Source organism: Arvicola amphibius, chromosome 3 (genome assembly GCF_903992535.2).
Source record: "Arvicola amphibius chromosome 3, mArvAmp1.2, whole genome shotgun sequence".
Taxonomy (NCBI): domain Eukaryota; kingdom Metazoa; phylum Chordata; class Mammalia; order Rodentia; family Cricetidae; genus Arvicola; species Arvicola amphibius.
Window position 1 is genome coordinate 106,980,882 of NC_052049.1, and position 72,089 is coordinate 107,052,970.

The 72,089-nt window shown below is 35.1% G+C and overlaps 4 protein-coding genes and 2 pseudogenes across 4 annotated transcripts; 1 reads left to right on the forward strand and 5 right to left on the reverse strand.

The window, feature by feature from the left end:
* Positions 1-16,575: 16,575 nt before the first annotated feature.
* LOC119810017 (olfactory receptor 150-like) lies at positions 16,576-17,520 on the reverse strand. Its single transcript, XM_038323309.1, has one exon. The coding sequence runs from the start codon at positions 17,518-17,520 to the stop codon at positions 16,576-16,578; it is 945 nt and encodes a 314-aa protein (XP_038179237.1).
* Positions 17,521-27,050: 9,530 nt separating this feature from the next.
* On the reverse strand, positions 27,051-27,998 carry LOC119809986 (olfactory receptor 1537-like). The gene has a single exon (XM_038323249.1). The coding sequence runs from the start codon at positions 27,996-27,998 to the stop codon at positions 27,051-27,053; it is 948 nt and encodes a 315-aa protein (XP_038179177.1).
* Positions 27,999-39,199: 11,201 nt separating this feature from the next.
* Positions 39,200-42,378, forward strand: LOC119809338 (40S ribosomal protein S21-like). The gene is made up of 2 exons (XM_042054710.1): positions 39,200-39,245; positions 42,107-42,378. Exons 1-2 carry the CDS (start codon positions 39,200-39,202, stop codon positions 42,376-42,378), a joined length of 318 nt encoding a protein of 105 aa, XP_041910644.1.
* A 4,057-nt stretch (positions 42,379-46,435) lies between these two features.
* On the reverse strand, positions 46,436-47,475 carry LOC119809339 (annotated as a pseudogene).
* A 4,099-nt stretch (positions 47,476-51,574) lies between these two features.
* LOC119809902 lies at positions 51,575-52,517 on the reverse strand (annotated as a pseudogene).
* Positions 52,518-64,826: 12,309 nt separating this feature from the next.
* LOC119809999 (olfactory receptor 1537-like) lies at positions 64,827-65,762 on the reverse strand. The gene has a single exon (XM_038323281.1). It carries the CDS (start codon positions 65,760-65,762, stop codon positions 64,827-64,829), a length of 936 nt encoding a protein of 311 aa, XP_038179209.1.
* Between the last annotated feature and the right edge of the window lie 6,327 nt (positions 65,763-72,089).

Consider the following 72,089-nt stretch of genomic DNA (forward strand, 5'->3'; position numbering starts at 1 on the left):
CATTAGCTATGCTTTTTAAGCTACTTTTTATGGTCTGTTGCATATATTGTATCTCATTCCAGACTAAGAAAGCAATAAGTCTCAAATATTTAAAACTGGTGTTTAGTTTTAAATCTGTTACAACATACTATATATGTGATTCAACTCTACTTTCTATACAATGACAAAAATTTCACATTTCACCTTTTTTGGTCTAAAGTAAAAAAGGTTATAATTAATATAATAAAACTATATACAATAAGTAGAGTAACTACATATATATAGGCAATTGATACATCAACAATGCTTAGTCCATTTGCATTTGACAGATTCAGAGAAAATACTCCATAAATTACTTTCTTTCACAACATGTTTTCTGCATCTTGTAAACAAGGAAAACATTAATTATCAAGTTTTGACTCCTTCAGAGATCCAAAAAGGAAATAATATTAGTGGAGTAAGCAGGAAATACTAGCGACTTGCAAAAAATTTGTGAAAAGACAGAAACAGCTGTCTGCCTGGAAAGTCATCCTAAATTCCTGTGCAACATTGGGGAATCCATCTTCAGCCTACAGACCTGGCATATCTGACATATTTTCCTTTGACGCAGGATATTCTGAAGGGCTGCCTTATCTTGTCTTGACAAGGTTTGGCAGTCACTCTCTATTGTGTCTTGCTTGTCTACTAATTAGGACAGATTACTATCAGCAGGTGAGTCAAGGGCATTTTCTTGCTCAGGGGCTTACTTTTACCACCAAGAAAGTAAACGCCAGGAGTTTTGTCGATGCCCATATCTTCTCTGAAGCAGATTGATGCTGCCAGGATCACACATGTCTCATTGTCTCAAAAAGCCATTGGTATTAAAACATCTTTTTTTTTATTAAAAAATTTTTGCCTCCTCCCTGCCTCCCATTTCCTTTCCCCTCCCCCAACTGCCATCCCCCTCCCTCTACAGTCCAAAGAACAGTCAGGGTTCCCTGCCCTGTTGGGAGTCCAAGGTCCTCCCCACTCCATCCAGGTCAAGGAAGATGAGCATCCAAACAGACTAGGTTCCCACAAAGCCAGTACATGCAGTAGAATCAAAACTCAGTGCCATTGTCCTTGACTTCTCAGCACCTCTCATTGTCTGCCATGTTCAGGGAGTCTGGTTTTATACCATGCTTTTACAGTCCCAGTCCAGCAGGCCTTGCTGAGCTCCCATTAGATCAGCCCCACCATCTCAGTGGGTGGGTGCACCCCTCGTGGTCGGTCCTGACTTCCTTACTCATGTTTTCCCTCCTTCTGCTCCTCATTAGGACCTTGGGAGCTCAGTCCAGTGCAGTGCTCTAATGTGGGTCTCTGTTTCTATCTCCATCCATCGCCAGATGAAGGTTCTATGTTGATATGCAAGATATTCATCAGTATGGCTATTGGATCAGGCCATTTCAGGTTCCCTCTTCTCAGTTGTTCAAGGAACTAGCTGGGGACATCTCACTGGACATCTGGGAATCCCTCTAGGGTCAAGTTTCTTGCAAACCCTAAAATGACTCCCTTAATTAAGATATAAACTTCCCTGCTCCCATATCCACCCTTCCTTTATCCCAACCATCTCATTCCCCCAAGCTCTCTCCATCCTCCCCTTCTCACTTTTCTCTTCCATCTCCCCTTATACCCATCCCACCCCATCCCCAAGTTCCCAATTTTTGCTGAATATCTTGTCTACTTCTGTCCACTCTCTCTCTATATATAGTGTTTAAAGTTCTAGTAAGGGGATCAAGGGGATTCGAATTGGAAAGGAAGAAGTTAAACTTTTGTTATTTGCAGATGATAGTGTACATAAGTGACCCGAAAACTCTACCAAAGAACTCCTACAGCTGATAAACACCTTTAGTAACGTGGCAGGATTAAGATTAACTCCAAAAAATCAGTTGCCCTCCTATACACAAAGGATAAGGAAGCAGAGAGGGAAATCAGAGAAGCATCACCTTTCACGATAGCCACAAATAGCATGAAATATCTTGGGGTAACTCTAACCAAGGAAGTGAAAGATCTATTTGACAAGAACTTTAAGTCTTTGAAGAAAGAAACTGAAGAGGATACCAGAAAATGGAAGGATCTCCCTTGCTCTTGGATTGGGAGGATCAACATACTAAAAATGGCAATTCTACCAAAAGCAATCTATAGATTCAATGCAATCCTCATCAAAATCCCAACAAAATTCTTCACAGATCTTGAGAGGACAATAATCAACTTTATATGGAAAAACAAAAAACCAAGGATAGCCAAAACAATCTTATACAATAAAAGAACTTCTGGAGGCATTACCATCCCTGACTTCAAACTCTATTACAGAGTTATAGTATTGAAAACAGCTTGGTATTGGTATAAAAATAGAGAAGTCGACCAATGGAATCGAATTGAAGACCCAGATTTTAACCCACAAACCTATTAACATCTGATTTTCAATAAAGGAGCTAAAAGTGTGCAATGGAAGAAAGAAAGCATCTTCAACAAATGGTGCTGGCATAACTGGAAGTCAACCAGTAGAAGAATAAAAATAGATCCATGTCTTTCACCATGCACAAAACTCAAGTCCAAATGGATTAAAGACCTCAATATCAATCTGAACACACTGAACCTGATAGAAGAGAAAGTGGGAAGTACCCTACAACATATGGGCACAGTAGAGCACTTCCTACGTATAACCCCAGCAGCACAGACATTAAGGGCAACATTGAATAAATGGGACCTCCTGAAACTGAGAAGCTTCTGTAAAGCAAAGGACACTGTCACTAAGACAAAAAGGCAACCTGCTGACTGGGAGAAGATCTTCACCAACCCCACAACAGACAAAGGTCTGATCTCCAAAATATATAAAGATCTCAAGAAACTAGACTTTAAAATGTTAATTAACCCAGGACCTTGGACTTAACATAGTGAAGGGAACCCTGATGGCTCTTTGTCTTGGAGAGGGGTGGAGTGGGGGTATGGGTGGAAGGGAGGGGAGGGAAGGGGGAGGAGGAGGGAAAGAGATGGAAATCTTTAATAAAAAAATGAGGAAAAAAATAAATAAATTTTTAAAAAGTGAAAAAAAATGGGGCACTAAACTGAACAGAGAATTCTCATAAGAAGAAGTTCAAATGGCCAAAAGACACTTAAGGTCATGCTCAACCTCCTTAGCAATCAGGGAAATGCAAATCAAAACATCTTTGAGATACCATCTTACACCTGTTAGAATGGCTAAAATCAAAAACACCAATGATAGCATTTGCTGAAGAAGTTGTGGAGTAAGGGGTACACTTATCCATTGCTGGTGGGAATTAAAACATCTTAAATGCCATGCTCTGTAGATCTCTGAAGAGTTTGAATATGACCTATTTAAAATATATCTTTGTCTGACCTTGAAAACATACTAATGTAATTTCAATTTGATTATAATAGATGATTACTATTAACCTGCATTCCTTATTATCCTAAACCATTGATAATAATAATTTTAAAGGACTAGAATTTTGCATTATATTGTTCAATGAGTTATATAGGTCCAATAACTTGAACAAAAGTAGAAATATATTATAGTATGTTCTAAATAAATCTCAAATTTGTATCAATACAAAATTTGTATATGATATACAAAAGTTCAATTCAACGAAAAACATTTAAAATTAGTTGTTGCTTTAAAAAAGTAGATTTGATAATCTTTGTTTTTATTTTATCATATCTATATCTTCCCTTCTTCTTATTCAAAACAAGAACTCTGAATCCATTTACTTTTATTTAACTTTCCTCCTGGGCATAACTAATAACAACTGGTAACCAACCCCCCTAACCAATGACAAATAACCATAACCCACTGAATGACAAAAACCACCCACCCTACCTCTTAGAAATGTGGGTATCATATTCTTAAATTTACATATTGCTGTTCAAGGGAAGGGCATCTTTAGGGGATCCTGAACGGAAAAATTTGTGTTCATTGCCAAGTACTGGGAGAGGTAGCTGAACAACTTGCTGTCCAGTTTCTCTGTAATGGAAAAGTGTATGTCTTGTCTCAAGTCCTTGCTAGAGTAGTCTATTAGTCTAGAGAATTTCAGCTAACCACCTCAAAATTATTCTGAGCAGTTTATAGTCCAAAGCTGATCTTTGGTGATATTTTTCAGCTTAGTGGTGTTATCATAGTCCTGACAGAATCTTAGTTGTGGAGCCCCATCCTCCTTTTGGAGACTTCAAAAGTGACTGTTAGGCATGGTCATGGTTTACTACAAAAAAGTGATAGAGACTCAAACTCGAAATCGTGTACAGGAAGGTAGATAAAACATTTTTGTAGAATTAGTTAGTAGTACTCTATATGACCATTAATATCATGACAAAAAGATTAATAAAATGTATGTATAAATCTTCTAAAATTTATACTTTAAGTTGCTAAAGAGTCAATATAAAACCAAAGGATTATGAGATTATTAGCAATAAAACAGTCCTTAAATATTTGTTTTTCTTGTGTTTCATTTCAGGTGGCTATTCTGATATGAGACTAAGATTTTCGATTTCAACTTAATAAGCATACTTGGGTTAAAAAAAGTAAAAAGCCACACCAATCCAAGTCCAAAGCCAGCTTTAATCTTGAATTGAACTGGGACTACAATAGACTACTTATATTGTATGTCTGTAGAAAACAGAAGAAACAAATATTTGCGGAGATTTATGGAATTTTATCCTGTTGGAAAAGTGATGTACCACTAAGCCAATTTACTCTTTTTCTTGAGACATTCTTTTTCTGGATAATTTATCCTTTTACTTCAGATGTCTCATTTGTCCAGTGGTCTTCTGATTCCTTAGCTGAATACATTTATTGTTCTGAAAAGACAGAAACAAAACCCTTACCCAACCCTATTTTTTGGGAGAATCTCTTTTAGGAAGTTACATCTGATCAAGTGAAAAGCTTTAGATAATTTTATAAATTAGTTAAATGGTCATAGATTTTTTTATTGATTTTTGTTTAGGTCTACATTTTTCTCGGCTCCTCTCCCTGCCTCGCCTCTTCCATTCAACCCTCTCCCAAGGTCCCATGCTCCAAATTTACTCAGGAGTTCTTGTCTTTTTATATTACCCATGTAGATTAGATCTATGTATGTCCCTTTTAGGGTCCTCATTGTTGTCTAAGTTCTCTGAGATTGTGATTTGTAGGCTGGTTTTCTTTGCTTTATGTTTATAAACCACTTATGAGTGAGAACATGTGATAATTGTCTTTCTCAAAATGATGTTTTCTAGCTCCATCCATTTACCTGAAAAACTCATAATGTCATTTTTTCTGCTGTGTAGTACTCCATTGTGTAAATACACCACAATTTCTTTATCCATTCTTCAGTTGAAGGGCAATTAGGTTGTTTCCAGGTTCTGGATATAACAAATGATGCTGCTATGAACATATTTGACCACATGTCCTTGTGGCATGGTTGAGCATTCTTTGGACATATACCCAAAAATGGTATTACTGGGTCTTGAGAATGGTTGTTTCCTAATTTTTTGAGAAATTACCACACTGACATCCAAAGGGGTACCAGCTTGCATTCCCACCAGTAGTGCAAGGGTGATCCCTTTACCTCACAACATCTCCAACATAAGTTGTCATCAGTGTTTTTGATCTTGGCCATTCTTACAGGTGTAAGATGGAATCTCAGAGTTGTTTTGATTTGCATTTCTCTGATGACTAATAATGTTGAACATTTCCTTATCTGTCTTTCAATCATTTTAGATTCTTCTGTTGAGAGTTCTATGTTTAGGTCTGTACTCCATTTTTTTTATTGGATTATAAGTTCTTTTGGTGACCAATTTCTTTAGTTCTTTGTGTATTTTGGAGATGAGACCTCTGTCTGATATGGGGTTGGTGAAGATGTTTTCCCATTCTGTAGCCTGTCATTTTGTCTTGTTGACCATATCCTTTGCTTTATAGAAGTTTTTCAGATTTAGGAGGTCCCATTTATTAATTGCTTCTCTTAGTGTCTGCTGCTAGGGTTATATTTATGGAGGGGTCTCCTGTGCCAATACATTAAAGTGTACTTCCCACTTTCTCTTCTATAAGGTTCAGTGTGGCTAGCTTTATGTTGAGGCCTTTGATCCATTTGTACTTGGGTTTTGTACATGGTGATAGATATGGGTCTATTTTCATTCTTCTACATGTTGATATCCAGTTATGCCAGCACCACTTGTTGGTCATGGTTCTTAATGAACTATCATCTGAGGAGTCTCTTGCTCAAATGAACTATGAGGAGTCTCTTGTTCAAATAAAATCTTTATCAATTTTGATGATATCCATAATTTTTCTTCTCCTGTGGGAAAAAAAAATCAAACCCCTTAGGCAACATATCACATGTCCTGCTTTCCATTCTGAAGTTGGTAGATCTTTAAAGTATATCAACTGATTTAATTCTGTAGAGTTTTTTTTATATTATCCGGTGTCTCTCTACAGCTGTGTTCTTTCTTACTAGCATTTAGAAAATTCAATGCTAATAAAACATGTAATCTATTTTTTGCAGTAGTTATTATTCCTTTCTGTTTATTTAAAATATCCTTTAGAGTTCAATATGATTTTTCTATAACTGTCTGCCCTGTAGGATTCTGTGCTATACCTATAATATGCTTTATATTAGTATAAAGAAAAAACAGTTTAATTTTCTTTGAGACATATGCTAGAGAATTGTCTTTTTTATTTCTAAAAGTATACCCATGATGGCCTGACTTCTAGGAAATGTTTGATTACCAAATCAGCCTTTTCCAAACTCTAAGCAGTTGCTCATTGAATCTGAATAGATAGCAATGGTATGGTATGCATATTATAGTTTTCCAGTTTATACAAAATGAACCATATATATCTGCCAGATTTTATTCTTTGGAGTACTCCTTGGGTTTCTTCCTGCAGAAAGTGGTGTTTGGTTTTATGAAGAACATGTAGGACATGTCCTTATAATAATTTCCTTGGCTTGTTGCCATGTAATGGAAGTCTTTTTTTAAAACCATTGCTATTGACATGATATTTTCAGTAAAATTCTGAGGCCTCCAGTGCATTTACAACCAATAACTTACTGCTTTCTGCATTACCTTGTGGAAGAGGATCTGGAGACCTGTATGGGATCGAATGTGTGTTATGTATATGGGACGATTCCTATTCTTGATTGTATCTTGTAACGAAATAAATAATAAAGTCAATTCTACATCATCTGATATAAATTCAGCAGTTTCAATATACAAAACAACTCTTTCTGTATATTGAAAAGCGTTTAGAATTTTATTTAAAATCCCTTAATACCATGGGAATGACACATAATAATGATTTTGGACTTGGGAGGCAGAGGCAGGCGGATCTCTGTGAGTTCGAGGCCAGCCTGGTCTACAAGAGCTAGTTCCAGGACAGGCTCTAAAAAAGCTGCAGAGAAACCCTGTCTCGGAAAAAAAAAATAATGATTTTGGAGAGAATCATAAAGACTTTGAATTACTTTACAAATTTTTCTGATTTGTAACCTGCCTCTCCTGATTTATTTGCATCAGTATAGACTATATTGGCATGTCTGATAAAATAACTGTATTGGTATTTCTGGTACAATGTGAGGAAGTATCCAGTTAGTTCTCTTTATAAGTTGAATGCTCTTGCTTTGAGATAGTTGCTGTTAATCTCTCACGAAAATAATTATTAAAAATTATTTGTCAGGGTTCACTTTCTTCCCATAATTTGTCAATTTTATCATTATTAAAAGATATTTCAATTTCTGCTGGGTCTATTGCTGCTGATTTAATGAAGTTTCAATTTTCCTTTTAGATTTAACTCAGAGACCTTTTCCACATAAATTTTTAGTTTTTTACTCGATTTATGTGATATAAAAGATACATCCTAAGATAATATCTTCCCTCTGCATTAAAATTCCTATAGGAAAATATTTGGAGGGTAATATAACCAAAAATTAGTGAAGATTCATATTCACATGATGCACATGTATCTTCTGTAATTTCTCTTTAATCAAAGCCAACTCTCTCTCAGATTCAGCTGATAATTTCCGGGGACTATGTAAGTTTATGTCACTATCTAAGGTTTTCTTTAAATTAGTCAAGTTATCGGGACCTGTCCCAATAGTGTTTCATAGATGGGAAATGTCTCCTAGCAATCACTGGAGCCATTAAGCATCTACAATCAGTCTCCCCTAATTTTTACCTTTTAGGGTCTGAAGTTTTGTAAACCTACTTTATAGACTAAATAATCAATAGAATCTCTTCTTGGTATTTTTTCAGGAACAACTTATAAGCCTCAACAAGGCAAAATTTTCTTTACTTCTTCAAGAATTTTTTCTAAAGTATCTACATTTGAATTGGATAGCAAAATGTTGTCCATGTAAAGGTAAACAATAGATTAAGAAATTGCTACCATACAAAATATTGGCACTGGATAAGGATATTTATCATTCCCTGTGGGAGAATCTTCCATTTATATCTCTTAGAAAGCTGAGAATTATTACAAGTAGGCACTATGAAGTGAAATATTTCTGTCCTTTACTTGTAAAGGCAGAGTGAAAAAACAATCCTTTAATTCAATGACCATAAGATGTCATCCTTTAGGTAATAGGGAAGGCAAAGGAATTCCAGACTCTAGAGAGCCCATTGGATGAATCACCATATTACAGCTCTTAGATCTGTTACCATTCACTACTTTATAGATTTCTGTTCAACAAGTAATATAGGAGAATTCCAAATGCTGGTTGATTCTTCAATATGGTGATCATCTAGTTGTTGCTGTACCAGTTGTTCTAAGCCTGCAGTTTCTTTATTATTAAAGGCCATTTCATAACCCATACAGGTTTGTCTGTCAATCACTTTAAATGTGGGATTGTTGGTATTTTTAAGATATTAGCAGCTGTTGTGCCCTGTTCTTGTGCAACCAGAATGATCAGTGACTGTTCTTTATAATACCTTGTAATAGTTTTCTCAGAAATAAACATTAATTTATGGCTTGTTTCTAAGATTCTGAAAATGTTAATCTGGGTATTCTATTGTTCTAACAAATCATTTCCCCACAAACTCATTGTTATGTTAGCCACATATAGTTTTAATATTTTTCTCTGTCTTTCTGGCCCTATACATTAAACCTATCTCATGTACTGCTTTACCTGAGATAAAGTTTCAATTCCTAAAAACTAAACACTGATATACTGAAGAGGCCAACTAGGATGCCAAAATTCTGATGAAATTATTGTGACATACCCACCTGTGTTTACAAGATCTTCAATGACAATGTCATTTATTCATATTTTTAATTTTGGTTTTTTGTTAATTTATAGAAGTTTGTCAAAATACTCATTTTATGATCTCCTGAATTCTTTGTTCTCTCTTCTATAGCTGTTTTAGCACCCACAGAAGTATGCTTTCTTAAGAAAGGCATTAGGTTTTTATTTGCTCTGGGAAGGCGTTTCCTCTACAATGGTAGGAAATGACTTAACAGAATTTGGCAGAGAGGCCTTCAAAAGGCCCCTCAAGGAATTTCCCAGTGGTAAATGATTACCACGAATACTACTCATTGACCTACATTCATTAGTGCAATGCCTGAGATTGCTACAACTTCCACATAATCCAGAAAGGGAGTTCTGAAAGGATTATTATTAGAAAAAACATTGTTTCTAGGAATGAACTGTCTACAACCCTTTTTAAGATGACCTTGTTTGTCACAATTACAACATTTGACATTTTGACTTTTCTCCACTCCTCTGGAAATCACCTCTCCTATCCATACATCACCATGATCATGAGATTCAATATTAAATTGCATCTCAAATCCATTATTCAAAGGTTCTGACCTTGCATTTAATGGCCTAGTTATCCTTTTTCAAAGAGAATTGGTATTTTCAAAAGTCAGAGATTCAACTGAGATTTGTATAGCTCGGAAATTGGTATCATTCTATTTATATTCTATTCTTACAAAGTCATTCTTTGTAAGAAATACATGAAGGCTTTTTTAGGTACTGTATAACTTTAGTAAATGATTCAAGTTTCTTTCCTATTTCTCCAATTGTTTCCCTAACATTCAAAGCTGCTGCATAGCATGAATCCAGGGTATGTTCATTATACATAGTCTTTGTATATTATCATAATCTCCTTCTCCAAGAATTTGATCTTGGGAGATTTTCCTACCTCTATTTTTACTTCATTGTTCAATAATGTTAGCCCCTTTTCTGAAGGTGTTATTCCATTTAAGTTGGGGACAAGGCTCTAAAACACCTTTAACCAATTCTCTCAAGTGTTTAGGAATAATTCAATTACAAAATGACCACTAGTTTAACATCTGCTTCACAAAATGTGAATACATATCTTATGAGACAGTTGCTTTCTTGATTCTCCTTAAGTCTAACATTGGTACAGAAGTCCAGTTAGACCCAAGGTCCAGATAAAGAGCAGAAGGAGGGAGAACATGAGCAAGGAAGTCAGGACCCCGAGTAGTACGTCCACCCACGGAGATGGTGGGGCTGATCTAATGGGAGTTCACCAAGGCCAGCTGGACTGGGACTAATGGAGCATGTGATCAAACTGGACTCTCTGAACATGGCAGCCAATGAGGGCTGACTGAGAAGCCAAGGACAATGACACTGGGTTTTGATCCTACTGCATGTACTGGCTTTGTGGGAGCCTAGTCTGTTTGGATGCTCACCTTCCTAGACCTGGATGGAGGGGGGAGGACCTTGGAGTTCCCACAGGGCAGGGAACCCTGATTCCTCTTTGAATTGGAGGAGGGGGAAGAGGTAGTGGGAGGGGAAGAGAAATGGGAGGAGGGGAGGAGGTGGAATTTTTTAATAATTTTTTTCCTGAGATCATTTTTTAAAATTTTTTCCCTCATTTTTTATTAAAAATTTCCATCTCCTCTCCTCCTCCTCCCCCTCTCCTCCCCTCCCTTCCACCCATACCCCCACTCCCTCCCTCTCCAGGCCAAAGAGCCATCAGGGTTCCCTTCACTATGTTAAGTCCAAGGTCCTCCCAACTCCCCCTAAGTCCAGGAAGGTGAGCAACCAAACTGACAAGGCTCACAGTGAGCCTGTCCCTGCTGTAGAGTCCAAGCCCATCTCCATTGTCGTTGGTTTCTCAGTCCTCCTCCACCATCAGCCACATTCAGAGAGTCCGGTTTGGTCTCCTGTTCCATCAGTCCCATTCCAACTGGACTTGGTGATTTCCCATTAGTTCTGTCCCACCGTCTCAATGGGTGAACGCACCCCTCACGGTCCTGACTTCCTTGCTCATGATCTCCCTCCTTTTGCTCCTCATCCTGACCTTTGGAGCTCAGTCAGGTGCTCCAATGTGGGGCTTTGTCTTTATCTCCATCCATCGCCAGATGAAGCTTCTATGGCGATATGCAAGATATTTATGAGTATGGCAATAGGTTCTGGCCATTTCTGGCTCCCTCTCCTCAGCTGCCCAAGGACCTAGCTGGGGGCATCTTCCTGGACATCTGGGAACCTCTCTAGAGTCAAGTCTCTGCCAACCCTAGAATGGCTCCCTTAATTAAGATATATAATTCCCTGTTCCCACATCCACCCTTCCTATATCCTAACCATCCCATTCCCCCAAGCTCTCCCCATCCTCCACTTCACACTTTTCTTTCCCCATCCCCCCATCCCACCCCACCCCAATATTCCCAATTTTTGCCTGGCAATCTTGTCTACTTCCAATATCCAGGAGGATAACTATATGATTTTCTTTGGATTCACCTTCTTATTTAGCTTCTCTAGGATCACGAATTATAGGCTCAATGTCCTTTATTTATGGCTAGAAACCAATTATGAGTGAGTACATCCCATGTTCATCTTTTTGGGCCTGGGTTTAATAAATTTTTTAATGAATTAAAAAAAGAAACACATTTCAACTGCTACACTTAATATTATCAGTGTTTGAAAGATCCATTATTATGGCCATTCCAATAATAACAAGCTTTGAAATCTATTGTCTGCATGTATAACTTGTTTCTTTATGAATTCTGAGTATAATAATATTCTGTACAAGACAGCACAATAAAGCATTTAGACAGTTCTTTACTTAAGCTTTAATGATAAATGACTAAAGTCACAAAAACATTTTTCACAATTCTTTATGGTGACAAATCTTTCCATGTATATTGGATAAGAGCTGAAAAACCCAAAACTTGACTGCATAGATGTGTGTCCACACTTACAATATGCTGTCAAGCTAGTTTTTGTGAAGTTTCAAGGTTTTACAGTTTACTGTTGCAAGAAGGCCGCTTGTTTGTCCTGGCCACCTGGCTAGCTTAAACCTGAAATAACCACACAGAAACTGTATTACTTAAAACACTGCTTGGCCCATTAGCTCTAGCTTCTTATTTGCCAACTCCTACATCTTTATTTATCCCATGTCTATCAATCTGTGTATCTACACGAGGTCGTGACCTACCAGAAAATTTTCAGCATGTCTACTTCTGACCATGGATTCATGGCATCCCTCTGACTTTGCTTTCTCCCTTCCAGAATTCAGTTCTGTCTTCTCCACCTACCTAAGCTCTGCCCTATCAGGCCAAGGCAGCTTCTTTATTCATTAACCAATGCAAGCAACACACTGAGGGGACTCCCATATCATTTTACACTACTAACATGTGTGATGTTTCTACCTACTTCTCATCCTCATTGTAGCTTCACCAAAACCTTCTAAATATCATTATAATTTCATAAAGATGTCACATTTTCTTTTTATTAATGTTTAATATTAGTGAGCATTTGTTCATATAAATATTTACTCTTCAATACTGACTTTGCAGGTGTTTTATTTTATAAGTTTTATTTTTTAGTTAGTGTATTTATTTTACTTTTAAAAATTATTTTATTTTTCTGTTTATACTCTTAGCTTAATTCCCAATGAAAAACAGTGTCTCCACAGAGCAGCTCCAATTTAACTTCTCATTCTTCTTAAAGTCACCTCCACAACTGTAAATAGTTTTTTATTTCCTATTATATTTTAAGATTTACTGAATATTAATATTATATTAGCATTGTACATTCTATACACTGTTATATTAATTAATTCAATGTCATCACCTCATCCTTTGTCGTTGCATTTGGAAGATATGTTATATTGTATGTAGATTGGTATAGAGGCATGAAAATGTGAGCCCCAGTGAATATTAGCATACACTAAAAATGCAAAACATTTTATACTTTAGCATTAGTATATCACATTAATATCATATTAGTTACTTAACAAAAAGTAGTTTAGTCGGTCTATGAATTCTGTAGTGTAGGAGAGAACGTCTAACCTTATAGAACTTATTTGCTTGAATTACAGCCAGCATAGTATGAATTACAGACTAAGGGGATTTTATGGAGTTTAATGCTATGAAACCACAACAAAATGCAGATGATGGGTTAATCTCTGTACTACAGGACCTGAAAAAATGGCTGATGCATTCTACAGGCTTTAAAAATTGCTTTGTGAATTATTGAATAAATTAATTTAGTGAGATCATTTTTCTGACTCTTCATGGTTTTTCCTCCAGACTCATGACTTAAATCATACTTTGGGATAAACACAACCTACATGCTTCTTTGCAAAAGTCATAGCAACAAATTTTACTTGCCACTCGATATGGATGTTGTAATGATAAAAGTAAAATTCTATAGATCCCCAAGTGGTTGTAGTGGGCAGTGCACCATGAGACCATGCCACAGGCAGCAGGTAGCAGGTCCGGAGAGCATCCAGTCCCAGGCAAGGATGGTGCAGTTCCCCAAATTCCTGCAGTAGGCCATGAGTCCCAGACAGGGAGCCACGTGGTGGGTAAGAGACTGTAATGGGGCAGCCAGTCCCAAGAGGAGAGACAGACAGATGGGCATGCCACAAGACCATGCCACAGATCTCTGAAGGTGGTTGGTCCTGTGCAGGGAGCCACACAGCAGGCGAGAGACAGATGGATAGGCACACCATGTAGAATGAGGTTGGATATTTATTTAGTTGGTTATGGAAGGGAAGGGGGAAGAGGGGGAAAAGAGAGGCGGGGAAGGGGAGAAGTGAGTGAGAATGGAGCAAAGCAGAAGCTGCCTTTTCAGAGGAGACAAGGAAAATGAAGGGACTCAAGCTGGAAGCTGAATATCAGCTTGCTTGGGCAGACCGGGGAGGGAGTGGGCTAGGCTTGTCTCTTAAAGAGACAGAGAAGGCCAGTACAGATGTCACTGGCAGTCAACATTCTTCAGCCATCAGTGCTAAGAGACCAGGACTTGGGCATCAGCTTTAGAGCTAATTTTGAAGTTGACCTAATGAAAGGTTAACATTCTCAAGAGCTTCCTAAGCTCTAGAGTTAGCAGCAGTCTCTCCTTTCACAGTCTTCTGAGCATTTCTGCCTTCTATATTCTGAAGGCATACACTGTTCTTACATACACTGGCTAAATACCATGATAGCACACTCTCCCAGGATTTCCAGCTCTCAGGGGGCAAACCCTTGAAAAGGAAGCAAATATGATTTCCCTTCTGGTTAATCTTTTTCTATCATCAAAAATTGTACATTGGTCCTAAAGTCTTATTTTAAGAGACCATCTGTATCCAACCCAATATTTTGACAAATGAAATATGAATAGAAGTTGAGATTCTCCATTTCCTGTAAGCTACAAGAAAGTGTGATTTGTTCCAGCCCACATTATGATGAGCTGTTCTTAGAAAGCCAGGATACATTCTGATATTTACATCTTACTGTAATACAGCTAGAAAATTTAGAATATAAACCAATTTTCTTTTCATAAAATGTTTGCTTGTGTATCATAACCAAATCTGTAACTTAGTTACTTGAGAATTCTTGTTGTACCTAGCCAAGTAGGTGGGATTATAGGCATGCATTAATAATGCACTCCGGAGTCTTGTGTGTGTGTGTGTGTGTGTGTGTGTGTGTGTGTGTGTGCAATGAAGTTGTATGTGTGTGCATGTGTTTTCACAAGCATGTGTAGATCAAAGACAGACTCTGTTGTTGCTCATTAGGCTGTCCATTTTTTTTTCAGGCAAGGTCTCTCACTGGTCTTGAATTAGATGAGTAAGCTAGTGTGGTTGGAAAATAAGATTTATCAATCTACCTGTATCTACCTCCTAGGGCTTGCAACTGCTAAGAACCATTCCTACTTTCTAAAATAGATTTTTGGGAATCAACTGGGGTTGTGGTGCTCACAAAGCAAGTACTCTAGCAAATGAATTATTTTTTGACATTATATTTAAGTTATTCTTTTTTAACCCTGATTTTATGATTGGTGGATTATGCAATTTAATGTAAGACTTCTTGTTGATCTAAATATAATTTCCTAAAGGACAAAAGAACAAAGCAGTGAACACATTTTGTTACAGACTGTCATAGTTAGCTTCAGCTGTCAACTTGACATACATCTAGAGTTACCTTGAAAGAGGAAATGTTAAAAGACCCAATAGGCCATTGCCACATGTATGAAATTTTTTCCTAACTTCTATTTGGATAAAACCAAGGCAAAAACTTTTATAGTAAAATTTTGATTTTTTTTCTTTCAAATAGTAAAAGATCTAATTGAGTAAACAAGAAGAAAAACATTCATTAGTTAGAGGTCTTCTTGGTTGTACCCATATTTCTGTCAATATGCTTTGGTAAGTTCTGAGCGATACTGTTGTTTGTGAAAATGTGTGCCTATGTTTATCACTTTCTAGCTTTGTAAGGTCTGGGTGGACCTGGCTTGGTATTTAGCAAAGCTGACAAAATGATAAACATTGTTTTCACTTTAAAAGATGTTTTGATATAAAGAGAAATATTTGCCATACTTTTTCTTGCCTAGGTTAAAGTTGGAGGGTGGAAAACATGTTTGTTAGTATGAAAAAATATACTTGTTTTTAAAGCGTTAACAAAGACATCTTGAACTATTTCAGAGTGGCTACTTGTGAGAAACACATCTGGTGGTCATATACTACTTCATTGCATTGCACCTTTTCCCTGCCTCAGGATCTGAAACAGGGCTGTGTTAAAACCGAGGCATATAGTGAAATGAGCAGACAAACAATAGTGTGAAGAATGAGGCACAGAAAACCATAAATGCATTGTCATCTGATCCTATTTATCATTGACACTCTAGTTTAAGATAGTGTAAACACCTTGTGGGTAGAAATATGACAGAACTGTCTTTTGCTTACATACAAACTAATAAAGTCCTATATACTTTCAGAATTACACATTGTTTATTCCAATTACTTAAACAACTTAGAAAATTACATTTGAATTATATGGCAATTGATGAATATAGACAAAAACAATAAGACAACCAAAGGATATTGGTTAAACTCATTTATTCCCAACTTAACATAATTGAGGCTTGCCTAAACAGAGTGGGTTCATATACGCAAATATGAAAAAAACAAATAAAGAATGTTTAAAGTTTTCAGGAGATGACATAATTGCTATCTGGGAAGGAGCTCTGGTTATGCCAGAGAACAGCAGCTCTCTATGCATATGAAGGTGAGAATTTATTTCTGTCTTGGGTACATTTCTTCCAAATAATCATGTGTTAGCAATAACCTCATGTCTAGTGTTATTAACTGCTGCTTGTAGAATTCTCTTTCCAAATTGAAAACTTATCATTCTATTGCTAAAGCAAATTAGTCTTTGTTGAGAGGAAACATCTTTTTAAGTAACTTTTTAAAGGCAACTTTGACATCTTTATTTCTCAGACTGTAGATCATGGAATTTAACATAGGCACAACAATGGTATAAAACACAGAAGACAATTTACCTTGTCCCGGGGAGCTGACTGATGATGGCTGAAGATACATGAAAGCCGTGGAACCATAAAAGAGAGCAACAGCCAAGATGTGGGAGCTGCAGGTGCTAAAGGCCTTGCGTCTTCCCCCAGTGGATTGAATGCGGAGAACGTTGACAATGATGAAAACGTAAGAGCTGAGGATGGTCACAGCTGGAGCTATAATGTTAAATGCACTGAAGGACAGTGCTACTATTTCATTGATAAAAGTACTAGAGCAAGAGAGCTCTAGTAATGGGAAAAGATCACAGAAGTAATGGTTTATTTTATTAGCCTTACAGAAAAGCACTCTCAGCAGAAAGACAGTGTGAGCTGTGGCACTTAGTAAGCCCATACCGTTTACCCAGGCCACCATCCACAAACAGACTTGATAGGACATGGTTACATTGTAAAGCAAAGGATTAGCGATAGCCACATAGCGGTCATATGCCATTGCAGCCAACATGTGACATTCTGCAACAGCAAAAGCACAGAAAAAGTAAAATTGAGCTATGCATTCTGAGTAGGGGATGACATTCTTTTCTGTCACAAAGTTCATCAACATTTTGGGAGTAATGATAGTGGACTGACAGCAGTCAATAAAGGACAGACTGCTGAGTAAATAATACATAGGTGTGTGCAGTTGAGAACTGAACAAAATCAAGATGATCATGCCCATGTTTCCCACAACTGTAACCAAATAGACTCCTAGGAAGATGAAGAATAGAGGCAACTGGAGCTTTGGGTTCTCTGTTAACCCAGAAAGGATGAATTCAGCCACAGCTGTATTATTTACTTCTTCCATTCTCTTTTGAAAACTCTATGTGAGAAGAAAATTTTAAAGAAAAAATTTGAGTACACATCCTCTTATAACTCAGTGAATTTTGAAACAGGATTCAAATATTTTCAGGTATCTCAAATTGTCTTCCATATTATATTCTTTCTAAATGGATTTTTCAATCCTGTAGAAACAAGACATGTGAAGAAATAATCATATAGATATTTGCATTATTGTGAGTATTATCATGAAAATTAATTCTACTTATACTCATTTCCTACCACATGCAATCCCTTCTGGTACACCGAATTGAATATTTCAAGAATTTCTCATGTCTTATTTATTGCATCTCTCTTTTGATTAAAAAAATTACTTGTGGTGATATAAACACATTGTCCACAAAATATTCATTTATGAATATAGTTATTGGTGAAGAAATTACAAACATTATACTAAAATATAACAATGGAATTGTCTACCACTTTCTGATTCTCTACCATAATTCTAGGTAATTGACTAGGAAAATAAGACCAAAAAATTGAACTAGGAAGCCAGTAGACTAGAAATCAAGATGATAAGACATCTACTACTCTGTTAATATAATTGAGCATATAGAAAATCAGGAATTGGTCAAAGAGTGCTCTTAAATGTAATTACCCGTATATTAGGGTAATGATAGAATACAGAAATATCAGGATAATTAAAGATGTTGTAGTAAACTCACCAATGATCTCAGGTGAGATATCTTAAAATTCTTTGTTTGACACTTGTTTTTCTTAGACCTAGCAGTTCTGATTGCTTATCTTCCACAAAGAACAACAATCACCATTCTTGGTCAAAGTTAAATCAGGAAAAATGCTTTATAATTGTTGATATGGTTAAGTCATATCCACTGTAACAGTCATTTATATGGCGCCTTGAGGTTTCTTATTTGCCTAAGTACTTTTATTGAAAGAAGACCTTATTGATATTTTAAGACTTCTCTCTATTATAGTACACCTCTCCTAAAAACACTGAGAACCACATAATGTAACTGCATGTGTTCCCAATTGGATGTGTTGGAAAGTTAACACTAAATCTTGCCTATTGAAAAAGACAAACCATTATAGCCAGAATAGGTTATGTTGCAAACTGAATATGGCTGTCATGAGAACTTCAGACCTTACTCCATCACCATTGTCCAAAATGAACTTCCCTTGATATGGGCTTTTGGTCTTCAGCTTCTCAACCTTCAGAAACTTATGACAAGATAAATACAGTTCTAATACATTACATTCCCCTGGTATTCTATTACAGTACAAAGAACACACCAAGACACACTACCACCTGTTTCTTTGGGTCTGTTCATTGGCTTCCTGTACTGTGTATTGTCCTCTGCAAAGAGGCTCCAGAAAATATTAGTCTCACGCACAGAAGACACATCATTTGTTTCTGAATTATGGCAGATCTAACTATTCTTGTGAACTTTGACTTTATCTAACTTCTCCTGCATCCCAGTTCTAGAGAATACACTTGATTCCATTGCCTTCTGTTCAGCACTGCTTGTGTCATTGAAGCATGATTAATAAAAAACATAGAGAGTGATATTGGGGTACAACTTAAAAACAAGAAAAGCAAAGCAACCAGACATTGGCTCTTACCCAGATCTCAGTCTAAACATTATGATTCTGCTGCCAGGAAACCTCAGGATGAGACTGAGAGTGGTGTCTGTCTCCCCCCACCTCTCTACTTCTGGGATTAAGAGCATGCACCACTACTACATGGTTTCTATTGCAACCAAGTATAGTTACCGGAATTAAAGGTGTGTGTCATTCCTGCCTGTTCTGTAAGGCTGGGCAGTATGGCTGCTTTACTTTTCTTATATTCAGGCAAGCTTTATTTTTTAAATGCAAATGACATGCCACTACATGTTACCTTAATGCTTGTATACCTTTGTGCTTGTTGCAGCATTCCTCAATACCTGTATTGTATCAGCTTTCTTAAGCTCCCATTCTCAAATTCATCTTAAATATGAATGAAGCAGATGCAAAATACTAAAATATTTAATTACAAAAAATGTTTTTTATTATCAGTAAATTGAGATGCAAACACACAATACACATATGGTACATGATTTCATAGGTTTATATTTTGTTTATTTTCATCTTAAATCTGTTTTTAAACATCATTATATCAATAATATGGATGATAGTAAATAAGAAATCGATGTGAAATTTACAAGAAATAGTAATGAGTACTTATGTGCTGGTATTATTTTGAATCAATAATGTGGACCAATATTAAAATAAATTTGAAAGTGCCAAACATTATTTATGTGGTCATCAGGATAGAAAGATAAAGAATATAAAAGATCTATTCTTCAGGATTCTGTATACTAGAAGGAAAAAGATAGGTTGAAAAGACACAGCAATAAATATGTTATTTAGAAAGGTCCTGAAAGGCCACAGCAAGATTGTGAATATCCTTACTCAGGGAATGGTATCAACAAAAATATTTTTGAGAATATTAAGATATAAAATGTTCTCTCTTTTTGTACCATATCATGTGACATGACTTTTATAGAAAAGTACATTGAGTAGCGTTCCCACAGTTTATGCTGCAATTTTTCCTTTTAGCTTTACTCTTATATCCTTATCCTATTTATCATACTTTTGTTGGTGTTAAGGTAATATTTGTGTTTTATTCAATAATTTTTACAAAATATATTACAAAAATATTTACAATAAAGCAACATTCACAACTTTAAGTTTTTCACAATAAAAAAACAAAACCCAATTCAATGGTAAACTTCCCTAAATCAAGAAAATAAAATGAAGCCATGTCCCTTCAAACTAAACCACCAAACCATAACCAAATAAAATCATATACACAAAACTGAAACAAACTAAAAAGCCTTGTGAAATCTGTTATACATTGTCTAACTACTCTTTTTTTCATTTTTTGTCCAACTACTCTTGAACATAAAGGTTGTCCAGGAATGATTTATATAACCAGAGTCAATCTATTCAAGAAAACTACAGATCAAGAAAACCTGATCTGCAGACAGGATATAGACAGATTGAGACTAGGTTTGGAATGAGCTTTTGAAACTTCACAACCCATCCCCAGTGACATGGGTCCTCCAACAGAACATCTCTTATAAAATTGTCACAAATTATAAACTTTTTAAAATAGTTTACCAAGCTGTAAGCAAATATTTAAATATATAAGCATATTGGGACAATTCTAACTCAAATCATGATAGTTATCCATTCCCAACTGCTTAGTCCTAAAAACATACACATGTGAGCTACACTCAATCTACTCCTTGTGTTTATGTATGTACGTGTGTGTATACAAACTTATGTGTGACATATACGAAGCAAGTGTGTATATATGTAGCAATAACAATTGAAGAAGTCGGAAATTTGGAAGTTGATGGGAGCGAGCATGAGGAGTTGCCAAGGAGAGATGAAATGTTTCAAATAATCGAAATACAGAGTTTTTATATATGAAATTTCAGAAACAATTTTAAATTGAAACAGATATTAATAAAACAGTATTATCAGAGGCAAACGTAACACATGTCTAATAATAACAGAATGTAGAACAAATTTTACAAGCTAAGGACTTGTATTTGGACAAACCACTCTTTCTTCCAAGACAGCTAGATGTTGGGTGCTTTTCTTTTCCTTTACATTAGAAGGAGAAACACCATTGAAAGTGTGAGAGATAGGTCACACAGACTTACCTCTCGAACCAATGTTCCTTGAAGCAGAACAGCAAAGTCACTTGTTCTACAAGGGTTGGCTGTTATAAATATTTTATATGCAGGTATGGACATCAAGAGATTAGTTAGGAAAAGAGTAGAGAGAATCATCTCCCTCTGGAGTCTCATCCCTCAAGTATTGTCTCTGGAGAAACCAGCATCCAGAATTAATATATATTCCCCAGTGGTTCTCACTTGTGTAATATAGTCCTGTGGTAGTCCTGTTTAAAGTATAGTGTTGGTAAGAGTATGTAAGATGCACTAAATTATTTATGAAACTGTAAATACAAATGATGCGTTTTAAAAAAATAGGTTCCTCAAATGAAAAAAAAATGAAAGGAAAAGGAACTAAAAGGAACTGAACTTTGGAATTCCCACTGACATCTACCAAATGTGCTTAGATTGTATGAGGGACTTGCAAAAACTTTTACTTGGAAAATTTACCCAGTAATTTAATAAAAACAGCTTTCTGTCCACCTAAGTTAAATTAATTTAGATATTTTAAATGATGTACAAAAAGTCGCAACGAGACTAATAATGAAAATAGGAGGAGACATGGGTACTCTGGTGCCAGTTGAAGCAGATGCCATCAATAGTTACTTGGTCTTTACTAAAAAATCAGGTAACATCCCAAGAGGAGTAAGGTGAGTTCACTTCTTCATGTTTTCAAGAACAACAAGAATATAGTTATGAAATAAGAATAAAAAACATTTAGTATACTCTATGCTAGATTAAAAAAGACCGTAAAATACAAAAATGTCCATGTGGAAAGAATTTCCACTAAAGATAACAAATAGAAAAATTGTCTCTCTCATCACTTAGTTCACTTGTCTAGAATTTTTGGTTGGGTAAATAGAAAGCTAAATATCTATCAAATATGAACAGTGTATTCGGACCTATTTGCTCTTTTTCTTGCTCTTAGAAATACCTTTAATATTTTGTCATAAGGACTATCTTATAGCACACCTGATGTTACCTACAATAGTTCTTCATATTTAGAAAGAATAGGGTCTAAATTTGTATATTATAAATTCTTATTTCAGACTAATAATGTGGGATTTGTTTGTTAATACAATTAATAGGGAAGAGCAAGCAGCTACATAAAATATTAAAACAATTAATTAAAACTACATAAATATATTTAACCAATGGTTAGTTTAAATGAGCAATGTCTAAAAGTATAAGAAAAAATAATCTAAATAACACCACCCATAACTAGAAACTGAAGTTCTGGAGCCCCCTTCTTTTTTCAGAGAATTTTCAGTCCTGGGAGAGATGAGCAGTGGAAAGAAAACATCACATAGTGGTTAACATAATATTTACCTAAGCTTTAAGAGTTATTATTGATTGTGCTCACTCACAATGTGTGGATAGTGTTCCAATAACATCTCATGTCTTCTTCATAATTTTCTGTCCCATTGAATCAAAAAATGGTTTTTAATAAAATATGAATAGTATTCACAAGGAAAGAATTTCTACTTAAGAAAATGAACAGATAATTTTCTAACTCATCACTTTAATTCTGTTAGCCTAGAATTTTAGGTTGGGCAATCAGAAAGTTAAGTAAAATTTATAATTACCGTATTAGAAAATATAAATAAAAACCATCTTTACTTATGAATAAATATATAAATACAACTGTGTCTATAGAATACCAAAATCTGCTAAAAATATATATTAGAAATGAATAATAATAAGGTAAATTATAGAATACAAGATTATCTAAGTGACTTGTCTGATTTATCACAAACTTTACTTAAACAATGAAAACTTTCCTTTTCCTTGAGTCTGGGTTGTAATTTAGAAACAGGCCTGGTAATCAGTCTAATATCACTTATTTTATTTTGGATTGCTTTGACTCTTTTGGAATTATTGTACTTAGCTATCAATTTTAAGAAGGTTTTTACATTTATGTGACACATGTCATGGGGATTGATATGGCATTGAATCTGTAAATCACTTTGGTAGGATGAACAATCACAAAATTAACTACAGCAGCTTATGACCATAGAGGGTCTTCCAACATATAATGCTCTTCATTAATTTATTTCCTCATGGATTTAAATATTTTACTCTAGAAAAAAATTCACTTTCATTGGTGGCAGTGATTGTTAGATTCTTTATTTTCTGTCTTCTTTTGCTTTGTTTATTTTTGTTATTGAGCTTGCTGTGAATTGGATTCTTTCTTTAATTTCTTTTTTGGTGCTTTTGTTATTTGTATAAAGAAAGTATCTTAAATTTTCTTATTTTGTTTTGTATCTTGCCACTTTGGTACATAGTTTCTCAATTATAACATTTTTATGGTGGTGTATTTTGCATATTATATATATAATATGATATCATATGCAAACAAAAGTAATTTTTAATTCTTTTTTATTTATCTTATCTCCTTCTTTTCTTTAATTGTTTAAGTTCTGAAGGAATACATTGAAGATACTAAGACAGTAGATTATTTTATATTCCTTCTAATTTTTTTTCCGTTTTTAATTTTAAAGTATATAAAAGCAGTTTCATACACCTATTAATTTAGGAAAAGTCATAGAATATGTCTTTAGTATTCACATCCATTACTGAAACTTTAAATACTTCATTAGGTTTTTGAGAATTTCATACAAAGTATTTAATAGACATCCTCTAGGTACTCATCCCGGGTCAACCTGCTACACTTCCCACATAACACTGTGTCTTCTTTTTATTCCTTCTAAAAACTCCAATTTTTCTACTCCACACATTCTTGGAATGCAGCATTCCACTGCAGTATGGTTGACTTGTCAGGGGCTATACACTTAACAAAAGGTGATCCTGCATCTCCGAGAGGCTATGATATACAAATATCATTAGGTGTAAGAAAGTACAGCTTCATGCTCACTTCTGATCTCCATCTTAAGATTTGATCATGTTTGGTTTGTATAGTTCTTGTGCATACTGTCGCATCTTAGCCAGCTGTGAAACCTGTAAAATAAAATAGCAACAATAATAACGGGACTGAATTGATGTGCCCACTAGTAAAATAGTGGCCTGAAAATGTGTGAGGAAAAGCAAGCATTTTTTTTTATTTTATTTAAGACATAATGCCCAAGATGCAACCACTATCTGGCAAAATAATCAAATCAAGTGGCTCTCTCTTGACAGCAATAGACATATATAAAAGCTACTTTATTTGTTTAAGTATTAAAACATTTGATAATGTGCTTTCTTATATAACAGTATTTGACAGCTCCTACATTTTAGTTCCTGTCTTCTTATTGCCACATATTCTGCATGGTCATTAACTTTCATTTTGACATTAGGATCACCTATTTTAGAACCAATTTGATCTTTAGATTAGCATTATTTTAGAACCAATCTGATCTTTTGATCAACACTATCTGAGGATCTTTTTCTGGTTATCATAATCGCTGAAAAGAGTTGGACTTGTTTATCCTTACAAATACTTTGCAATATTTTTATGTGTACATAAGCATTACAAAAGAGAAAATTTCAGCCGGACGGTGGTGGCACACGCCTTTAATCCCAGCACTTGGGAGGCAGAGGCAGGTGGATCTCTGTGAGTTCGAGGCCAGCCTGGTCTACAAGAGCTAGTTCCAGGACAGGCTCTAAAAAAGCTGCAGAGAAACCCTGTCTCGAAAAACCAAAAAAAGAAAAAAGAAAAAAAAAGAGAGAAAATTTCATAAGTGTACTTTCTATTTATTACCCATCAATATAATAAAAGTTTTGCTGGATATTATTGACTTATAATTTTAAAACTACATCCATTTAAGCCTATACATTTCTTTTGTATGTGTGTGTATGTGTGTAGTAGACATTAGTAAGTTCACAAAAAAGCATATAGTATTTATAGTGTTCCAGGTTGAATATGTTCTTTACAAAACCACAAACACATGAAAAAAAAAGATAAAAAAAACAAAACAAAACAAAAAAACAAAATCACAAACACAGATATTTGTTCTTACATGCTGTGTGCCTTCTGGTTGATGGTGGAAATATGAAGTGGCACCCAGATAAATAATGCAGTTTCCATTGTCATTCTTCTTTCCTTCTAACACCAACTGTCATGATCTGTATAGAAACAAGAGAGCCAGCATAATATGCTGAAGTCTCTGATGTTGTAATAAAAAATAATTTCTAACAGATCTATTATAATGGATATTTTAATCATGTTGAATAAATTCTAACACAGAAAATAAATACTGGGTACAGGTTTATTGTTGTGAATGGTGTGACTACAGGAGCAAATGATTCTCAGACCTCTAGTTGTGGGAAGAATTGGTGGAGGTTGAAGGTGTGGCCTTCAAAAGAAATGAATACTACATGCAAAGCTCAGTGGGCAATTATTATAAGTGCTCATCGCATCAGAATAGCCATGGAAGCAAAAAGAGTAACCACTTTAAATTGGGACAGAATGAAAACAATGTAGAAGGAAAGGAAGAAGGACAAATAACAAGAATGTTTGAAAAAGATATAGGAAATTATATTATTTATATTTACCTAAACACAAAAACACACACAAATACAGACCTCCCAAACCATTCTATGTTATTGCTATTTCCTTTTGTTGTTTCTCAGAAATTGAAGGTAAGAATCTCTTGCTGAAGACAACACAGAATTCCAACATAGGATTTGAATCAGTTGAGATGGATTGGACCTAGAAGCCTACTCCTTGAAGACTAGCTATTATAATACGGAAACGTGATATCCAGGTTGTCAAGGGTGTAAAACTATTAAGAGTTTTACTAAGCTGTGATATCTAGAAAATACAGTAATAACCAGCAAGGCAAACTATCCATAAATGTTCAGTAGTAGCATTTACAACATAACAGTAACCAATAACTATTCAATGGTTCTTGAGACCCATTCAATAGGAGAAAAATCATGATTAGTTATGTAAATATTGTAAATTATGAGTTACTGATGAGGCCATGGAAGCTACAGTCTCTAACTGAATATTAGCAGTGAACATGTCACCCACAGATAAGTCTGACTCTTTTGACATCAGATCGAAACATTTGCATGCATCCATAACTGGTCTAAATATAGCGAATAACTGAAGATATGGTGAAGAACCCCACTTCCTGCATATATGAAAGCATCCCATAATCTAAGGGTCGGGGACATTTTGGAAGACTAGATAAGAATATTCAGATCCAGGGTACAAGGAAACCTGTAGGAGAGATTGTGTCTTCTATGTAGGACAGGAAAGTGGCTTTGTGAAATGTCAGCAACATAGATTGCTAAACAAGAGCCCAAAACGATACCTGTTCCCACACCAATGTGAAAAGAGGAAATCTCAGGGATTCACTGCTAAAAAAGAACTAGACACAATTTCTGATTGTTAGGAATAAAATAGTTTTTCTAAGCATAAGCTTTCTTATATATAATCCTCATGAATATATATGTAATGCATTTATTATTTCATAAATATACTCAATTGAGGTAGATAATGAAATAATGTAATTGCAGAACTGATCTATGATATTGAATTAAAAAGTATGACATTTTTCAAGTTAAGCATGTAATTTATTATTACTATTATATTAATTTTTATGAAATATGAAGAAATATAAAAACATGACATGCTATCCATTGAGAACAAATGGTCTATGTCATCATTACTATTGATTTATATTGCTGAATCTGTGAAACATACACAATAATATGTGCATAGAATTATGAAATTGAAATTATAACAAAATTTTCAAACTAGATAATAAGTTATAACATTGTCAGGTAGATTAAGATAAATATCTTCAACACAAATTCTGTAATTCTGGATTACTGCTCTAATAAATCATCTTCACATTATTTCTGCTTACAAAAATGTTTTGCTTTCAAGTATTTTCTTCAAAGCCACACTGACATCCTTATTTCTCAGGCTGTATATGATGGGGTTTAGCATGGGAACAACAATAGTATAAAACACAGAGGATACTTTTCCTTGGTCCGTAGAGTTGACTGATGTAGGCTGCAGATACATAAATGCTAAAGATCCAAAGAAGATAACAACAGCCAAGATGTGAGAACTACAAGTACTGAAGGCTTTGGACCTCCCTTCTGTGGAGTGAATATGGAGGATACTGGCTATAACTGAGATGTAAGAAGCAATAATTGTGAGAGTTGGAATAAAGATATTCAGTGTACCAAAAACTAGAATCAAAAATTCACTTATATAGGTATTAGAGCATGCAAGCTTCAAGAGGGGAAGAAAATCACAGAAATAGTGGTTGATCACATCTAACTTGCAGAACCTAATTCTAGTCATGAAGCCTATGTGAACTGATGCAAAGAACACACCAATAATATACACTCCTGAAATAAGGGAGCTGTAAACCTGATAGGACATGATTACACTGTAAAGCAAAGGATTACATATGGCGACATAGCGGTCATATGCCATTGCAGCTAATGTATAACATTCTGCAGTACCAAAAATGGTAAAGAAATAGATCTGAGTCATGCATCCAGGGTAAGAAATAAGGTTCTTTCCTGTCAAAAAGCCAACCAACATTTTAGGGGTAACAACTGTGGACTGACAGAAGTCAATGAAGGACAGACTGCTGAGAAAATAGTACATGGGGTTGTGCAGATGGGAACTGAGCACAATCAGTGTGATCATGCCCAGATTCCCTGCTACAGTGACCACATAGATTCCAGTGAAGAGGAGGAAGAGGGGCATCTGGAGTTCTTGTTCCTCTGAGAGCCCAGCCAAGAAGAACTCAGTCACTGTGCAATGGTTCCCTGCTGCCATGTCTTCATTCATACCCTGAAGGAGTAAAAGAAGTATAAGATTATCATACTGACATTATTATTCTTTTCCATGTATACAAAGCTCCCATAAAATTTATTTATGCTTTAGAATACTTTTTATCTATATATAATTACCTTAAATAGATCATCATAGATAAACAAAATATATCTTTTATTATTATTTTTAAATGCATCCTTAAAAATTGAGAATTTCTTTCATATGAAATTCTATGTCTGTGTTAAAGCTTTGAAAATTTTGATGTATATATATGTATATATATATATATATATATATATATATATATATATAGAGAGAGAGAGAGAGAGAGAGAGAGAGAGAGATTTAGAGAGGGTATTAGTAAGGGAAAAGTGCCCAACATCTTTAAAAGGAAATCTCTCCCTAAAATTAGGGAATTATTATCCAAAATTTAAATACTTTAGGTGATCTACAGAGCTTCATTTACAAAATTTCCATTTTTCTTATTGTTAAGATACATAAAGCCATTAAGCTTCCAAATGTGAAAGTTAAATGACATTTGAAGTGACAATTACATCAGATTCTGGATAAGTGGTGCTACTAGGGAGGGATTTCTGGTGTGGGTACCAGTTCTCGAGAGGGGCAGCATCATTTAAGGTTGAGCTTATGTTCATGAGTACTAAGTGTACATTTTCATTCCCAGTTGAGTACCAATAACACTTTTGGCTGATGCAATTTATTTTTTGTTGCTAACCGTGTAAAGAAATAATTTTAATTGACACTTTTAGCAATCAAATATTCTGTAATATGATTCTTGTATTTTTAGTTCATGTTGACATTCTATCAAATGAAAATCCAATCAACTGTTTCTAAACATCAAAACCAATGAAGCAGACTCATCTGTACTTTTCCACCTTTGAATGTACTGAACTAAGAAGGATGGCAACGCAAGACACATAGATTAAGGGAAAATGCAATTATTATCCTCTATTCTACTGAAATGTAAACAAATTAATCACTCTGTGCACAAAGTAAATCCTCAATTGTATTTGAGTTTAATCACTAAAAGGTAAAATGTTTGAAATGTTTTTAAAATATAAACATAAATGTCTTGCATGGATAACAACATAGATCTTAAGAAGGTTCACAGATTTAAGTAGAAAAATAGGCTAGAAAGTCTGGAAGAAAATATTGATTGAATTCTTGGCAGCCCTAGAAGATTTCAACTTCAAGATTGTTTAGAAACTCACACACAAATAAAGAAAAAATAAACCATACACTGTTGCTAATCATAAAATAAGAGAGGCCAGAAAGAATGTAGGAGTGAACAAAATTAGAAGATTTGTGACATCTCTCTTCTTGGAGTGACACAATCAATCTGGTCATGATTTCACAGCAGCAGTGACTGTCACAATCTCTTGCATGAGACTGTACATATAAAAATATTTCTTTACAATTTGGGTGGTAGGAGGGCATCTGACACTTCCATTTCTAGTGGCCATTGGGCTACTCATAGATTCTGAAATGAGACAGACATAGTCTTCAGTTTTGTACTTACTAATAAGCTCTCCATACACCAGTGGATAATTCTAAACTTACAAATTATGGTCACACAGATGACCTGGTAAAAATACACCACTCAGAATACAAAGCGAAATTACAAATATGGGAATCATATACAGTGAAGAGAGACTGTGAATAAGGGAAAACTGGATGTAACACTTTGGTAAGGGTGATACTAATCAGGATATGTGTGCAAACATGAACATGTATGAATATGAAGTTTTCAAAAATTTTAATAAAAGATAAAAAATATTCACATCATCTATATTTTAAACTACATTCCTCTTTCAATGGCTGAATAATCCCTGTGGAAGTGCACAGAAAGCATGTAAGATCCAGAGGTTGAACTTACAATAATAGTCTATCTATGCCCAGCCTAGAAATTACACATTAGAATCACAGTGATTGTGATAAGAGGTATATATCATCTATTCACTAATTCTAGTTAACAATGTCTCACAATGATTTATATTCAATTCATTCTATCCCATTGAAAATATTTCAAAAGCTGTTTTTTTAAATTCCATAGATGTGGTTACCTTGAAAATTTTGTGCTTTTTCTACGTTTCTACGTTTCTTTTAATCTTGAAATGTGTCATAGTTTTATCATAACTATTGAATCTACTCTGAAACTCTAAAGCAGTGTATTACAGAGATTTTCACAGTGACTATATTTGGTAAATTTATTATATATTTTCTTTTTCATTTTTTTTGTTGAGAGTGTCCTACAATGTGTTAAAGTCATATTCACCCCCGCACTGAAATTCTCCAGTTCCATCTCCATTCGTGTCTGTGTTGAGTTTTCACTCCTGAAGTCCAGTTTGTGCTGCCCATGAGTTGTTAGACATGCGACCTGACACATGAGTATAGCTGATTTACCAGGATGAATGCTACTAAATAAAATGCGTCTGCCTTTCTCAGCAGCTATCAATTGCCAGTAGCTTCTCAGCTAGAGGAGGAATTTCATGCTTCCCTTACATCTCATGCAGAGATTTGATCTGGATTATGCTTGCACTGGATTTAGGTATGTTGTCAGAGTAACTGTGAGTCCATATGTTTAGCTGTCCTGTTTTGACTGGAAGACATTATTCATTTATGTTCATCCACCATCTTGGGTTAATGGGTTCCATCTTTTGGAATTATTGGCCATCAAGTTCCCGTCTACCCTGGCAAAAATCACAGTCTCTTCTCAACGCTTTCGGTTACACTTCACAACTCAATGATAAGTACAGGTGCCACAGACACCTTGCACTAGAGGCCCTAAGGGTGCAGGTATTAAGATGGTACTGGCCTGCAAGTTTCATTCCTAATGGCTAGATTTCGCAGTGTTGGAAACTAATATTGACACTCCTGGTGGAGATGAACTGTAATAACATATATTACAATTTGAATTGGCAAGGCACTCTCATTGGTACAATGTTTGCATGGTAATACTGAATCATTTATGCTCCAGAAAATGAAGCCCATACCTGACACTTGTGCTACAGTATTTGAAATCTACTCTGTCTCATAAAAGTGCATGACCTCAAATTTTATATTTACCAGTTTTTGTATAGCAAATAATTAATTCTATAATTCTAGCTCATTGTTATTTTTTCTGATAGTAGAAGAAATCAAATTTAAATTTAAATTTAAATATGTCTTAAAATAAATAATATAAAATGTTAGCACCAAATATCTACAATTCAATCTAAAAAACAGGAAAAATTCTTATATACTAGATATTTTATTTTTTCTTTCAGCATTTTAAAATTTATTTTACATATATAAGCAACAGTTTTCCCTGTCTCCTCTCTTCCCACCCCCTTCATCCACCTTCATGTTATACCACTCAACTACACCTTCTCCACCTCCACTTGACCGAGTAAGACTTTCAGTAAGAAACAGCAAGGCATGGCACATCAAGCTGAGATAGGATCAAGCTTCTGCCCCTGCATCAAATCTGAGCAAGGCTTCCACCATAAGAAATAAATTCCCAAGGGCCAGCTCATGCATCAGGAATAGGTTCTGGTCCCACTGCTAAGGGCCTCCCAAAAAACAAGCTATGCAATTATCACCCAGATGCAGAGGGCCTACATCAGTCCCATGCTGACTCCCTAGATGTTTATCAGTAGCCCTGAGAGATGTGAAGAAAATTTTAATAAGAGAAGGAGTCACCACATCAATGCTTTATAATAGTTAGTAGAGTAAAAAATCAAGCTTCACACAGTTATACATAATTTGGAGATAATACTATTAGTGGATGTCAACTATAGATTAAGATAATTTAAGAAATCCATGGAGTACTTAAAGCAAAGTTTGTTTAATTTAAGTCATTTGAGAATTTACAGAAAAGCCAATATAGCGTGATGTTAAAAACAAACAAACAAACAAACAAACAAACTAGACATCTCCATTGATTCCTTCCCCTTGGAGCTCAAGAAACCCTATGGAAGATGAGGATGTACAGTAAGAATTATGGGAGTTTGATAGGGGCCAAGGAATCCAGGAGGATATTTAGTATAGTTCATAGGGACTCAAAGACTGAAACAGCAATCACAGATCCTGCATAGTTCCATGGTAGGGTCCTCTGCAGATATGATATACTTTTTAGTTTGGTATTTCTATCTGACTCCTAAGAATAGGAGTGTTGGTGTCTCTGAGTTTTTCACCTGTCTTTGGGACCCTTTTCCTCTCTCTGGGTCGCGATGCTCAGCATTGATAGTAGGGTGTATACCTAGTGCTATTGTTTCTTGTTATTCAGTGTTTGGTTGATATTCCTGGTGGCTTGCTGTTCTCTGAAGGGAAATGGGAAAGTATTGGATATGAGGGAGAAAGGAGATTGTGCTTCTTGAAAAGTTACAAATAATAGAATGTAGATGCTCTAGAGTTATACAATGCTCAATATATAAATTTTCTCTTGAATATCTCTATATTTTCAATAAATAAACTATTGGCAAGTACTTTACTTTTTACACACTATTTATTTCTATGATTGTGTTGGTTTTATGTACATATGCACAGGCAATGCAATGACATATATGTGAAAGCCAGAGAATAACTTTGGAGAGTCTGATATCTCACTCCACAATGGGAAATCTGAGGGTGAAATAGGGTCCTTGGCATTGTATGGCAAGTGCATTTATCCTCCGAGTCACCTTGTCTAACCAGTAAGTGCCTAATTTCTAAGAGATTAGTGTCTATAGTTGCTTTTAAATCAGATGTGAAACACATATGAGTATGAAATATAAATTTTACTCAGTGCTTTTATTCCTCAAATTTACTTAAGATGATTGCGGCATTAATAAAAATTTACCAGTACAAAAATATAAATATGTTTATCAAGAAAAAGAAAAACTACTGCATTTTCTGTTAAAGTCTTAATGTTATCCACAAGAAAAAAAAATTTCAACAGAATAGTTCCAGTTCAGTTTCTAGCTCTTCTTGAGGTCACCTCCATACCTGTTCATAATTTGTTCCCATTTTACTTCTAAACTCACTGACTTTTAATATAGCATTCTATACTCAGTTACATTAATTAAGCCACTGGCATTGCCTCCACTCTCATTCTATTTTTGGAAGTCATGATTCATTGTAGATATATTGGTAATCTATATATTCATTAAAATAGTCTCAAAAGTATTTATCCATCTCTTAAATCTTACTTAATGTAGATTTCTTAATACAAAGTCTAATTCCATGAGTATCTCTTCAGGTATCATGCAGAGATCTGAGATACCTAAAAAATAAGAATTAAAACATAAAACTATAAAAAATCAAAATAATTGTGCATTTAGGATCCACTAATATAATTAAAATTGTCTAATCCCCTGTTTCAAAGACAGTTTGTAGCATTGTTCTCTCCCATCCATCTGTATCCTTTGACCCAGCTCTCTCTCTCATTTTCCATTTCTTTCTAAATATATCTGAAATACAAAGGAATGACAATGACCTCGGATCATTTCAATTTTAGAAGGTAAAATGGCATCCACTCCGCTTTAAAGAAATTACAACCTAAATCTGACATATTAGCATAAAGTACGTGATAAAATTTGCAGATATAATAAAAATTTGAAAAAAGGCAAAAGAATTTCAGATTGAATTTATTATTATTGCATCCTAACGGGCTTAATATCAAGTACAAAAAGGAAGAGATATTCAAAAGTATTATTGTACAAGCCAAAATGTGAATAAATTCACAATCATGAAATTTTTAATGTCATCACTTTTATTCAATTTTAAGACATGATGCTAATTGTTTTTATTTTTCTCATTCTTAAAAATGTTTTTAATATTTAATAATTCCCATTAATGTCTATAGATTTATCAGGGTTTTCTGAAAATTTATTTTACTTGCAAAACACCTTATGGTCCCCAACAATCATCAGGATGAATTGAAAATGAAAACATTTTGTAATAAGCACTGTTTTTACAAATGAGTTACCTAACCAAAGCTGGTTTAGTGGTGTTATAAATTCTGTAACATAAAAGAAACAGTATAATCTTATCATTTGAACTTAATTGATTGAATTATAATCAGCATAGCAGAAATTACAGAATAAGAAGATTTTATGGAATCTAACACTATGAAACGTTTTTCATATGGACTTAGAACCTAAAAAAGACATTATCTATTATCAATGTAAGGTACATTTCTTGGGACCAGCATGCCTTCAATGTTACTACAACTTCATCCATGGAAGTTAAAAAAAATTTGAAATCATTAAATTTAAATATAAAATGTCATATCAGTTATAATAATTTTTATAAAGAAATTGCAAATTAAAATTAAGCAAGGACAAATTTAATACCTTCTCAATTGATTTATAAATGTCTTTAATATAAAATTTTTATTTACACAATAATTTAATATATAGATTAAGTCCAATTCATATGAAGAACTATAAATATAGTTTCAGTTTAAGGTAATTGGTGGACTAAGACAAAAGAAAGTATAATTTATAATTTTTCATGAAAATACAAATCAAAATATTTTTTAAATGTAGTTTATTAGTTTAGATTTCCTAATACAATATTAACCTAAAATATCTCTGATCTGGCTTCTCAGCTCAGGTGTTGTTGAACTGAAATATAGCCAAGAGGTCACAAAGATGATTGATGGTTGATCATTAGGCCTCCTAGTGGCCACCATTTACCATAGGTCTATCCCACCCCTCGTCCCAAAGGCTTCTATAAGCTCTCACTACTTCTATAGACCAAAAGGTTAACAAGCATTGATATTTAATATATTATACTACATTTCAGGCTATGGCTTTATCTGTGGATGTTTTTGCTAAGGAAAGGGAATTACCGAGATAAAACACAGATGCAGTAGGATTCTTGAAAACATTTGAAGGTGATATAACTAGTATGAAGCTTATGTGTTGTGAGATATTTTATGATGCTTGAAAGCATAGAAGAAAAATCCTTTAATAATTATAAGGGACAATTATGTCAATGAGTTATTTTAAAAGGGGAACAAGTAACTTATTCCTGCATACAGACATGAGGAGTCCTAAGTTTGATGATACTTCACTTTCAAAGACCTAGAGAAAAGACTCTGTTAATTTCTTTTGTAAAACTGCAAATGCTCAGTCACACTGATCCTGCTAAATTCTTCATGTATATAACCCTATCCATCTGTTGTGGACTCATATGCCTACTTATAGTTCCTAGACTACGTGATAGTCATTTGATTGTGTAAATTTTAGATTGCTCTTCATTCTACTTGTCAGAGTACCACCAGCCACTATTTTTTCTGTTAACTGGTAAATACATATTTTATTTTATATACATTCTAAAGCTATAGTTCACATAGAATGATTCTACATAACATGTATTAGATTCGTCCTTCCTAAAGCATGCTCAGTATGTTGTAATTTCTGAAGAACACACTTGCTTCATGGACTCTGAGTTGCATTTTAGCCAAAGGACAAGTTGGACTTATTTACCTTCATCCTCAGTAGTACAAGTCTGCCAAATTCCAAGATTTTTATGATAATTTCAGCAATAAGTTAAGAATTAGATTCTGCCTGACTTAAGGCAGTGATTTTTCCAGACTTCAAAGTCTTAAATGTCATGTGTGAGTGCATGAATAAAACACACTTACCTTATTTCTGCTATAATATCAAGGGTTTTTTGCCACTTGTAAATGACACTAATCGTAGAATTGAGAGAACTATGCTCCTAAGCTTCAGCAATTAGTATTGAGAAGACCAGACCAAGGCCTCAACAAAAACAATAACTGTGAGCCTGCATCTCTCTCTTGTCAGCATCTTCTAGGACTCACTAAGTTTATACCTCTGCATATTCAACTTTATAGGCATAGTCACTAGTGCAGTTTTGAAGTTCTGGGTGAGTTTATCCTCTTCAGTACTGTATGTCAGCAAATTGTCATTCCCCAAGGACTCTAATTATTCTAGAAGCAGGTTCACAAGAATATTCAGTAATCAAAAATACTAATTACCCATCTGCCTAGTTATTTTTCAAATTGTTTCATCGTTTCAAAACTTTCACATTCTATTAAATATTTTGAGTATGAAGATCACTAAATAAAGTGTTAAAAGGTTTACTCAGATTCAGAATGTGCATGGGTGTGAGATTTTATTTAGTTCTTAGGAGTCTCAAGCTGATACAACAGACAGAACACAAACTGAGAAACCTGGTTTTAGAGAAACAATGTCTTTCCTTATTAGTTATATATTGTTAATTATATGTTTAATGATATTTTTAAAAATAAATCTTTTCAAAGCTTGGTAGATTGCATGAATATTATTAATAGTTTCTACAAAATAAAAATAACCTTATTTGCTCCCAATTTAAGGAATTCAAGGAGAATAATAGAATGAATAATAGAAAAATAGAATTAAGGGGATTGGGTCACCATTAGTACTAAAGAAGTAAATGAGCTATTTTATGACTCAATAGATAGAAACCAGGGCAATCCAAATTCTTAGACTCTTAAAATTGTTTGCAAGAATAACCTAAGTGGCCGGGCGGTGGTGGCGCACGCCTTTAATCCCAGCACTCGGGAGGCAGAGGCAGACGGATCTCTGTGAGTTCGAGGCCAGCCTGGTCTACAATAGCTAGTTCCAGGACAGGCTCCAAAGCCACAGAGAAACTCTGTCTCGAAAAACCAAAAAAAAAAAAAAAAAAAAAAGAATAACCTAAGTAACTTCTATGATGGGTTTCCTAATTTGTCAATTATTTTTCTTCTATAAGCATTTAAATTATTCATTAAATGTATTCAAATTAATAGGCAGCCTGTAAAATATAGTTAATACTTTATACAATTTAATACTACTCAACAGATTAATGTTTTAAAGAAACTCAATATAATTTGGCGCTAATTTACACAGAAAACAATTGTAGCAAACAGACATGAATAGCCTCATTATTCCAGGAACAAATGTACTGTTGTGCATATTTAGGAATTCTGTAACTTTTCTTAGATATTGGAAATTTAGTAACAGTTTAGTAAGATCAAAATATTACATGAATAATAGTTGAAACAATTGAGATTTACTGCTAGTTATTTGGATGTATAGTGACTATCTTCCAGCATTCTGAATATTCTGTCTTTAAGAAGTGTTGGGCTCTTAGTTTACATTTTAACTTTTATTTATTTTATTAACACAAATTAATAATGATATTATTATAGTTGACTGTGTTATTTCCATATTGGAAGAATAATTGCCTTAAGATCAGATCCACAGAGATGCTTAAAATATGTCGAGACAGCAAGATTTAACTGTATGCTGTGATAAATTTGAAACCTAGTATAATTTTGGAGCCCCCAAGAGACAACCTCTAGAGTTGTGAGCATTTGTTTAACTCTCTTCTCTTTATCAGAAGTCCGGGACAAACCTTATGATGGAAGATCAAAAATTCTGTGAATAAAAATCATACACTGAATAGAAAATAGAGAAATCCACATGCCTACAAATATCTGATTTTTGAAAAAGAAGCAAAAAATATAAAATGGAAAAAGAGCATATTACACAAATGATATTGCCATTACTGGATATAAACATGTAGGATAATGAAAATAGATCCATATCTAACACCATGCACAAATCTCATGTCCAAATGAATCAAAGACCTCAACATAAAACCAACCACACTGAAACTCATAAAGAAAAAATGGGACATACACTTGTACACATTGTCATAGGAGACCACTTCCTAAATATAACCTCAGTAGCACAGACACTGAGAGAAACCATTAATAAATGGAACCTCCTGAAACTGAGATGCTTCTTTAAAGCAAAGGATATAGTCAACAAGACAAAATTGCAGAATACAGAATGGGAAAAGATCCTCACTACCCCACATAAGGAAGAGGGCTGATCTCCAAATTATATAAAGAACTCAAGAAACTGGTCATTAAAAGAACATATAATACAATAAAAAGATTGTATACAGACCTAAATAGAGAACTCTCAACATATGAATCTAAAATTGCTGAAAGACACTTAAGGAAATGTTCAATATCCTTAGGCATCAGAGAAGTGCAAATCAATACAACTCTGAGATTCCATTTGACACCTGTAAGAACAGACAAGACCAAAAACACTGATGATAACTTATGCTGGAGAGGATGTGGGGTAAAGGGAACACTCTTCCATTGCTGATGGGAGTGAAAAAAAGGGCATAGCTGCTTTGGAAATCAGTAAGGTGATTTCTCAGAATCAGAGCAACAGAATGAGCTCCCAAGGTCCAGTTGAAGACCAGAAGGAGCTACATTATGAACAAGGAAGTCTGGACCATGAGGGGTTGGTCCACCTACTGAGACAGTGTGCCTGTTTTAATGGGAGCTCAACAAATCCAGCTGGACAGGGACTGAATGAGGATGCAATCAAACCGGATTCTCTGAATGTGGCTGACAAGGGGGGTTGACTGAGAAGCCATTGATAAAGGCACTGGGACTTGTTTCTACTGCATGTACTGGCTTTTTGGGACCCTAGTCTATTTGGATGCAAAGCTTCCTAGGCCTGGATGTAGTGTGGAGGGCCTTGGACTTCCCACAGGACAGGGTTCCATGTCCCCTCTTAAGGAGAGAGGGGGAGGGAGGAGGGTGAATGGGGAAGCAGGTAGGGAATGGGAGGAGGGGAAGAAGTGTAAACTTTTGAATGGAAGAAAGAAAGGAAGAAAGGAAGAAAGGAAGAAAGAAAGAAAGAAAGAAAGACAAATAAAAACATGAGACTCATCTAAAAAAAAGAAACAACCTTCCTCAAGACCCAGCAATATCAGTTTTTGTATATATTTAAATGATATTCAATCATACCAGAAAGAAATGTGCTCTACTATGTTCAGAGCAGCATTATTTGTAATATCTAGAAACATCTAGAACCTGGAAGCAATCTAAATGCCCCTTGACCTAAGAATGGATAAGGAAAATGAGTTACATTTACACAATGGAGTATTAGAAAACAGAAAAAAATAATAACACCTTGAAGTTTGCAGACAGTTGGATGGATCTGGAAAATATCAGATTGAGTGAGGTAACCCAGACTCAGAAAGACAAATATAATATTTATTCACTCATAACTGACCTTTAGACATAAGAAAAGAAAAACCAGCCTCCAATTCATAATCCTAGAGAACCTTCACAACAAAGAAGACACTAGAGGGGGGGGGGATCTAATCAATATAGCAAGTAGAAAAAGACAAGATCTTCTGAGTAAATTGGGAGCATGGGCATCATGGGAGTGAAAGGAGGAAGGAATGGGAGCAAAAAAAGTGTGTAGATCAATAAAAACAATAAAAAACACAAAAACAGCAAAACAAAAACCAAGTAGCTATGATAACTTAATCAGACAGCAAGTAATTCACAAGTGTGGCTGTTACTAGCCATGTACCAAATATTAAAGAAGTCATCATTTGTGAATTATTATGGCATGAAATATACTGAGGAAAAGCATACTCTTTAGATTATGTACTGTTAATAGCTAAGCATTGTAACCACTGTATATAGAAAAGCACGTTCCTAAATGAATAGGATTTGATTTATAAAATGCATACAAAATTTTAATATAAAATTTATGTTACTAATCCAGCAAATTTAATCTGAAGAAAACTTGTAGACAACCCAAAAAATTTTAGGTTAATGTTTCTGAAAAAAAATATTAAAGAAATTATTAGTTGTCTAAAGTTAGTTTTATTATAAAAAAATAATTAGCCAATAAAAATAAATCTAAGGAAACCCAAATCTTAAACTGTAAATGTGATCAACTTGAAAGTTGTTCAAATTGAATAGTTTTAAAGATAATTTAATTTCCATGCCAATGTAAAATCAAAATACATGAAATATTTTAATGAGTAATAATATCTGTATCCTTCCTTTTTCCTTTTCAAAACAGAACTCTGATTCTAATCTCTTTTGTTCATCTTTGCTCCTTTCTGTAACCAATATCAAGTGGTAACCAAACCCTCTAAACACAGACAAATATCCATAACCCATGAAGGAACAAAACCACCCAGCCAGCCTCATGAGATTGTGGGGATCATATTCTTAAATATACTTTCTGCTGTCCAGGGACAAGGGCACATTTATGGGATCCTGAAAAGAAAAATTTGCCCTAATTGTCAAGTCCTGGGAAAGGAAACCACATAATTGTTTGTTTAGTATCTTTGTTATGGGAAAGTGCAGTGCTTTTCTCAAGTCCTGGCTAAAATAGTCTGTTAGGCTGAACCATCTCAGCTAGCCACCTTGAAATTATTCTGAGCAGTTTATAGTCCAAAGTTGATCTTTAGGTGGTGTTTTTCAGCTTAGTGGTGTTATCATAGTCCTGATGAAACAGTCATTGTGGAGCCCCATCCCCTTTCGAAGACTATAAAAATCACTCTTAGGTATGGTCATGGTCCACTGCAGAAAAATGATAAAGAAGCAATCCTAAAATCATATACAGGAACATAGATGAAACTTTTTGCTAGATTTTGTACTCTATATGACCATAATATCATGACAAAAAGTTTAATACATATATGTATATTTTAAAAAATATATACATTTAATAAAACTGCTTAAGAGTCAATATAAAACCAAAGGATTATGAGATTAGTAGCTCTATAATAGTCTTTAAATTTGTGTTTTCCTTCTATGTCATATCAAGTGGCTCTTCTGTCATGAGAAAGATTTTGGATTTCACTTTCATAAACATACTTGGGTTTAGAGAAGAAGAGAGCCATGCTACAACTCCAAATGCAGTTTTAATTTTCAATGTACTTGGAATACAAAACTACTATTTGCTATATATATGTTTGTAGAGAATAGCAGAAACAAATAGTTGGAATATTTATGAAATTTTATTGTGTTGGAAATGTGATATACCAAATATCCAATTCACTCTTATATTTGAGACATTTTTTTCTGTCTGATGATTTGTCCTTTTACTTCAGAAATCTCATTTCTTCAGTGCTATTTAGATTCCTTAGCTAGATATATTTATTCTCCTGAAAAGACAGAAACAAAACCGTTTCCCAAATCTAGTTTTGGGGATTCTCTTTTAGCAAATTATATCTGATCAAGTGAAAAGCATTTTTTTTAGTTTTATCAGTTAATTTAGATTAAATAGCCATTGTTCATGACCAAGGATTATAGTGAACTATTATCTCTTCTAATTATGAGACGTCTCTTGTTCAAATTGAATCTTTATCAATTTTGATGGTGTCCATAACTTTTCTTCTTTTGTGGAAACAAAAACAAAACATCTTAGCAAACTTTACACACGTGCTGGTTTCAATTATGAGGTCAGTACATCTTTAAAGTATATCAACTGATTTAATTATGTAGGTTTTTTTCCTACTATCCAATCCCACTCCACAGCTATTGTTCCTTTCCATTTAGCATTACAAAAGTAAGTGTTAATGAAGCACTGGGCAATCTATTCCTTTCTGTTTATTTAACATATCCTTTAGAGTTTAATATGATCTTTCTGTAACTGTTTGCCCTGTAGGATTGTGTGGTATATCTGCAATATGCTTTATATTACAATAAACAAAAACGATTTCATTTTCTTAGAGACAAATGCTGAGGCATTGTCTTTCTTTATTTGAATAGGTGTACCCATGATGGCTATGGCTTCAAGCAAATGTGTGATTACTGAATCAGCCTTCTCCAAACTCAAAGTAGCTTCCCATTGAACCTGAATTGGTACCAATGGTATGGCAGAAATATTATACTTTTCTAAATTCCACGAAATGGAACACAACTATAAGCCATATTTCATTCCTTTGAGTATTCTTTGGATTACTTCCCGTAGGTAGTAGTGTTTGGTTTCATAAAGAAGAAGCAGGACATTTCATTAAAATTTCTTGGCTTATTGTCAAGTGATGAAAAACTGTTTTTTAAAAACTTTGCTAATGACTTGATTTTTAAAAAATTAAATTCTGTGGTCTCCAGCACATTTGAAATCAATAACTGGTTTCTACATTACTTTGTGCTAGAGGACCTGACAGATGCCTATGGGATCAGATGTGTGTTATATATATGGAATTATTTCTGTTCCTGATTTTATCTTGTAACTGAATAAATAAAAAGTCAATTCTGTACTATATGAAATAAATTCAGTGATTTATCTTTCTGTGCTCCCTCGGCCTAGCGAGCAGGCAGGACCTCGACATAAAGAATGACCCCGGCGAGTTCGTGGACCTGTTCGTGCCGCGGAAATGCTCTGCAGGCAACTGCATCATTGGTGCCAAGGACCACGCGTCCATCCAGATGAACGTGGCTGAGATTGACAGGGACACAGGTCAGTTTAATGGCCAGTTTAAAACCTACGCTATCTGCTGGGCCGTTCGCAGGATGGGCGAGTCAGATGATTCTGTTTTCCGATTGGCTAAAGCTGATGGAATTGTCTTCAAGAATTTTTGACCAGAAGAGATGGGGGAGTTCTCTTATTTTTTTTTCTTTTTCTTTTTTCTCATGGTTTATTTTTTTTATATTTAAAAATTTCCATCTCCTTCCCTCCTCCTCCCCCCTCCATCCCCTCCTCCTCCCCCTTCCCTCCCTTCCTTCTCCCCCTTCCCTCCCCTCCCCTCCACCCATACCTCCCCTCCCTCCCTCTCAAGGCCAAGGAGCCATCAGGGTTCCCCACTCTATGCTAAGACCAAGGACCTCCCAACTCCCCCCAGGTCCATGAAGGTGATCGACCAAGCTGAGAAGGCTCCCACAGAGCCCGTCCATGCAGAAGAATCAGAGCCCAGAGCCATTGTCCTTTGCTTCTCAGTCAGCCCCCGCTGTTGGCCACATTCAGAGAGACGGGTTTGGTCGCATGATCCATCAGTCCCATTCCAACTGGAGTTGGTGATCTCCCATTAGTTCTGTCCCACCGTCTCCATGAGTGAACGCACCCCTCTCGTTCCTGACTTTCTCTCTCATGTTCTCGCTCCTTCTGCTCCTCATCAGGACCTTGGGAGCTCAGTCCAGTGCTCCAATGTGGGGCTCAGTCACCTTCCCCATCTGTCGCCAGCTGGAGGTTCCCTCACAGTCCTGACTTTCTTTCTCATGTTCTCTCTCCTTCTGCTCCTCATCAGGACCTTGGGAGCTCAGTCCGGTGCTCCAATGTGGGGCTCTGTCATTTTCTTCATCTATCGTCAGGTGGAGGTTCTATGGTGATATGCAAGAAATTCATCAGTATGGTTATAGGAACTGGCCTTTTCAGGCTCCCTCTCCTCAGCTGCCCAAGGAACTAACTGGGGGCGTCTCCCTGGAAACCGGGGAACCCCTCTAGGGTCAAGTCTCTTGACAACCCTCAGGTAGCTCCCTAAATTAAGATATATGCTTCCCTGCTCCCATATCCACCCTTCCTATATCCCAAGCACCCCATTCCTCCGAGCTCCCCCCGTTCTCCCCTTCACACTTTTCTCTCCCCATCTTCCCTTGGCCCAGTCTTGCCCAACCCTCAAGTTCCCAATTTTGCCTGGCGATCGTGTCTACTTCCAATATCCAGGAGGATTACTATATCTTTTTTTGGGAGTTCACCTTCTTATTATCTTCTCAAGGATCCCAAATTTATAGGCTCGATGTCCTTTAATTATGGCTAGAAACCGATTATGAGTGAGTACATCCCATGTTCATCTTTTTGGGTCTGGGTTACCTCACTCAGAATAGTGTTTTCTATTTCCATCCATTTGCCTGCAAAATTACTCTACAACAAATGGGCACAGGAAACCGTTTCCTACGCATAACCCCAGCTGCACAGACTTTAAGGGCAACATTGAATAAATGGGACCTCCTGAAGTTGAGCAGCTTCTGTAAAGCAAAGGACATTGTCACTAAGACACAAAGGCAGCCTACTGACTGGGAAAAGATCTTCACCAACCCTGCAACTGACAAAGGTCTGATCTCTAAAATATGTAAGGAACTCAAGAGACTAGACGGTAAAATGCCAATTAACCCAATTAAAAAATGGGGCGCTGAACTGAACAGAGAATTCTCAACAGAAGAAGTTCGAATGGCCAAAAGACACTTAAGGTCATGCTCAACCTCCCTAGCTATCAGGGAAATGCAAATCAAAACAACTTTGAGATATCATCTTACTCCTGTCAGATTGGCTAAAATCCAAAACACCAATAATAACCTTTGCTGGAGAGGTTGTGGGGTAAGGGGTACACTCATCCATTGCTGGTGGGAATGCACACTTGTGCAACCACTTTGGAAAGCAGTGTGGCGGTTTCTCAGGAAATTCGGGATCAACCTACCCCAGGACCCAGCAATTCCACTATTGGGAATCTACCCAAGAGATGCCCAATCATACAACAAAAGCATATGCTCATCTATGTTCATAGCAGCATTATTTGTAATAGCCAGATCCTGGAAACAACCTAGATGCCCTTCAGTGGAAGAATGGATGAAGAAACTGTGGAATATATACATGCTAGAATACTACTCAGCGGTAAAAAACAATGAGATGGGGGAATTCTGTCATAAATAAAAGTGAGAAAAAGAAATCAGTGATTTAAATATGCAAAACCTCTCTTTCCGAATATTGCAAATTAGTAACTATGCTGAGATTTTTTAAATCCCTTATTACTTTGAGAAAAGCATACAGTTCTGATTTTGGAAAGAATCATAAGGACTTTGAACCACTTTACTCAAATTTTCTGAATTGTAATCTGCCTTTCCTGGTTTATATGTATGGACTCCTGTTATTGGCATGTCCAGTACAATGTGAGAGTGGATCCAGTTAGTTCTCTTTATAAGTTGAATTCTCTTCCTTTGGGGAACGTTTTGTTACTCTCTTCCAAAAAAAAAATACTGCAAGTTCTTTGTCAGGGTTTATTTTCTTCCCATAACTTGTTAATTTCATCATTATTAAAGGTATTACAATTTCTACTGGGTGTATTTCTTATAATTAACAAAGTTTTAATTTTTCTTTTAGAATAAACTCAGAGACCATTTTCACATTAATTTTTAGTGCTTCACTTGTCGTATGTGTTAAAAAGATCCATTATAAGATAACATTTTCCATCTGCATTAAAATTCCTCTAAGGCAATATTGAAGGATAATGTGACAGAATACAGTGAAGATTCAGATCTACATGATCCATCTATGCCTTCTGTAATTTCTCTTCAATAAAAACCATTTTTTCCTCAGGTTCAACTGATAATTTCCTAGTACTATTAATTCCTTGTCACCTACTCAAGTTTTCTTTAAATTAATCAGGTCATCAGGACCTATCCAAAAAGTATGCCATAGATGGGAAATGTCTCCTAATGTTTAATAGTCATTAAGACTGACAATATTTCATGGCAGCTATGCCGTTTGGCAGCAACTCAAGAAGGATGGTCAGGGAGAGCTCACAATCCATAGTGAAGAATGACAGAACCAGCTGTGTAAAATACACACAGGGAATTGTTTGGTAAAAGCTCATGTGGAGTGAGGCTAACTAAATGCCGAAACATTCATTCTAGGTTGGATGAATCTATGGCATTTGGAGCCCAGGTGCTTTTGGAATTGGGTGGCAACTAGAATTTGTTTTGGAGAGATTACAACAGTAAAACCCCAACCTTTTCAGAGGCTTGGGGAAGAAAATAAAAGAAATCCTAGCTGGTGGGGCTCGGTTGCTACATGCAGTTTCAGCAGGATCCCATGTGAAATTCCAGCTTATGTCTTGGCCAAAAAGCCACAGGCAAATGGATTTTTTATGAATATATACCCTAAGTAACAGGTGCCAAACGAAGCACAAATAATAAAAACTATGAGACAGATATTGAGGGTTGAACCTGAATATTAGTAAAGCAAAGCATCCAGCCACTAGAGAGCTCTTACCTCTATGACATTTTCAGACTGAAAGAGGTTCTCATCCCACCCAATCCTACTCCTAAGATTAAAGGTTTGCAACACTAACATCTGCCCTCTATGGCTAACTAGTGTGACTGCTGGAATTAAATGTGTGTGCTATCACTGCCTACACAGTGTATGGTATGTATGGGTATGTATGGTATAATATAGTTGTTTCATGTTCTGATCTTCAGGCAAGGTTTAGTTATTAAAATACAAATGAAATATCCCTGAGGAAATGGAACAGGAATAGATGGGGGAACAGAAGGGAAGTGGGGAAGAAGATAGAGAGGAAAGGAAGGATATATTTTTTTTGGAATGTAGAATAATAATAATAATGAGAAGTACCATTATTGTAATTAAGAATGAAATGTATTATTTTAAAAGTAATATTAATCAACTATGAAGAATAAATGTATGTAACATGATAGAATATCCATTATTATGGGCATATAGGTCCATGGAATGTTTAATAATTTTTTCATTGTTGATACTGTGAAATTCTGATAATATGTGTGTTGAAATTTGATTTTGAAAATTCTAGTAGTAAAAATGATCAAACTTTTGTAGCAAATGAGTAATAATAACAGGTACAAAAAAGTAAACAGTATCATTTCAAACCATTTATTTCTTTGTAATTTTGCTTTAATAAATAATCTTCATATTACATCTGAAACATGATTTTTTTCTTTGAAGTATTTTCTTCAAGGAAACACTGACCACCTTATTCCTCTGGCTGTAGATCAGTGGGTTCAGCAGGGGAATGACAATAGTGTAAAATAATGACACTTTCCCTTGGTCCATGGAGCTCACTGATGATGGCTGTAATTAAATGAACTCAGCAGAATCATAGAAGACAGCAAGAGCAGAGATGTGGAAGCTGCAGGTACTGAAGGCTTTGGACCTGCCTTCTCTCAAGCAAATTCAGAGGATTCTGGCAATAATGAAGACATAATAAATAACAATAATGATCAGTTTTGGGAGAAAGATGTTCAATGTACCAAAAAATAGAATCAACAATTCATCGATATAGGTATTAGAGCATGCAAGCTTCAAGACAGGAAAAAGATCCCAGAAATAGTGATTGATCACATCTAATTTGCAGAACCAAATTCTAGTCATGAAGCCTATGTAAACTGATGTACAGAACAGACTAAATTATATATATACACACACACAGATATATATATATATATATATATATATATATATATATATATATATATATATGCGCTCCTGAGATCAAGGAACTATAAATCTGATAGGACATGGTTACACGAAAATGCGATGGGTAGTAGATAGCAACATAGTGGTCATATGCCATTGCAGCTAATGTGTAACACTCGACAATGCCAAAAATGATGAAGAAATAGAGATGAGTCATGCATTCAGGGTAGGAGATGAGGTTTTTCTCTGTCACAAAGCTCACCAGCATTTTAGGGTTTACAAGAGTGGACTGACAGAAATCAATGAAGAATAGACTTCTGAGGAAATAGTACATGGGGTTGTGCAGGTGGGAACCGAACACAATCAGTGTGATCATGCCCAGATTCCCTGCTACAGTGATCACATAGATTCCAGTGAAGAGGAGGAAGAGGGGCATCAGGAGTTCTGGCTTCTCTGAGAGTCCAGCCAAATAGATCTCCACCACGGGTGCAATGGTTTCCTGCTGCCGTGTTCTTCATTCAGATCATGAACTACTAAAGGAATTCTTTGGAAGGGTGCTTAAAAAATCCCACACTAGCTCTGAATTGAGAAATAGATGGTTATTTATTTCGGGGTAGACTCACAAATTAAAATCCTCTGCTTGAAAAGAGATCAGAAACCGAAATCTGCAACCAGAACAGAGAGGCCGGAAAAGAGGCCAGACTCAAGCTCTACATCAGCATATATATTATAAGAGGCCATGCCCCAGGGGGTAGGAAACCACTGGCTGTAAGACTTCCTACAGTAGAATTCTTTGAGTTGGTGTTGGTGACACATACTTTAATCAAAGTACATGGGAGTAAGAAGCAGACAGATCTCAGTCACATCTACAGAGTTAGTTTTGGGACAGTCACAGAAACACAAAGAAATACTTTTTTGAAAAAAAAAAACCTAAAACCTTTTTTAAATAAATGGGTTAGAAAAAAAGTAGTCATACTGTGGGAAAGAGACTTGTAGAGAGAAGGGAGTGTAATAGGCTAACACTGGAGATAAGATGGATGAGTGATCGCTATCAGAGTACACGCATGCGTGTGTGTGTGTGTGTGTGTGTGTGTGAACATATGAATTTGTAAAAAAACATGAAATAGATAAAACTTAATTTGCATGTTACCTACATTTGTAAAACAGCCCTCTTAAAAGGCTAAAGAATTACTAACGAAGCATGTAGAAAAGTGTAAGATCCATAGCAGTGGCTGACTGAAAGAACAGTGTGTCTATGCACATGAGAGTAGTTGACCATAGGACACACAGTAATTGTGATGGCTGGACAAGATCTATGTAAGCAAAATCCAAACCAACTCTCAGCAATGAGAGGACATTTCAGCACAAAGTTTACCCCAGCTAAGAAGCTTTTGGTAATCTTTTATGGCTGAAAAGTGTCGTATCATTTATTTTTTTTCTAAAAGAGAATTGACATACAAGTTGATCATGCTATAGATGGAGGCAGCATATACAAGAATGTTTGAACTGAAAACATTGTCCATGATGGTAAACCAATAACAAGGGAAGGATGTGAAACTGCATGGAAAAGAAAGATATGAACCTTGAGAGGGTTGAGAAAATTTGGTGAATGTTAGTGAAGAATGTTACAAGTTTCAGAATTAATAAAAATATTTTAAAGATTAAAGGAATAAAAATGAGGTGAAAATAAACCAACAGTGATTAAATAATATGCAAAGGCTTTATAAAAAACGTAAATATTTGCCTAAGAAACCCTGTTGACAAATTTTTATTTTTTTAATTTATTATTATTATTATTATTATTACTACAAATTTTCACCTCCTCACCTCCTCCCATTTCCCTCCCTCTACCCCCATTCCCCCTTCCCCTCCCCCTCCAGTCCAAAGAGCAGTCAGGGTTCCCTGCCCTGTGGGAAGTCCAAGGTCCTTCCCTTTCATCCAGGTCTAGGAAGGTGAGCATCCAAACAGACTAGGTTCCCACAAAGCCAGTACATGGAGTGGAATCAAAACCCAGTACCATTATCCTTTGCTTCTCAGTCACCTCTCCATGAAAGCCACGTTCAGAGAGTCCGGTTTGATCACATGCTCCATCCATCCCAGTCCAGCTGGCCTTGGTGAGTTCCCATTAGATCTGCCCCACCGTCACAGTGGGTGGGCGCACCCCTCATGGCCCTGACTTCCTTGCTCAAGTTGTCTCTCCTTCTGCTCCGCATTTGGACTTTGGGGGCTCAGTCCAGTGTTCCAATGTGGGTCTCTGTCTCTATCTCCATCCATCGCCAGATGAAGGTTCTATAGTGGTATGCAAGATATTCATCAGAGTGGCTATAGTATAGGGCTAGTTCAGGCACCTTCTTCTCAGCTGCTCAAGGAACAAGCTGGGGACATCTCCCTGAACACCTGGGAACCACTCTAGAGTCCAGACTCTTCCTAATCCTCAAGTGGCTCCCTTAATTAAGATATATATTTCCCTGCTTCCATATCCACTGTGGCAGCAGTCTGGGAGACGGAGCACAGAGAATTTTTTAAAAATAAAATAAATACATTAACTTAAAAATAAAACTTATAAAATAAGATACATACAAAGTCACTATGTGAAGAGTAAATGTGTATATGAGCATATGCACATCATGATTAAACACCAATGAATTAAAATAAGACACTTTCATATGATTATAAAGGTTTGGGTGATGTTGAAATGAGGATTAGAAGTAGGTAGACACATCACACAGGACTTCTTATTGGGGTAAATTGTAAAACCTGAAACTTTGCAAAAACTAGCTTGAGAGCATATTGTAATTGTAGACACACACCTTCTATGCACTCCAGTTTTGTGTCTTTCAGGTTTTTTTTTCCAGAATTAAAGGAACGATTTGTCAGTATAAAGAATTGAAAAAAAAAAAAAAAAAAAAAAAAAACTTCTGGTGTCTTTAGTCATTTGTTATTAAAGCTTAAGTAAGGAACAGTCCAAATATTTTATTACACTGTTTAGTACAGAATAAAATACTACTCAAAATTTATATAGAATGATACATGCAAACAATAGCATAGATGTCAAAGTATGTTATTCTTGTAATGGACATAATGATATATCTTTTAAACATTGATAATATTTTTTAAATGTAGTAGTTTGGATGCTTCTCTACACTCTGAAAATTATAGCAGTTGGATAAATTTATTTATTGATTACATTATTAACATTAGGTTTCTTATTTTTCCTTAGTTGAAACTCAACACATTTGACAAATATACAATTTATAGAATGTGTTGCATGATTTAGTAATGATTGTGTGTGTGATTTCTTTTAAGCAGTTATTTATGGATTTTGCTGCTGACAGTATGGCTCAATGAAATTAATGGTCAGTTGAAGAAATTCAGGCTTAAAGTGAAGAAACTAATGGCTTATCATCCCTATTTCTGTAATATGCTTTGGTAAGTTCTGAAGGATACTTTTGTTCATTAAAATGTGTCTATATGTTTATCACCTTCCAGTTTTGTAAAAGCAGAATGTACCTTGTTCGATATTTGGCCAGGCTGACAACATGGTAAGCATTGTTTTTGTTTTAGAAGATGTCTTGATGTAAAGGTTGGGGAAAACATAGTTGACATATTTGTTTATGCTGAAGAGTAACGTTGGAGGGTGGGAAAATACATTTGTTAGTGTAGAAATACATGCATGTTTACAAAGCATAAATAAGACAGCTTGTGCTATTTTAGGGTGGCCACTTGTTAGAAACTCATTTGATGATAAGATATTACTTCCTTTCATTGCACAGATAACTCTTCACATCTTGAGACCTAAACCAAGGCTGTGTAGGTGTTGAGGCATATAGAGAACTGAGGGGTCAACAACAGTATAATCATAAAAGTATATAGTCATCTGTTCCAGTTTATCATTGCCACTCTAGTATAGGATAAGGTAAATACCTTGTGCAGAAAAATATGACAGAAAGTGTCCTTTGCTTATATACACATACTTTCCAAATATCTGAATTTCAAAAATACACATTGAATTTTGCAGCTACTTAATTTTTAAAATTCCTTTCTTTATATTTTTTAAAACAGGTTTCTCTGTAGTTTTGGAGTCTGTCCTGGAACTAGCTCTTATAGACAAGGCTGGCCTTGAACTCATAGAGATCTTCCTGGCTCGGCCTCCTGAGTTTGGGGATTAAAGGTGAGTGACATCATTGACTGGCTTCAATTACTTATCTATACAACTCAGAAAATTACTTTTTAAATCATTTGTGAATTTACCAAGACAGCCAAAACAGTAAGACAAAAAAAGGATACTGAATACATTCATTTATTCCCAACTAAATGTATGTGAGGCTGGCTGAAACAGAGTTCGGTTCATATATATAAATATGAAAAAAACACACACACAAAGAGCTTTGAGAATTGTTCAGTCGATGATATAATTGCTATCTGGGAAGTTTCTCTGGTTAGGTCAAAGAGTAGCAGTTCTCCATGGCTATGAAAGTGAGAAAACACTTCTACCTTTGGTACATTTCTTCCAAATAATCTTTTATTAGCAATAACTTCACGTATAGTGTTATCAACTGCTGCTTACAGAATTCCCTCCTCCAAATTCTAAACACTGCATTATATTTCTAAAGAAAATTAGTCTTTGTTCAGAGGAAACACCTTTTTTAGTAACTTTTTAAAGGAAACTTTGACATCTTTATTTCTCAGGCTGTAGATCACGGGATTCAGCATGGGCACAACAATGGTATAAAACACAGAAGACAATTTCCCTTGCCCCAGGGAGCTGACTGAGGATGGCTGAAGGTACATGAAAGCTGTAGAACCAAAGAAGATCGCAACAGCCATGATGTGGGAGCTGCAGGTACTGAAGGCCTTGGATCTTCCCCCAGTGGATTGAATGCGGAGAACGTTGACAATGATGAAGATGTAAGAGCTGAGGATGGTCACAACTGGTGCTATAATGTGAAATGCACTGAAGGACACTGCAAGTACTTCATTGATAAAAATACTAGAGCAAGAGAGCTCCAGTAATGGGAAAAGATCACAGAAGAAATGGTTAATTATAGTAGTCTTACAGAAAATCACTCTCAGAAGAAAGACAGTGTGAGCAGTAGCACTTACCCATACCATATATCCCAGCTATCATCCACAAACAGACTTGATAGGACATGGTTACATTGTAAAGCAAAGGATTAGCGATAGCCACATAGCGGTCATATGCCATTGCAGCCAACATGTGACATTCTGCAACAACAAAAGCACAGAAGAAGTAAAATTGAGCTATGCATTCTGAGTAGGGGATGACATTCTTTTCTGTCACAAAGTTTATCAACATTTTGGGAGTAATGACAGTGGACTGACAGCAGTCAATAAAGGACAGACTGCTGAGTAAATAATACATGGGTGTGTGCAGTTGAGAACTGAACAAAATCAAAATGATCATGCCCATGTTTCCCACAACTGTAACCAAATAGACTCCTAGGAAGATGAAGAAGAGGGGCAACTGGAGCTTTGGGTTCTCAGTTAATCCAGAAAGGATGAATTCAGCCACAGCTGTATTATTTACTTCTTCCATTCTCTTTTGGAAACTCTATGTGAGAAGAAAACTCTACATAGAAGCATACTTTGAGCATCCATTCTTTTATCGCTCAATAAATTTTGAAACAGAGTACAGGCATTTTCAGGTATCTCAAATCATCTTCCATCTTCTATTCTATCTAAACAGATATTTCAATCCTGTAGAAATGAGACATGCATAGAAATAATCATATAGATCTTTGCATACTTGTGAGTATTGCTACAAGAATTATTTTTACTGGTACTCATTTCCTACCACATGTAAACCATTCTAGCACACTTAATTGAAGGTTTTAAAGTTTTCTCAGGTCTTATTTATAGTATATCTCTTTTGATAATATAGCTTACTTATGGTAATATAAACACATTATCCACAAGAGATCCATAGACATTGCTATAGTTATTTGTGAAGAAATTAAAATTGGTTTAATTTATACAAAAATTTCTGTACCACAATTCTAGATAATTTGCTAGGGAAAGGAAACTCCCCACAAATATACTAAAAAGCCAGTAGATTAGAAATCAAGAAAATTAAACATCTTCTAGTGTGTAAATATATCAAGCACATAAAAAATAAGGAATTGGTTAAAGAGGTCTATTAAACATAATTAACAATATATCAGGGTAATGTTAGGAAACAGAAATCACAGAATAATTGAAGATGTAAGAAACTCACCAACAAACTCAGGTGAGATATCTTATAATTCTTTGTTTGACCCTTGTTTTTCTTAGACTTTGAATTTGTTATTGCTTAACTTTCACAGAGATAGCTGTCCTCATTCTGGAGCATTCTAAACCATGAGGATAAGCTTCATAATTATATGGGTTGATATTGTTAACTTATATTTATTTGAAGCTGTTGCTTATATGGTAATATGAGATTTCTTATTTTCATATGTAATTTTATTGAAAGAAGTTATTACTGATACTTTAATGCTTTTTTCTACTATAGTACACCTCTACTATAAACATTGAGATCCACATTATATGACAGAATTTGTCTTCCAAATTGGGAGTGTTGGAAATTTAACACCCAATACTGCCTACTGAAAAAGATGAACCATTATAGCAAGAATAGCTTATGTTGCACTCTGACGCTGTCTTCAGAAATGGTTAATTACTACATGGACAGGGTCCTAACATGAGGTTGACTTTGGTCCTTTCTTTATAACTTTCATTTGCACTCCTCTAGTCCCTAGGCCTTTATTGTATCACCACTCCACAAAAGCTACTTCACTTGATGTAATCTTTTGGACTTCAGCTTATCAACCTTCAGAAATTCTTGGCAAGATACATACAGTTTGGTTCACCATGCATTATCTTCCTCTAGTATTCTATTACAGTAAAAAGAATATACCAAGACATATGACCTTCTATATCTTTGGGTCTGTTCATTGGCTTCTTTTATTGTTTATTGTCCTTTGCAAAGATGCTCCAGTAAATATTAATCTCCATCACAAAAGTCCGATCATCTATTTCTTATACATGGTAGATCTACCCATTCTTGTGGACTTTTGACCAACTTTATCTAACTTTCCCTGCATCCTAGTTCTTGCAAGCACACTTAATTCCACTGCCTACTCTTCAGCTCTACTTGTATCACTGTAATGTTAGCATGTCTTTGTCCTTGGTGGTGAACTCCTCAGTACTGGATTTGTATCAGTTGGCTTAAGCTCCCATTCTGAAATGCATCTTAAATATGAATAAATCATAATCAAAATAGCAAAAATATTTAATGACAGAGAATTGTGTTTTCTTACCACTAAATTGAGATGCAAAGAACCACATACAAATATGTGTTCGTAGGTTTATACTTCATAAATATGCATCTTAATTCTGCCTTGAAGCAGCATTATATCAATAATTTAGATTATAGCAAACAAGAAATTGTCAGGGAATTTATTAGAAATAGTATGAATACTTATGAGCTGATACTGAATTGAGTAGATATGTGAGTTAGGATATTAAAATGAAAAAAAATATTGAAGCAAATTTGAGTGTTAAGTATTGTTTCCTGTGACTCTCCGGATACATAGATAAAGGATAAAGATGGTCTGCTCTTCAGGATTGTGTAGACTAAAAGGGCATAGGTAGCCAAACAAGACACAGAATTAATTATGGTATTTAGAAGTGTCCTGAAGGACCATACCAAAATGATGATTGTTCTTATTCAGGGGATGGTATTGACAGAGGTATTTTATAGAATATTAAGAAATAAAACTTTCTCTCTCTTTGGACCAGTATCATGAAACATAATTTTTTTAAAAAAGATACATTGAGCATTCCCTCAGTTATAAGCTGAAATCTTTCTTTAAGTTTTATTCTTGTAGACTATCTGTTTTAACATATTTTTGTTGTTGTTAAAGGTAACATTAGAATTTTATTCAATATTTTATCATTTCTTTTTTATTGATTTTATTGAGCTATACATTATTTTCTGCTCCCCTCCTTTCCTCTCCCCTCCCCTTCAACCTATTCCCATGGTCCCCATGCTCTCAATTTACTCAGGTGATCTTGTCTTTTTCTATTTCCCATATAGATTAGATCCATGTTAGACTCTCTTATGGTCCTCATTCTTGTCTATTTCTCTGGGGTTGTAATATGTAGACTGGTTTTCTTTGCTTTATATTTAAAAACCACTTATGAGTGAGTATATACAATAACTGTCTTTGTGGGTCTATTCAATAAATTTTAACAAATTATTTTACACAAAATAAAAATCACTACAATAAAGCAACATTAGCCCTGCAAATGAGCACCATATTAAACTAAAATGAAAGCATTTTTACAATTTAAAGCAATTTTTAATTTAAATATATTTAATCATATTTCTCCACTCACTCAAGTTCTTCCAAATCTCTTCCTGTCCCTACTTCCCAACTTTAAGTACTTTCTCAATGAAGAAACAAAAACCCAATACAAATATAAATTTCCCTAAATCAAGTAAATGAAATGTCCTTCCAAACAAACCATCAAAGAGTAAACAAATAAAAGCACATACACACAAACCCCAAACAAACAAACAAAACAAAACAAAAACCTCTCTGATATCCATTATATGTTGGTCAGCTACTACCGAACATGAATCTCATCCTGGAGTGATTGATATAACCAGTTTCACTCTACTGGAGAAAACTACATACTAATCTGCAGACAGGGTTTAGGGAGAGGGAGACAAAGCCTAGAATGGGCTTTTGAAACCTCAAAGCATATCACCAGTGACACAGGTCCTCCAACAAGGCCACACCTCCTACAAATAAGTCACAACTCCTAATCTTTTCTAAATAATTTACCAACCTATATCATAATATTAAAATATATGCGCTTATTAGAGCCATTCTAACTCAAATCATGAAAGCTATACAATCCCAACTAGCTATTCCTAAAAACATATACATCTGAGCAACACTCAATGGGCTCCTTATGTTTTATATGTATATTATATACACACACAATATATGTGTGACATATATGATGCATGTGTGTATATATGTAGCAATAACTTTTGAAGAAGTCAGTAATTGGTGAGTAGTTCGGAGAGAACTGGAGAAGTAGCAAAAGAGAAAGGAATGTTTAAAATGTTGTAAATATAGAGTTTTCATATATGAAATTCCCAAAACAATTTTAAATTGAAACAGATATTAACAAAACAGTCACATCTTAAAATAGAAGTGAGGATCTTGGAATTAGTATGAATTTTGAGAGGTAAAAAGTCACACAAAGTAGAGTCTAAGATTTTTTACAAGCTAAGAACTTGTATCTGGACATATCTCTCCTTTTTCCCAGACAACAAGATGTTGGGTGCTTTTCTTTTCCTTTATACTAGAAGTAGAAATAATTTTGAACATGTGAGGGACAGTTTACACAGAATTACCTGTTGAGCTAATGTTCCTTAAAGCAGGATCACAAAGTCACTTGTTCTATAAGGATTGACTGGTATAAACATTTTATATTCAGGCATAGACAACAAGAGATTAGTTAGAAAAAGAATAGTGAAAATTATGCCCTCTTAAGTCTCATCCTTCAAATTGTATCTCTGGAGAAATCAACAACCAGAATTAATATATATCCCCAGAGGTTCTCACTTGTTAATGTAGTCAAGTTTAAAGTAGTTCTGTTTAAAGTATAGACTTAGGAAGAGTATGCAAGAATATATATATATATATATATATATATATATATATATATATATATATATATATGTTCAGGTCTTTTAATAGTTTCCTCAAAAGAAAAAACAAGAAAGAAAGGGAAATGGAACCAAAAGGATTTGAACTTTGTAATTCTCATTTACATCTACCAAATGTTCTTCGATTGTATGAGGAATTTGTAAAACATTTTATTTGGAAATTTACCCAAGAATTTAATAAAATCAGCTATCTGTCCACCCAAGTTAAAAATAATTTAGATAGATATTTTAAATGATGTACAAAAGTGGCAAACAACAGTAATAATGGAAAACTAGGAGCAGATATGTGGACTCTGGTGCCAGTTAAGGCAGATGCCATCAAGGCTACCAATAGTTACTTGGTCTTTACAAGAAAAAAAAAACTGGTACCATTCCAAGAGGAGTAAGGTGAGTTCACCCCTTCACATATTCAAGAACAACAATAAGAACTTAATTGTAAAAGAAGAGTAAAAGTCATTCAGTATACTCTCTCATAGATTAAAAGAAAGGTCTGTAAAATATAAAAATTTCCATGAGGAAAGAATTTCCACTGAAGACAACAAATAGAACAATTGTCTATCTCATCACTTCAGTTCAGTTGTCTTAGAATTTTTGGTTGACAATTAAAATCTAAATATCTATCAAACATTAACAGTGCATTCAGGCCTCTTTACTCTTTTCCTTGCCCTTCAAAATGTTCTTAATTAACTTTGGTAAGGACTATCATATAGCTCACTCTATTTTACCTAATATAGTTGGGCATACTTAGAAAGAATAGGGTATAAATTTGTGTGTCCTAAATTCTTAGATCAGTCAATTCAGACTAATGCTGTGAGATTTATTAATGCAATTAATAAAGAAGACAAGCTACATAAAATATTAAGACAACTAAATCAAAGTGCAAATGTATTTAAGGATTGGTTAGCATAAATGAGCAATGCCTAAAAAGCGCCAGGAAAATATCATTAATAGTACCGTCCATAAACAGAAACTGGAGTTCTTCTTTCAGAGAATTTACATCCTGGAAGAGATAAGCAGTGGAAAGAAAACTATCACATCGTCGTTTACATAACTTTTACCTACGTGTTCAGAGTGGTTATTGATTCTAGCCAGTCACTAACACCCTCTGAATTAGTATTCCAAGAACATCTCGTGTCTTCTTCATAACTTTCTTTCTGACTGAATCAAAAATATTTTTAAGGTAAAATTTGAACCATATTTACAAGGAAAGAATTTTCATTTAAGATAACGTACAGAACAATTTTTTTTCTACCTCATCACTTTAATTCTGTTAGCCTAAAATTTTAATGTGGACAACCAGACAGAAAATGAAATATATAATGATATAATCTGTAAACAAAAATAATTTTTATTATTTTTTATTTTATTTTATTGTTTAATTTTTATTTTATTTTTATTTAATTTATTTTTTCATTTTTTTATTAAATTATATAATTTTACAAATTTTCACCTCTCCTCCCCTCCTCCCATTTCCCCTCTCCTCAACCCAATCCCCCTCCCCCTCCCTCTCCAGTCCAAGGAGCAGTCAGGGTTCCCTGCCCTGTAGGAAGTCCAAGTTCCTCCCCCATCCATCCAGGTCTAGGAAGATGAGCATCCAAACAGTCTAGGTTCCCACAAAGCCAGTACATACAGTAGAATCAAAACCCAGTGCCATTGTCCTTGGCTTCTAAGTCAGCCCTCCTTGTCAGCCACATTCAGAGTCCGGTTTGATCACATGCTCCATCCATCCCAGTACAGTTGGCCTTGGTGAGTTCCCATGAGATCAGTCCCATTGTCTTGGTGAATGGGCGCACCCTTCATGGTCCTGACTTTCTTGCTCATGTTCTCTCTCCTTCTGCTCCTCATTTGGACCTTGGGAGCTCAGTCCAGTGCTCCAATGTGGGTCTCTGTCTCTATCTCCATCCAACATCAGATGAAGGTACTATGGTGATATGCAAGATAATCATCAGTGTGGCTATAGTAAAAGGCCAATTCAGGCCCCCTCTCCTCAGCTGCTCAAGAAGCAAACTGGGGACATCTCCTTGATTACCCGGGAACCCCCCCCCTTGAGTCTAATCTCTTGCCTATCTTCAAATGGCTCCCTTAATTAATATATATACTTCCCTGATTCCATATCCACTCTTCCTCCATCCCATTCCTCCAAGCTCTCCCCATCCTCCCCTTCTCACTTTTACTTCCCCATCTCTCCTTACTCCCATCCTACCCCCACCACCAAGCTCTCAATTTTTGCCTGGCAATCTTGTCTACTTCCAATATCCAGGTGGATAATTACGTTTTTCTTTGGGTTCACCTTCCTATCTAGCTTCTATAGGATCCTGAAATATAAGCTCAATTCTATGGCTAGAATACACTTATGAGTGAGTACATACCATATTCATCTTTTTGGGTCTGGGTTACCTCACTCAGAATGGTGTTTTCTATTTCCATCCATTTGCATGCCAAATTCAAGATGTCATTGTTTTCTTTACTGCTGAGTAGTACTCTAATGTGTATATATTCCACACTTTCTTTATCCATTCTTCCATTGAGGGGCATCGAGGTTGTCAACCTGTAGAAAAATGAAAATAGATCCTTATGTATCACCATGCACAAAACTCAAGTCCAGATGGATTAAAGATCTCAATATCATTCTGAACACTCTGAACCTGATAGAAGAGAAAGTGGAAAAGTTTCTACAACATATAGGCACAGGAGACCATTTCCTACATAGAACCCCAGTAGCACAGACAATAAGAGCAACAATGAATAAATGGGACCTCCTAAAACAAGAAGCTTCTGTAAAGCAAAGGACACTGTCAATATGACAAAAAGGCAACCTACTGATTGGGAGAAGATCTTCACCAATCCCGCAACAGACAAAGGTCTGATCTCCAAAATATATAAAGATGTCAAGAAACTAGATTTTAAAATGCTAATTAACTCAATTAAAAATGGGGCACTGAACTGAACAGAGAATTCTCAACAGAAGAAGTTCGAATGGCCAAAAGACACTTAAGGTCATGCTCAACCTCCTTAGCAATCAGGGAAATGCAAATCAAAACAACTTTGAGATACCATCTTACACCTGTCAAAATGGCTAAAATCAAAAACACCAATGATAGCCTTTGCTGGAGAGGTTATGGAGTAAGGGGAACACTCATTCATTGCTGGTGGGAATGCAAACTTGTGTAACCACTTTGGAAATCAGTGTGGTGGTTTCTCAGGAAATTCGGGATCAACCTACTCCAGGATCCAGCAATATTACTCCTGGAAATATACCCAAGAGATGCCCTATCATATTACAAAAGCATTTGTTCAACTATGTTCATAGAAGCATTATTTGTAATAGCCAGATCCTGGAAACAACCTAGATGCCCCTTATTTTATTTTATTGAGACAGTAGATTACCCTGTAATCCTTCTGATTTTTTCTATTATTTATTTTTAAATTATATTTTTTAGAATTTCATAATAGTGTATTCATATCATTTCTAACCTTCCTTCTCCAGACACCAACTCTCCCAATAATGCCCACTTCCCCTATAATGCAACACATACACAAATATTGTATATATGTATGTATGTATATGTATACATATAGAACATGCTGAGTGTTGGGACAATTTAGTGTCATATTTACATGTGTTTATAACAAATGGCTTTTGGTGGATAAACTAGTAGGTGATTCATTCTTAGAGAAAACTGATTTTTCCTTTCTCAGCAATCATGCATAACTTTTTTCTAGGCATTGTGACACTTCTCTCATCCATGCTGGCATGTAAGCTGGTGTTTTCATTGTGCAGTTTTTGCTTTTGCCGCATACTGTTGAGATTCCAAAGGTGAATCTTCCTTGTCAATTATAGAAGACATGATGTTGCAGCCAACATCCTGGTCCTCTGGCTCTTACACTTTCTTTCCTTCTCTCCTCAATTGTCTTTGAACTATGAGTGTGGTAAATGTATCAGGTGGGGTGTGCACTCCACTGTAAAGAACTTTTAGAAAATGGTTTGACAATTCTTTGAAATAAGAAATACAGATTTACCATGTACCTTAGAACCTTCAATACTAGGTATATATGCACAAGGATGAAAGACATATTGGCATGAAACAAAACAAAACATAAACTTGTAAAGTAATGAATAAAGCAGCAATACTTGAAATAGTTACAGAAGAAACATAACAGCTGCCCATATAGTGGTTAATACATACTTTTCCTTCACATATCCCTGAAATGGAAAGTTATGCTACAATGAGAAATGAATCACAGAGACAGGCTAGTGCTGAAGAGAACATGATTCATAACAGAGACGGGACACATATAGCAGGATCCTTTGATGTGATTATATTTCATAAACAAATAAATAGAAATAGAGAGCAGCACTGCTTAGCCAGTGCTTCTTAAAATGAAGTCCTGTTGTATGTCTGGTAACGGGGCTAGGCCTTTTCTTGAAATAGTGGTTGAGAATATTCTACAATTAGAACATGAATTTGGCTAACAAACATTGTGGACACAGTAAAAATCAATGAATTATACATTTGAGAAAGATGGATGTTTAAATATATTGGTTTACATGTAGTCGCATGTGTTATAATAGTAAAACACCAACCTACTAATAATGATGCTATTCTTATGACACCAGAGTTTCTATTACAATCTATGACTTTGACACCTTTCAAAGATCCTTTCCTATGGAGTTTAAGCATGTTGTGTGCTTCTGTGTTTATATCAAATATTAAGATTTCTCTAAACGATATGGCTTATCTGTATTTGTAAGGAAAACAAATTAAGAAAAACTATGATATTTTGACTGAAAAACTTTTCCTTTTATTTTGTTGAATTTTCTATATAATACATGATAGTAAAAACATATTCCTTACAAATAAAAATTCTTAATTTGCAGAGAAAATTAGACAGTTTGAAATGTCTTTTCAATCAACATGACTTCTTTGTAGTGAAATAAAAATCTTAGGAAAAGAGTGATGTACTTCAGCTTTCATAATATCCATATAGAATTTTTCTAACATTCATTGTTATCTAGGGGCTAATAGTATAAAAGGATAAAATAGCTGGAGTAATCTTATTTTAATAAATAATTTATTACATGGGAAGGTGTATGTTACAAGTAGGTAAGTATTGAGGACTACATCATATTGAGTGATATAAACTCTGTGAATATCTCAATACTTATAGTGAAAAGTCTTAAATTCTTATCTCCTAGTCCCCTCTTTAAAATAGTGTTATATCAATAACTTTAGTTATATCACATATAATTTGGTATGATATTTAGTAACATTATTTATAAATAACAGCATATATATTCAATAGCAATTAATAAAAAGTTAAGAATTTTAAGGAGTTTGGGAGGTGTGTATATTAGGATTTGGAGGGAGAAATGCAGTAAAATTGTAATTTCAGAAATAATTTACACAATATAAGGTATGATGTTGTCAGAAAATAATTTGTTAGAAAGAATAAGGATGATGGGCTGCCTTCCACTAAGATGGAAGACTAGAAGCTGCCTTTGCATGATGCAGTGCAGAAGAGGCATGGTAAGAAGGAACAGCTTGTATTCCAAAGATAGACAAATTCCAAAGATTTACAAAATGTAATAAACATTCAGAGTTTACAAGGGGACACATGGGATAGTAGAACAGTGTGTAAAACAGTAATATGTCAGGGATAGAAAAGTATAACAATTTGAGACTGCTTTAAAAAAAATCCTTCAGTTATACCTGATTCAATTACTAGCATCCTTTCAACTTGGTCTGGCATTGTGGACCTGATGATGCATGGACTGAGTACTTTTACTGCTGCTACTGTTCTGAATAGCTGCTGACACTCTTGTTCGGGATATTTTTAGGCTCAACATAACATATTAAAGAAATGTAAGAATCCATTAAAATGAAAGGATATAGGAATACAAGGGCTTAAAAAGAAACAGAAAAGGAAACAACAATAACACCATGCTGAGATTTCAATTCACCCCAGTAAGAATAAAATAAAATAAAACTAGAAGACAATGAATTTCAAGAGTATGTGAGTAAAGGGTTGCCCTCATTAACTGTTCACAGAATTACAAACTGGCACAGCCACGTTGTAAGCTTGTGTGGTGAATTTTAATAGTTATGAATAGCTGCTGACACTCTGGCCCAGGGTATCAGCAAGTAATAGTAGATAAGTAAGTAAATAAGTAAGTAGTTTACTATTTGACATTGCAATACCACTCTTTGCCCAAAGGAATTCACATTCCACCTCGCAGATTACTGTTCAGCCATGTTCATTGCATCTATCTTCAGGATAGCTAGGAAATGGAAATAACCTAAATGGCTTCAACTGATGAGTAGATAAGAAAGCATAGTGCAAATACACAGCAGAATTATATTCTTCTGCAAAGAAATGAAGATCTAGAAATCTGCATATAAATAGAGGGAACTAGATAATATTGAGTGGAGTAACTAAGAACCAGAAAGACGAACGCAGAATATTCTCCCTTATTGGAGATATCTAGATCCAAATCTTTTGATTTGAGTATATAATTTACAGTTATTGCTTAATCTAGAAAAATAAAAAGTATTGATTATATGGATGGGCATCTACACTAGAGAGAAAGGCTGGGTACAGGTGATGTAAAGGGGGAAAAGAATACCTTCGTGGCCACTTTCATTTGGAACAGAATGAAAAACAATGTAGAATTAAAGTAGGAAAGTGGGACAAATACCAATAACAATGGTAGAAAATACATAGGGAATCATATTATTTATGTTTACCTAAAACAAAACATACACAAACACAGACATCCCAAAACATTATATGTCATTGCTATTGCCTTTTTTTGCTTTCCAGAAATTGAAAGTAAGTCTCCATAACTGAAGACAACACAGAATTCCAACACAGGACTTGAATCAGTAGAGCTTGATTGGACCTAGAAGCCTAGTTCATGATGACTAGCATTTATAATATGGAATCATAATATCCAAGTTGTCAAGGGTATAAAACTATTGGTAGTTCTACCAAGTTGTGATATCTATGGAATACAAAAATAACCATTAAGGCAAACTATCCCTAAAGGTTCAATAGTAGCATTTACATCATGAGAGTAACCAATAACTATCAAATTGTCTTGAGGCCCACTCAATAGGAGGAACGTCTTACTTAGTTCTGTAAATATAGTAAAGAATGAGTTACTTACAAGGTCATGGAACCTAGAGGAGAATCTAATAGTGTCACTTTGCCACACTAGTACAATCTCTAACTGAATATTAGCAGTGATAATGTCACTCACGGACAATTTTAGCTCTTTTGACTGCAGATAGACACCATTACACACATCCATAATGATCCAAATAGAGGGAGTAAGGGAAGATGGGATGAAGAGCAGCAACTAATCCTTCTATGAAAGCACCCTCCACCTAAAGCCAGGAAACACTTTGGAAGAGTAGATAAGGATATTCTAAGATGCAGGAACAAGGAAATATGTATGGGAGATTGTGTCTTCTATGTAGGACAGGAAAGAGGATCTGTGAAGTCTCAACAATATATATAGCTTGCTAAACAAGAGCCTAAAAAGATTCCTGTGGAGATACCAATGTGGAAGAAGGTAATTTCAGGGAATCACTCCTAACTGAAAAAGTATTGGTAATTACTGATTTTTAGAAACAGAATAAGTCTTCCTATGCATAAGCTTTCATATATGTAATCCTCATAAATGTGTGTAATGTATTCATTATTTTATATATATGTGAAATATATAGAAGGGACATGAGGGAATGATTTAATTACAGAACTGATATATGAAATTCTTGAAATTGAATTTTAAAAGTATCACACTTGTTGAAATTAAAATGCAATTTTTTATTATTATACTAATAATTCTTATGAAATATAAAGATGTATAGATAACATGATGTGCTATCCACTAAGGATATAAGGGTCCACATCATCATTTTTATTGATTTACATTACTGACTCTGTGAAATTTATGAGATATGTCATAGAAATTTAAAATTGAAATTATAACTATTAGAAGTATCAAAATAGATAATGAGTTATAATATTTAAAGGTAGATTAAAATAAACAGTATCAACTCAAAATCTGTAATTGTGGATCACTGCTCTAATAAATCATCCTCACATTGTTTCTGCTTACATAAATGCTTTTCTTTCAAGTATTTTCTTTAAGGCCACACTGACATCCTTATTCCTCAGGCTGTATATGATGGGGTTTAGCATGGGTACGACAATGGTATAAAACACAGAGGATACTTTTCCTTGGTCAATGGAGTTGACTGATGATGGCTGCAGATACATAAATGCTAAAGATCCAAAGAAGATAACAACAGCCAAGATGTGAGAACTGCATGTACTGAAGGCTTTGGATCTCCCTTCTGTGGAGTGAATGCGGAGGATGCTAGAAATAATGGAAATGTACGAAGTAATAATTGTGAGAATTGGGACAAAGATATCCAATGTACCAAAAACTAGAATCAGCAATTCACTGATAGAGGTATTAGAACATGCAAGCTTCAAGAGGGGAAGAAGATCACAGAAATAGTGGTTGATCACATCTAATTTGCAGAACCAAATGCTAGTCATGAAGCCTGTGTTAACTGATGCACCGAACACACCAAAAATATATACTCCTGAGATCAGGGAGCTGTAAATCTGATAAGACATGGTTATACTGTAAAGCAAGGGATTACAGATGGCAACATAGCGGTCATATGCCATTGCAGCTAATGTATAGCATTCTGCAATGCCAAAAATGATAACGAAATAGAGCTGAGTCATACATCCAGGGTAGGAGATGAGATTTTTTTCTGTCAAAAAGCCCACCAGCATTTTAGGGGTGACAACTGTGGACTGACAGAAGTCAATGAAGGACAGACTGCTGAGGAAATAGTACATGGGATTATGCAGGTGGGGACTGAACACAATCAGTGTGATCATGCCCAGATTTCCTGCTGCAGTGACCACATAGATTCCAGAGAAGAGGAGAAAGAGGGGCATCTGGAGTTCTGGTTTCTCTGAGAGCCCAGCCAAGAAGAACTCAGTCACTGTGCAATGGTTTGCTGCTGACATGTCTTCATTCAGATCCTGACAGAGTAAAAAAAAAGTATAAGTTTGTCAGACTGACATTATTATTCTTTTCCATGTACACAAAGTCCCCATACAAATTATTTCTGTCCTGAAGCAAGGAAGTCAGGAACATGAGGGGCTCACTGACTGAGACAGTATGCCTGAGCTAATGGGAGCTCACCAACTCCATCTGGACTGGGAATGAAAGAACATGGGATAAAACTGGTCCCTCTGAATGTGGTTGACAGTTGGGGCAGACTAAGGGGTCAATGACAATGGCACTGGGATTTGTCTCTACTGCATGTACTGGCTTTTTGGGATCCTATTCTCTTTGGATGCATACTTTGCTCAGCCTGAATGTAATGGGGAGGGCCTTGAACTTCCCACAGGGCAGGGTGCCTTGCCCTCTCATAGGACTGGGGGGGGGGTAGGAGAGGGTGTGTTGGGGGAGAGGGAGGGAAGTGGGAGGAAGGGAAGAATTTTGATTGGTATTATTTTTAAATTAATAAAATAAATAAATAAATCCTGCTTTTGAATACCTTTTCTCTATATAATTTCCTTAACTGAAACAAAATAGATAAAATTCTTTTATTATGATTTTTAAATACATGTTTAAAAATTAAGAATGTGTTTCAAAATAATATCTCTGAATTCAAGCTTTGAAAATTTTGATGAGTTCAAATCAATATCTCTATATTGAGATTCAGAGTGGGTATCAGTAAAAAAAATACCCAACAGTCTTAAGGAAGAAAGCTCAGAAAAAAGTTAGTAAATTATTATCAAAAATATGATTTCCTTAAGGTGATATACAGTGTTTTTACTTTTAAATTTTCTGTTTTTTTTCTAATTGTGAAAGCACTCTTTTTGTAATGACACGGGCAATGTAATCATGATTTCATAGCAGCAGTGTCTGTCACAATAGCCTGCATGAGACTGAACCTATAAATAAATATTTCTTCACAATTTGGGTGGTGGGAGGACATCTGACACTTCTGTCACTTACTGGCCATTGGGCTATTCATAGACTCTGGAATGGGACAGACATCATCTTCAATTTTGTACTTATTAATAAACCCTTCATATACCAATGGATAGTTCTAAACTTACAAATTATGACCACACAGATGACCTAGTTAAAATAGATCAGTCAGAATACAAAGATCAAACACGAATATGGGAATCATATACAGTGAAAAGAGTCTGTGAATAGGGGAATACTGGATGTACCACTGGTAAGGATGATAGTAGTCAGAATATGTGTGGGGTGGAGTGTGCAAACATGAACATGTATGAATATGAAGTTTTCAAAAATTTTAATAAAAGATAAAAAATATTTACATCATCAAAATTTAAAACTACAGCCCTCTTCCAATGGCTGGAGAATTCCTATGGAAGTGGATAGAAAGCATGTAAGATCCAGAGATTGAATTTAAGAATACAGTCTATCTATGCCCAGCAGAAAAATTGCACATAAGAATCAGTAATTGTGGCAAGAGGTATATATTGTGTACTCCCTAACTCTAGCTTACTATGTCTCATAATAATTTATGCTACATTTATCACAATATGCCATTGAAAATATTTCATAACTGTTCCTAATTCCATAGATGTCATTACTTTGTTAATTTTGTGCTTTTTCTACATTTTTATCTTTAAATATGTTATGGGTTTACCATAATTATTGAAACTTCTCTGAAATCATAAAGCATTGCATTACATAGATTTTCTTAGTGACTATATTTGGTAAATTTATTATAAATTTTCTTTTTAATTCTTTATGTTGAGAGTGTACTACAATGTTTTTAAATCATATTCAACCCCTCACAGAAATTCTCCAGTTCCATCCCTATTTGTATCTCCATTTTTCAATCATAAAGCCCAGTTTGTGCTGCCCATGAATAGATAGATATGAGGCCTGACACAGGAACATAGTGAGCTTCTCAGGGTCAATGCTACTGAACAAAATTTGTCTGGCTTTCTCAGCAGCCATCAGTTGCCAGTCGCTCCTCAGCTAGAGGAGAAATTTTATGCTTACCTCACATCTCCATGCAGAGATTTGGTCTGGATTAAGCTTGCACTGGATTTATGTATGTTGTCAGGGTAAATGTGAGTTCAAATGTGCAGCTGTCCTGATGTGTTTGGAGTACAAAGTTCATTTATGTTAATTCACTATCTTGAGTTAATAGGTTCTATCTTTTTCAATTATTGGCCATAGAGGTCCCATCAACCCCTGCAAAAATCACAGTCTCTTCTCAATGCTCTTGGTTACACTTCACAACTCAATGATAAGTGCCAGAGAAACCCTGGACTTGAGTCACAAATGGTGGAGGTATCAAGATGATACTGGCCTGGAAGTTTTATTTCTCATGGCTAGATTTCACAGTGTTGGAAGCTAATATGGACACTCCCAAAGAAGATGAACTATAATAGCAGATGAACTGACAAGACATCCTCATTGGTACAATGTTTGCAATAACATCATGGTATTATTGAATTATTTTATTGAATCATTTTATGCTCCATAAAATAAAACGCATACCTGTCTAACCAAGGATTTGTTGCATTTTAAATTTGTAAAAATATTAATAAAGCATGAGAGGATAATACTGTCCCAAAATTATACACTTCCTGTTTTACACCAGCATATAGTACATATGCACAAGAACTGTTGATTACTGTTCTAATACTTACTGAGCAAAGCACAGAAATGCCTACACTAAAAATTCTGATTATCTTATTTCTTACTTTAACCTTTGAAACTTGAGTCACAGCTTTTCTCACTAAGCTCTGATATATTTACTATTTGCTGTTGTACTCTTTGAAGCCTATTTTTTCTTATATAAGTACATGTCCTCAATATTTATATTTGCCTTTTTTTTTTTGGTTTTTCGAGACAGGGTTTCTCTGCAGCTTTTTTAGAGCCTGTCCTGGAGCTAGCTCTTGTAGACCAGGCTGGCCTCAAACTCACAGAGATCCGCCTGCTTCTGCCTCCCGAGTGCTGGGATTAAAGGCGTGCACCACCACCACCCGGCTATATTTGCCATTTTTGTATGTTAAATAATTAAGTCTGTATTTTAGTTCATTATTATTTGTCCTGATAGTAAAACTTATTCTATTTAAATTTCAATAAAAGATTAAATATAAATAATATAGAATATTAAAATGTTAGCACCAAATATCAACAATTCAATCTTAAAAAACAGAAAAAAATCCTTATAAACTAGACATTTTGTTTTATCTTTTACTAATTTTTAATCTATTTTACATATTAGCCACAGTTTTCCCTCTCTTCTCTCCTTCCACTCCTCCACCCATCTTCATCCTACACTCCCATGTACTCTTCCTCCATCTCCACTTAGATGGGATAAGATTTCCCATAAGAATCAACAAAGCATGGCACATCAAGCTGAGACAGAATCAAGCTTCTTCTCCTGAATCAAACCTGAACAAGGCTTCCACCATAGGGAATAGATTCCAAAGAGCCAGCTCATGCATCATGGATAGGTTCTGGTCCCACTGCTAGGGGCCCTCATAAACACCAAGCTATGCAGTTGTCACCCAGTGCAAAGGGCCTACATCAGCAACAACTAGCTCCGTACATGTCTATCAGTAGCCCTGAAAGAATGTGAAGAAAATTTTAATAAGATAAAACTCACTATAGTAAAGTTTTATAATAGTCAGTATGGTAAAGAAGTCAAGCCTCACACAGTTATGAATAATTTGTAAATGATACAATTAGTGGATATCAACTATAGAGTAAGATAATTTAAGACACCAATGGAGTACTTAAAGCAAGTTTGTTTAATTTGGGTCATTTGAGAATTTACTGAAAAGTCAATATAACCTGATGTCAAAAACAAAACAAAACAAAAAACAAACAAACAAACAAATAAATACTGGACATCTCCATTGCTTCTTTCACCTTGGAGCTCAAGAAACATTATGGAAGATGAGGATGTGGAGTAAGAATTAGGGAAGTTTGGTAGGGGTCAAGGAATCCAGGAGGATATTACTTACAAAATAAATCAAGCAGGTTCATAGGGACTCACAGAGACTGAAACAGCAATCACAGACCCTGCACGGTTCCATGCTAGGGTCCTCTGCAGATATGATAAGATTTTTAGTTTGCTAGTTCTGTCTGACTCCTAAGAATAGGAGTGGTAGTGTCTCTGAGTATTTCACCTGTCTTTGGGACCCTTTCCACCCTCTGGGTTGCCTTGCTCGGCATTGATAGTAGGATGTGTACCTAGTGTTATTTTTTCTTGTTATTCAGTGTTTGGTTGTTATTCCTGGAGGTTTGCTCTTTTCTGAAGGGAAATGGGAAAGTATTGGATATGAGGGACAAGGGAGATTGTGCTTCTTGGGAATGGAGATTCTCTAGGGTTATATAATGCTCAATACAGAACTTTTCTCTTGAATCTCTCTATATTTGCAATGTACATAAACTATTGGCAAGTACTTTAAATACTTTTTTACATACTGTATTTATTTCTACTATTGTGTCGGTTTGATATACATGTGCATAGGCATATGCAATGTCACAAATGTGAAGGCCAGAAAATAACATTGGAGAGTCTGATGCCTCTTTCCACCATGGAAATCTGAGAGTTGAATGAGGGTCTGTGGCATTGTATGGCAAGTGTATTTATTCTCCGAGTCACCCTGTCTAACCAGAAAGTCCCTTAATTACTAAGAGATTAGTGTCTTAGTTCCTTTTAAATCAGATGTAAAACATATGAGTATGAACTATAAATTTTTTCCAATGCTATAATTCATCAAATATACTTAAGATGATTGCAACTTTAATGAATATCTCTTCAGATAGCATGTAGACATCTGAGCTACATAAAAAATAGGAATTAAATTGTAAATCTATTTTAAAAAATCAAAATAGTTGTGCAAGTGGGAGCGACTAGAATAAGTAAAATTATCCAATCCCCTGCTTCAAAGACAGTTTCTAGCATTGTTCTCCCCCACACATTATTTCCTTTGACCTAAGCTCTCTCTCTCTCTCTCTCTCTCTCTCTCTCTCTCTCTCTCTCTCTCTCTCTCATTTTCCATCTCCCTCTAAATATTTCTGAACTACAAAGGAAATTACAATGGCCTCAGATCATTGCAGTTGTAAAACGTAAAGTGACATCCACTCTGCTTTAAGGAACTCACTACCTAAATATGACATATTAGCATAAAATATGTGATAAAATTTGTAGATATAATAAAAATTGGAAAAGGTAACAGAATTTATGATTGGATTTATTATTATTGCAATCTGATGGGCTTACACCAAGTACAAAAATGAAGAGATATTCAAAAGTACTATTGCATAATAAGCAAAAATGCGAATAAATTCACAATCATGAAATTTTCAATGTCATCACTTTTATTCAATGCTAAGACATGACTTTTATTCAATGCTAAGACATGATGCTAATTATTTTTATATTTATCATTCATAAAAATATGTTTAATATCCAACTATTCCAATTAATGTCTATTGAGTTTACAGGATTATATGAAAATTTCTTTTATTTGTGAAACACATTACAATCCCCAATGATCATCAGGATAAATTAAAAATGCAAAACATTTTATACATAAGTATGATTTTTTTCAAATTAGTTACCGACGAAAGCTGATTTTGTGGGGCTATAAATCTGTAACATAGAAGGAATAGTATAATCTTATCATTGAACTTAATTGATTGAATTGTAGTCAACATAGTAAAAATACAGATTTAGAGGTTTTATGTAGACTAACACTAAGAAATTTTTCTGTTTATAGTTAAACCTAAACAATACTTTACCCATTTTCCAGAGTAAGGTGCATTTCTTGTGACCAGCATGCCTTCAAAGTTACTACAACTTCTGCCATAAAAGTTAAAAAAATTGAACTCATTAAAAATAAATATAAAATACCACATCAGTTATAATGATGTTTATGTAGAAACTGCAGCAGAAATAAATTAAAATTAAGCAAGGATAAATTAACAGCCCCTTAATAGATTTATAAGTGACTTTTGATATGCAATTTTTATTTATACAATAATTTAATTTATACATTAAATCCAATTCACATAAACAACTAAAAATATACTTTCAGTTCAATGAAATTATTGGACTAAGAGAAAAAAAGGGTAATTCAGATCTTTTCATGAAAATACAAATCTTAATATATTTTTTAAAATGTACTTTATTAATTTAGATTACCTAATACAATATTAACAGTATAATCTAAAATATCTCTGATATGACTTCACAGCTCAGGTGTTATTGAACTGAAATACAGCCAAGAGGTCACAATGATGCCTGGTGATTGATCAATAGGCCTTCT

Bases quoted from the DNA above. Each gene is read 5' to 3' on its own strand.
- LOC119810017 (XM_038323309.1), bottom strand. From the start codon at position 17,520: ATGGAAGAAGTAAATAATACAGCTGTGGCTGAATTCATCCTTTCTGGG.
- LOC119809999 (XM_038323281.1), bottom strand. From the start codon at position 65,762: ATGTCAGCAGCAAACCATTGCACAGTGACTGAGTTCTTCTTGGCTGGG.
- LOC119809986 (XM_038323249.1), bottom strand. From the start codon at position 27,998: ATGAATGAAGACATGGCAGCAGGGAACCATTGCACAGTGACTGAGTTC.
- LOC119809338 (XM_042054710.1), top strand. From the start codon at position 39,200: ATGGGCATCATGGGAGTGAAAGGAGGAAGGAATGGGAGCAAAAAAA. The intron at 39,246-42,106 runs GTGTGTAGATCA...CCCTCGGCCTAG, and splicing joins AAGGAATGGGAGCAAAAAAA to CGAGCAGGCAGGACCTCGAC.